At 44.8% G+C, this 72,089-nt stretch overlaps 3 protein-coding genes across 3 annotated transcripts; all 3 read left to right on the top strand.

Moving 5' to 3' along the window:
* The first annotated feature begins 35,242 nt into the window (after positions 1–35,242).
* LOC135384275 (uncharacterized) lies at positions 35,243–35,761 on the top strand. The gene has a single exon (XM_064613486.1). The coding sequence runs from the start codon at positions 35,243–35,245 to the stop codon at positions 35,759–35,761; it is 519 nt and encodes a 172-aa protein (XP_064469556.1).
* A 942-nt stretch (positions 35,762–36,703) lies between these two features.
* LOC135383039 (uncharacterized) lies at positions 36,704–46,443 on the top strand. Its single transcript, XM_064612680.1, has 5 exons — positions 36,704–36,964; positions 37,827–37,909; positions 42,795–42,947; positions 46,020–46,227; positions 46,291–46,443. The coding sequence occupies exons 1-4, from the start codon at positions 36,820–36,822 to the stop codon at positions 46,167–46,169; spliced, it is 531 nt and encodes a 176-aa protein (XP_064468750.1). The 5' UTR covers positions 36,704–36,819; the 3' UTR covers positions 46,170–46,227; positions 46,291–46,443.
* A 5,593-nt stretch (positions 46,444–52,036) lies between these two features.
* Positions 52,037–53,346, top strand: LOC135383038 (low-density lipoprotein receptor-related protein 4-like). Its single transcript, XM_064612679.1, has one exon. It carries the CDS (start codon positions 52,075–52,077, stop codon positions 53,185–53,187), a length of 1,113 nt encoding a protein of 370 aa, XP_064468749.1. The 5' UTR covers positions 52,037–52,074; the 3' UTR covers positions 53,188–53,346.
* The last annotated feature ends 18,743 nt before the right edge of the window (positions 53,347–72,089 follow it).

Here is a 72,089-nt window from a genome sequence, read left to right as displayed (position 1 = left end):
CTTTCGCATCTACCTTCTGATTGTGATCCGGTTTTCGGTACGGACGGCAACGTGTTCCTGAAGACGAAATCTACGACAGTCGCCCCAGCTCACACAAGATCATTATCTGCGTCTTCAGTGCTCTGTGATTATAAAAGCGACGGTTTCCATCACCGTGGCAGTGGGCACCGCAGCTCTGCAATGTGGCACATAGCTAATCCATTTCTGCTTTTTATGCAGCTTTGTTTGCACTTGGATCCTCAACCCGTGCTGTCTTCTGGCGCGTTTCTTCACGGCACCATACAGCCGTCAATCATCGACCTTTCGCATCTACCTTCTGATTGTGATCCGGTTTTCGGTACGGACGGCAACGTGTTCCTGAAGACGAAATCTACGACAGTCGCCCCAGCTCACACAAGATCATTATCTGCGTCTTCAGTGCTCTGTGATTATAAAAGCGACGGTTTCCATCACCGTGGCAGTGGGCACCGCAGCTCTGCAATGTGGCACATAGCTAATCCATTTCTGCTTTTTATGCAGGTAAGAAATGACGTTTCCCTATTTCGTAAGAAAACCAGCGACTTGTTCTTTGTAGAGCTGCCGTGCCCACATGTCGTCGTGAAAATGCTTGCTGAATGTGCTCATGTAATTTTGCAACTACTGCTCCAGTGTGGTGACGTCGAAACAAACCCAGGTCCTATTCAAACTAAGCAGCTAGAGACCGTGTTGCAGGTGCTACAGGACTTAACTAATCGATCTTCTGCAATTGAAAAAGGCCAGGCTGAGCTTATGAACGCCGTAGCTGAAGTGCAAAGGTCTCAGAGTGAAATGTCCTGTAAAATTACTGATATCTGTGGACGTTTAGCGGCAGTTGAAGCCAATGTTTCTTCTTTGGAACAGGCGAAACAAGATATCGCTAAGCTTAAGTCAGATAATCAGTCGCTTAGGGCACGTCTTTCTGATTTCGAGGACCGTTCCAGACGCAATAATCTTGTATTTTACGGCATACCCGACGACAAATCTGAAACGTGGACCCAATCCGAGACAAAGCTACTGTCTCTCATAAATGATAACTTGGGAATCCATGTCTCTAGTGATTCAGTCGAGCGCTGTCATAGAATCGGAACGTACACTGATTGTAGGCCAAGGCCAATTATTGCGAAGTTGGCGTCATTCAAAACGCGTGACACTATTTATCAAGCTAGGCATAATTTGAGGGATTTGAAGATTGCTGTGTCCGAAGACTTTAGTACCGATACCAGACTTGCTCGGAAGAAGTTAATCGAATATGGCAAATCGTGCAATGCCCCTTTTAAGCTGAAATACAATAAGTTGTATATCAATATGAAATGTTTTTGTTATGACCCCGTTAGTGACACTATTTCTGAAATTCATACGTACATTCAGAATGGTTCAAGTGTGCTTGAGAGGTCCAATATCTCAACTGCGCGAAGTACAGAAAGCCATGCTTCAACCCAGGCAACACAGCCTTCCATCTCCAGTTCACGTCAGCTTCGATCGAGTCGATAGGAAATCCCCAGGGGCACTGAAAGGTGTCACGGCACGCGCCTATCTATTGTATATACAAACATTAGAAGCTTAATAAACAAACGTGATGAACTCAGCTCATTCATCGACACCACTGAGGCCGACGTAGTTGTCCTTACTGAAACATGGCTCTCAACCAAAATATCAAATTGTGAGCTGTTTAATTGTGAGAAAGTGTTTGCGGTGTATAGAGCCGACAGAGGATTAAGGGTTGGTGGCGGAGTACTGACCGCTGTATCAGAGTCTTTATTATCTGCTGTTGTTAATGTCCCTACCACGCTGGAGATGCTTTGGGTCTCAGTTGGTTCACATCATAACAAAATCATTGTCGGCGTGTGTTATCGTCCACCATCGTCTGATAATAACTTTGTTGACAATCTACATGACGCACTAAATATTGTCACGACGCGATTTCCGTCTGTACCAGTGTTTCTTCTTGGTGACTTCAATTATCCAGGAATCGTATGGAATGTTGAGCCACCTGGCGTCCCATCATCCAATGATGCTTGCGCTTTTGTTCGCCTGTGTGATGATTTCCATTTTAACCAAATTGTTCTGAACCCGACTCGCGTTACTGCTACTACTTCAAACATTCTTGATTTAGTCCTTACCACAACTCCTGACCTCGCATCACCTGTAGTACATTCCGATGGTTTAAGTGATCACTCATTACTGCATTTCTTTGTACAAACTCACTTACATACCCATAGTACACGCACGAAACTCATTCGCAACTATAAGAAAGCCAATCTCGCAGCTATCAATGATGAACTGTGTAACTTCCTTGATTGCTTCATAGATGGCTTTGATGATCGCTCGGTTGAGTCGAACTGGTTGATGTTCAAGACGAAATTAACGCAACTTATGGATAAGCACATTCCTGTAAGCGTCATCCGCATACGAAATGAATCACCATGGTACAACCGCACTTCAAAACGACTAAAAAACAAGAAGAAGCGGCTTTATCGTCAAGCCAGAAGAACGTCATCTCCCCAGAAGTGGGAGCAATATACCGCTTTTCTGAACGCTTATAGTGCTGCTCTTAAAAATGCGAAGTCCAATTTTTTTTCAAATCAGTTACCCTCCATGCTAGCCGAATCTCCCAGGAAGTTTTGGAACACGGTAAACCCTAAGAATAAGTTGCAGATTTCCTTGCTTGATTCAGCTGGCAACCTACAGTCTGACCAGAGGTGCGCAGGCATTTTGAACATGGCTTTTTCTAACTCCTTCAGCTCAGTTTGTAACATACAATACCCTCCACTCAGTATGCGAAACATACCGCCCATGGACCCCATCATTGTCGATGACGTGGGAATTGGCAAGATCATCGATTCATTACCATTGTCATCCAGTGCGGGCAGTGATTTGATTACTCCACAACTTCTGAAAAGCACTATTGTCTACTCATCAATTTTTCTCTCTAAAATATTTCAACAATCATTGCTTGAAGGACAAGTTCCCATTGACTGGAAGTTGGGTAAGATCATCCCAATACACAAATCAGGCGATAAACAATCCCCCAATAATTACAGACCTATTTCATTAACATCCGTGCCGTGTAAAGTACTTGAGCATATCATCTACTCTCATTTAGTGCGTCACCTAGAAGAGAATGCTTTCTTCAGCGATTCCCAGCACGGGTTTCGCAAATCATTTTCCTGTGAGACGCAACTTGTTTGTTTTGCTCACGATCTCCACATATATAGCGTTAGATCGGTCCTCAGTTATAGATTGTATTTTCCTTGATTTTAAACGCGCCTTCGACAAGGTTTCGCACCAGTTACTGCGTCATAAGCTCAACTTCCTCAATATTAATCCCCAGGTCCTGGAGTGGATTCGGTCTTTCTTGAGCGATCGGTTCCAATATGTAACGGCTAACAATTACGATTCCAATCTAATCCCAGTCCTTTCCGGTGTTCCCCAGGGTTCGGTGTTGGGCCCACTTCTTTTTCTCATATACATTAACGATTTACCCAACAGCCTTCGTTCAAACATAAAACTGTTCGCTGATGACTGCGTGCTATATCGTGAAATTACGAAGAGTGACGACGCCGGCATTCTCCAATCTGATTTAGACCACGTCCTTGATTGGTGTAACACATGGCGTATGGAGCTCAATATTAATAAATGCAAACACCTTAGAGTTTGCCGCAAAACCTCAAACTATTCAGAGTACAGCATCAACAACACCATACTTGAACACGTTTCATCATATAAATATCTAGGCGTTCATATCACATCGGACTTATCTTGGCGCACGCATATTGAACACATTATCAGTAGTGCCAATCGCACTCTGGGCTACATCAAACGTAATTTTTATCTAGTACCTCTTCATCTAAAGTTAACACTGTACAAAACACTCATTAGACCAAAACTCGAATATGGGGCAGCTCTCTGGGACCCTTATCAAGAATCGCTCGTTCACGCTATTGAAGCTGTTCAGAATCGATCAGCACGGTTCATTCTCGGCAATTACAATCGCACCGCTAGTGTATCATCAATGAAAAGTAGCCTCCATATCCCACCTCTGTCTGTGCCCCGTAAATTGAGTCGCCTGAACCTCTTTCATAAAATCTATCACCACAACCCTTCGTTGAAGGAATCGCTCATTCTCCCACCTCATTACATATCGCGTCGCGTCGATAATAGCCAGAAAGTGGGTATTCATCGCTGTGCAACTACAACGTTTTCTGAGTCCTTCATACCTAGAACATCGCTTCAGTGGAACCAACTGCCATCATCATTAACATCAATAACTGACATTACACTCTTCAAGAAATCAGTAGCAATTCATTACTCTGCCAGTGATTAGTTTTGCTATGCCACCTTGTCTGCGTGTTTTCTTTTTCTTTTTTTGCATTTTTATGTTATGATTGAAATTGCCTTGTATGTGCCTGTCGTTTCTTCTTTAGTTTCTTGTCCCACTCCCCTCTGTAAAGCTTATGCCCTGAGGGTACCAAAATAAATAAATAAATAAATAAATGTTGAACTGTTGTCGATTGAGGCGGGGTCAAAGATCGTCAGAATCGCGAAAACGAAGCTACGAAAAAAGTTACCTACTGAGCAGGGTGTTGCGGCTAGGTGGACTTTAGTGACATAGAATGAAAGAACGTGGCCCTAACATTCTGCCAGTATCAAGTTCTTCCCTCGTGTTTCATTTTCGGCCAGCGAAACAGGGCTGCTTTTTGGCGCTATTTCTTACAACTTTGCGCCTTGCTAAGGGCACTTTTCGCACAAACTGAAAGGGACAAATACATTCAGCGTGTTCTGTACCTTCCATACTTCAAAATAACATTTTTTGAAGGCCGACCACAGAGTACTTTTTGCCCCATTTAATCCCAAATGCCGTACTTTTGGTAAAGTTGGCCGTTTTCAACGCCGTTTTTGAAAATGAAGCGGTCGGCCGAGACCAATCCGAATAGATGGAGATGACGGATCAATATCTCTACTAAATTATATAAAAAAAATGAAGAAGGTACCTTTTGATAAGGGCGAGAAAATATTTTTTATGTCCCACATGGGTACGCGAGGGCCGCACGAGACGGCTCCCTGTGCTGTGAGGAGCGCGAACAGATCGCGTGCCTAGGTTTCACAAGCCGCGTCGTGCGGCCGGATATGAGCATTTCCTCTTTTTTTGCCAGCTCTTTTGTTAATCAAATGTGTACTTTTTATTGTTATCAGTGCATTGGTAAGCATTGTTAGTAGGTGTTTCTCTGAGTCTTTCATTCGCGGCGTTTTAAAGTGGTAGTCATGAGAAACGACAGCGATGCTTTCACACTCACAAGGAACATTATGAGCAAACCATACTATCCCTTCAAATGCGCGTTTCTTATGATTAATAGCAACGCAGATCACATTGTGAGCGGATAGCTTTTGCTGCATTGTAGCGTCCAAAAACGCTCTCGTACATCAACGTAACCTTTAACACATGGCCTTGAAATCGGCTTAGGAGAGCTCATCCGCGGCTCAGCTGATTAGTTTATGATCGTCTTTCTCACATGTGATGCATGCCGGGCAACCAAAAAGGTTGTTATTGCTCCAAGTTTCTTGCTGAAGTCGTTGTGTTGAACAATGGCCGAAGTAGGAATGTCAGCAAATGCGCGCGTGCAAAATGAAGGACTGTCGTATGAAAGTGCGTGGCACGCACGGAAACTCCAGTCGGAGCAGCGTTCAACACCTATCTTTTCCCCGTACAGAGGAAATTGTAGTGGTCACTTCTAATGAGATACCCTACCAATGGTCGCCTTTGCTTTTTAACGTTTGAAAAGAAAATATGAAATAATAATGAAACCGTTGTGCATTCCTTTACGTGGGTATCTTTTTGCTCTTACTTCAAACTGTTACAATCTCGAAAATAAAATATGTAGACAGTCTGAATTGCAAATAAACTTTTTATAATTCCAGTCTGCTTGGGTGATCATTAGCGGCCAGCTAGTTCAGTGTGGATAGATTATCAAGCACCACATGAACGTCTCGGGCTAGTACGCGGTAGTAGCATAGATGTGACTTAGCTGAATATAATGTCTGTTCTGGTCCTCCATAAGGGATAGGGAAACTTCACCACACGGAAAAACGTTATCCGAACCAAGCATCGCGACCCACCCGTGCGCCGTTCAGCGTAACTATGTGTAGAGTGGATGGGATATAAAAATTATTTTCGCACCCTAATCAAAAAGTACCTTCTCAATTTTTTTTATATGCTTTATTATAGATATTGATCTGTCATCTCCATCTATTTGGATTGTTCTCGGCCGACCGCATCACTTTGAAAAATGGCGTTGAAAACGGCCAACTTTACCAAAAGTACGGCATTTGGGATTAAATGGGGAAAAAGTATTGTGTGGTCGGCCTTCAAAACATGTGATTTTGAAGTATGGAAGATACAGAACACGCTGAATTTATTTGTCCCTTCCAGCTTGTGCGAAAAGTGCCCCTAGCAAGGCGCAAAGTTATAAGAAATAGCGCCAAAAAGCAGCCCTGTTTCGCTGGCCGAAAATGAAACACGCGAGAAAAACTTGATATTGGGAGAATGTTAGAGCCACGCTCTTTCTTTCTATGTCACTAAAGTCCACCTAGACTCAAAACCCTGCTCAGTAGGTAACTTTTTTCGTATCATGGTTTTGGCAATTCTGACGAACTTTGACCCCGCCTAAACCGACAACAGTTCAACATTGTCCAGTAAAACTCGGGACAATGTCTTTATTTGCAATAAAGAGTTCATGATAATTTTTGGAAGCAAAACTGAGGGGGGTCGAGCACGACCTTTGGGTGATTTGGCATGGAATGACCCAGGTGTATTAGATAAAAACAAAAGAGCTTGTCACATTGGCAACGGAAGGTGGCTTTTTTTTTTCGTCTGCCCGGAAGGCTGTGCGCGTCAGTCGTCAGATTCTGTGCCCCGCGAACAAACTATCCGCGTGGTTCTTTCTGACGGACGGAGCTGCCGAGCGCAGTGATGTTGCACAAGGCTCTTTCATATCTCGCCAAAAATGAGATAAAAACGTGCGCGCTTCCTAGATTCTGCTGTACGATAAGCCCCGCCCGCGACCGAATGGTTGGATGATTGGGTGATTACGCTGATACCTCCTTCTCCTCCTACAGTCGCTGCGCAGTCAGAAAAGACGCGTCTGAATACACGGTTACTCCGTCCGTCAGAAAGAACCACGCGGATGGTTTGTTCCCGGGGCACAGAATCTGACGACTGACGCGCAGAGCCTTCCAGGAGGACGAAAAAAAGAAAAAAGAAAAAGCCACCTTCTGTTGCCAATGTGAAGAGCTCTTTTGTTTTTATGTAATACACCTGGTAGAGCAACACTCGATTTTGTGGAAACTTGCCGATGAGCAATACCAAAATGTACCATGGAAACATGACATGTGAGAACAGATCGTTTTTGAAATTAAAAAGAGACACGATGGATGTCGAAGCAACGGTATGTATGTACACCAAAGCACTTTTTGGGTCCCCATATTCACGGCGTAGTCGTTGTATCAGTTAAGAACACGTTAATTATTAATAACGAGTTGGCTGCGTGCTCGCATTCCAAACCAAAGGGTATCGGCTCAGGATGCTGGTAGTTTCGTTTAAAAACGAGAAAATGTGTGAGCAGTATGTCGCACGCCAGGTAAGCCAAAGGGGCTCAAAATTTAATCCACGAACGGGCCACTGCGAGGGCCGCGCATATTCATAGGTGTCTTGCATCATAAATTGACCGTGTAATGGTATAATATTTTAGGGCTGTAATTACACAAGCTTACAGGTAGCACCCTGTGTTCACCATCACGTCTTGCAGTGCGCTCGCGGGACTGGCCAGTGTGTGCATACATTGTGTCCTTACAAGCATCAACGAGGACGAACAGTTGTAATAAAGGGAACCAGGTTTCCTCGGTTTCACTATTTTTGTGTGTTTGACATCCATCGCGGCCACAAAGCTTGCGAACTGCCACAGCGCTTCAAAGTAACGTGTTTAAAATCTGGATAAAGCTAGTGCTGAAAATGCAATTGACGAACTTACGTTATAGCGTCTCGCTTTGCCACAGCATTATTTCGTAATTATTCACTGAGGGAGCTTCTTATACAACGCGATATGAAAAAAGTGCAAATTCGTTTCGAATAAATTTCGTTTTGTTCCATAATTTTTTATGTATGGATGGGACGGTAACGTACCCCACTCCAAGCCATCCTCCCCCCCCCCCCAAAGAAAGGAAAATATGAGGAAAGATCATAATGGTTGTTTGAGTGGGAGAGGATCATTTCCAAGAGAGGTTCTTCTCCCGTTCTAATTGCACTACCAACGGTGCGGGTTGATGGTGGTGAATTCTACCTCACTATGCCACCGGTATATGCGATGAACGTTTTACTGCAATGAGTAATGTATGAAGGCAGTAGACACGAAAACATGGCCTGTGCAACGCCTAAAGCAATGGGGCCAATGAAACACTGGAATTGGAAGCTTCCAGAGGAGGGGATCGTACCTGAACCATCCCATTTCTGTACTCTAAAAACTGAACTTCAGGGCATAGCAGGCTATGCTCCAACCATGGCCACGAGCGATAGGGTCATCGCTTCTGATTCGAAGAGAGAGGAGGGCGAACGGTTTTTTGCGTCACTTATCATATATCCGAACTGACACAAGGGAGGGGGGTGGGGGTATGGCAGGATAGGCTCGCCGTTGTTTTCCACACAGAAGTGGGCGTCGTCACGACTTTAGCAAAAACAAGAAAAGAAGCAAGCCGGATGGAGGATAGAGGACGTGCGTAGAGGGTGCATGAGTTCGTCGGGGGGAGCAAACTGTTAGTTGGGTCTTTGAGCAAGACCTGCCTTCTGCAGAAAGAGGACAAGGTTTCTTGCTTTAGCAGAACGTGCGGCTACCACACACACTACCACACACACTCACTACTACTACAACTATGACACACTACCACACACACACACACACACACCATTGAGACAAAAAGGTGTACGCTCCACTCTGTCTTCCAATCACAAGTGAGCCCTATCATTCGCGGCAATGGTTGGCGCAGAGTGTGCTATGCGATGAAGCTGTTTTTACTGTGTTCTAAAGGCGCGACCTTTACGCCACAGCCGTCTCTGCTTTACATCACACTCATCACCGTCACACTGCTGCGCAGTCACGGTAGAAAACGAAGACACACAGCCTTCATAGCACTCTCACATACACTCTTTCCCGCTCATTCTCATTTGCGAACGCTTTATGCATTTAGAGTCATGTTTAAGCACACATAATTCGAAGGAACCTGTTGCAGATGGGTTACGGAAAAACGATCACTGGCTAGTATAATGTCCCGCAGATTCGTCTCTATACTCTCCTTATGCGCTTTGCTATGCGGAGCAGAATGTAGTCAAAAGCGGCCGCATCTATTCTCAAAACATTGCGGTAGGCACATGGGTCCTCGTGTCGTACATCCCATAGAAGGCTATTTTGCGGACCGTGCTCTTTCCTCAACATCCTTCCTTAACCACTTCTTTTCATGGCAGCATTCACTATCGTCAATGAGAACAGCAAAAGTCACCAATCTTCGCTTTCTTTCGTCCATTGCGTACCAAGCGCCGTGCACATAAAATTGATGCTGCAACCTTCAACCGCTGCGCGAACGTTATCCCCGGCGTCTGAGCTGACAGCACATTGGAACATTATCTGTGTAGGCATTCCAGAAGGGCGTAGCCTCAGCGCCTTACGATTTACCCTCTCGCTCCTTCAGTCGCAGCGCCGTCAGAAAACACGCTCGTGTGAATACACGGTTACTTGCACAACCGCCGCACCAGCAAAACTAAGATAAGTAGTATAGAGATAGACTGCATAATATTGGTGCGGCATAAGAACCGAGCGGCATAAGAACCGTGCGCTATAACGACATCCTTTTTCTAATCCAAGATGGCCGATTCTAAGCCAACACAATCCAGTTCTAAGGCAACACAATCCACTTGTAATCCACGCACAAGCCAAATCCAAAGCCATCTGATTGGTCGCCATTAGCTACGCCCACTTCACATTGATTGGCCCACGCTAAGCCCCACTGATCGTCGATTGGTTGACCGTAGCTCCTTTATGCTAATTAGTCGGCTCAGCTCCGCCCCCACTTCACACGCTGATTGGCTCATGCTAAGCCTACTGAGCATTGATTGGTGTACCGTAGCTCCACATTTTATGCTAATTACTTGGCTCCGCCCTCCCACTTCACGTTGATTGGCCACCGCGCTAAACCTACTGATCGCGCGTTGATTGGTTCACCATAGCTCCGCCCCTTTTATGTTCATTACTTGACTCTTCCCCCCCTGCTTCACGCTGATTGGTGCACGTCCCGGCGCGCTAATTAACCGGCTCCGCTGATTGGTCCATTCTAAGCCTACTGATCACTCTCCCAGCCCCCCCTCTGATTGGCCGCCACCGCCGCCGCCGATTGGCCCGTTCCAGGTCCACTGATTGGGGCCCGCTGAACATAGCCTTCATTAGCGCCCGGCAGCGACCCCGCTGCGGCTTTATCTCAGATGTCCAAACTTACCCATCTCTTCATGCTGATTGGTCCATTCTAAGCCGGTCCGCGCTAATGAGCACTCTCCCAGCCCCCTCTGATTGGTCGTCCCCAGTCTAAGCCTACCAATTGGCCCTCGTTCCACTGAGGGCGCAACTCTTACTTACTGGCTCCAACCACTTCGCGGTGATTGGCCCATTCTAAGCCTACTGACTTTTAAGCTGAACCATGCTAAGCCTGCTGATTGGGTCTTCACACCGATGGCTTGCCCCTGATTGGTCCGCGCAACTTACCTTGTGGCGCAACTCTTTACTGGCTCCACACACACACTTCGTGCGGATTGGTCCATTCTAAGCCGAACCACGCTAAGCCTACTGATTGGCTCTTCATAGCGAAGCCTACCGATGGCTGGCCCCGACTGGTCCACGCTAAGCCTACTGAACACAGTGGTTGGCTAGCCTGAATTTGTCGGCAGCTGCTTCAGACAAGACACACACACACACGACAAGTGTTGATTTCAATCTTTATTTGGTACAACAGCCGGCTGTGGGTTGGTTCAGTTGCATCAGAGAGATCGTTAGTTCCTTGCGGTCATTGGTCACTCAGCCCTCTCGGTAGATGCCATATGGCACTGCAAGTGGTCATTAGCCCATCACTCATTGGTCACTTATTTGTAGAGCGCCCTAACAGGCTCGAATTGGTCACTTCCACTCCGCGCTAGACCCGACTGCTACCCCCTCTAATCTCTAGATGAGATAATATAAGTTTAAATGTGGGATATTGGAACTTTTGCCATAAGATAGGTTTAGCCAGGCTCTAACTGCCCATTCCTCCATCCGCGGCTGCTCACTGGTTCCCAATGAAACTCTTTCACATGCTCTGCCCTACACATACAATAGATGGCGCCGCTTGTCTTTCCAAAGAGGGACAGCTGCGACGCGGGTCCATTCTAACTGCAGTGGTCACTCCTTTCTATCCGACTGGTTCATACATCTTGCAAGAGAGCCGGCATTAGAAGCCAAATCTGCTGCTGAACATTACAAAACATGAATAAAACAGCTTACATCAATATGTTCGGTGCTGCCATCTGAAGTCAGCCTCCTTCATGCTATCCATGCCCCCTCACAGCCACGGTTGCCTCGCGGTGCCAACGGTAAATAGTCGGGGTACGATGAACACATCTTAAAACACACTCTACCCATCGCTCCACAGAACACGAGTAAAGTGGGCTTAACCACGTTGTATGCATGCGTAGGGGGAAGCCCACCTCTAGGAGCAAGCTTTCGTTCTTGTGATAGTGTGCTTTGCACTTCAACATCAAAATATACTTCAGTGTTTATCAAGCAGAATGGAGAGGTAAAAAACATAAATAATGCTATAGACTAGTGAAGCGCGTTCATTCTTAAAAGCTGAAGAACGGATTTTGTCGCAGATAGTGTGCTTCGACAACAAAAAAAAAAGTTTTCAATGTTTAATAAACAGAGCGCAAAAAAAAAAAAGAAAACACTCATCGTGATGCCAAGCAGTGAAACTCAGCACGCGTTCGGACTAAAGAGCTGAGCAGGAAGACGCACATGACAGAGAAACATGGATAGTTGATGCTGTGCAGAGATGCTCGTCTTAAGAAAAACTATTTCAATGTCGATTGAGCAGATCATCAAGAAACCCTGTAGAGCTGTACCTGCAAGGAAGCTTAGGATCGTTTTGTTTCAGACAGTGTGCGTTGCACTTGAACACAAGAGACTAATTAAATGTTCATCAAGCAGAATGGCGAAGCATAGTAATGGTGAAGCTCAAGATTGTTTCTCTCACTGACGCTCCAATGCTTATTAAACAAAGTGATCGGGTAGACTCATAGTGGTTGGTGCTATGCAGTGAAACTCTGCACGTACTCAATATTAAAATGAAAACTCAACCCAAGCTGAGTAGCAAGAAACACAATTTCAGATTGCTTTCAGAGCTCTCACGGAGGCATTCTGTGGAAACGTATCCAGCGCACGCCTAGCGCGCGTTCCTTCAAAACAGTACGCAATATCACTATTAGACAGTAAGAAGCATCACTATAAGTTAAGGGTGATCACACAGATTCAAAATGATCATCACATTATAAGCAAATTCATCTCTGAATAAATGTGTTCACTTTATCATAGTTACAAATATGACAGGTTTTACGCCACATAGATTCACCGTGCGACACGAGCACCATACAGCACGCAATATCTGAAAGGCGTGGACAGCTCACGCGATTTTAGCCTGCCCATATCCGCGTATATTGCAATTTTTCACCTGAGAGGCATGCTGACACCATTATCACGTAGCTATGAATACACACACAATACAATTTTGAATGCGTAATCTGCGCGACGCTCGAGCTCAACACGCGCCGACACACCAAACTATCGCGCGCCTTCCAGGTTTACATCACGCCGCAAACGTAGCCAGCGTGTAGTTCACGCGACACACCTCCGCGTTCGCACGAGCACTACTGAAGAAACATAAATTTAGGATGATCGCGCTCAATCTTAAAAGGCAGACTCAACCCAAGCTGAGTATGAAGAAACACAATTGCTCCCCCAGAACATTACGTGCAAACATAGCGAGCGCACGCAGAGCACAACTGGAAGCACCATTAGAAATAGTAGGATAGTCGCATTATGAACAGGTTCATCTCGGAAAAAATGCGCGCTCACCTTCGCAGACGGCATGCAGCAATATCTGAAACGCGCGGACAGCTCACGCGACTTTAGCCTGCCCATGCGGTTTCAGACTTCAACATAAGAAATTAACTAAATCAAGCACAAAGCACAGTGATGCTATGTCGCGACTGACGCTTATTAAACAATGCTATGCAGTGAAGCTTCGCACGTACTCAATGTTAAAAACGGACACTCAACCCAAACTGAGTATGAAGAAACACGATTTCAGATTGCTCTCTTGCCGAACATCCCGTGCCTCCGCGTTCCTTCTCTATACTGGAAGCACCAATATTAAGATCGTCGCACTATGAACAAGTTCATCAATAAAATTGGCTCACCTCATCACACCGGTATGACGCACGTAGATTCTTGTTGCGCTACAGCAGGGCACTAACTTCGGGCGCGTGGACAGCTCACACGATTTTAGACTGCCCGCGCACACAGGCTCAACATGCGCCGACACACCAAAATGTCGCGCACCTTCCAGGCACCACTTACCATGCCAGCCGCACGGAAAACTTGATAGCCGAAACACAGGCGCACAATATAACCCTCCGGTTGGGACCATCTCTTTTATATCAGGGCTCGCTCGTTTCCGCAAGGTTGCAAGCCCGAGAAATTGGGTCACCTTGAAGATGTGTTGGAGCCATCTGTTTTATATCAAAACGCACTTCATGGCCAAACTCTGCGGTGGACCCTAGCGAAAAAAAAAATGTTGCGTCAAGGTAATGTAAATAGGCCTTCTCCGAGAAACTGGGTCACCTCGTAAATCATGTTTTCCGAGGTCGCACGTATTAAAACCAGTGATCACACCACACTATGCGGAGAAAAAAAAAAATCCCTAAGAGCCCACCTGCTCATTGCCGAAACAAGCACCGAGAACAAAGGGTTCGCTTATGCAGTTTCCAAATGTCCTTCGCAGCTAACGGGCGCGATTGTGTAAACAAAATCGCGCCACCCTCCAAGGGCGCATTTGAGTTCCGTCCGTCGGTCGACTCTGGGTCAAGCGCACAACGAGGAAACTTCTCATTTTCAGTTCATTCGGCGGTAAAATAAAAGTATTTCCTGTTTTTAGGGGGGGAAATTCTGTGTTGTGTGATGGAGAAGCTATACAGATAGGTGATAAGAGAAGGATTATATAGCAGCATACTCATCGATTAAGCGAGTATATAGTTTGTGGAGAGCGCCACGCTATTTTAAATTTTATATCATATCCCAAACGTTCTGCGCGATCAAACAGCATTATGGAAAGAAGAAAACCGTTTCACGCATCACGGTGCGCGCGCGTTTCAGCGTGCTCAAATGGAAGCCTGTCAAAAGGCCGAAAATCATAACGCCGAACTATCATAAAGCCGAAAGTCAAAAGGCCGAAAAATCAGAACGCCGAACTATTATAAGGCCGATAGCCAAAAGGCCGAAAAATAATAAGGCCGAGCAATGAGAAGGCCGAAAGTCAAAAGGCCAATGATCAGAACACCGAACCGAACATCGAAATAAAACGGCCAAAGAAACAGAAGACCTGGTGTAAGCATCCCAATGAATGACCACTGAAAGGGAATTGCTCTTTTCATTAAAAAAAAGCAACAAACTATAACCTCGTATTGCCAACCTAATCTAGCAATAATCTGTAACATGTTTACCACAGAAAGAAAGTGTGTGGTAGGTGAATGCCAGTGAATGACTTGTATCACTCACTGAATGAATTGTAGAGGAGATGGTGTTTCTCTACATTTGGTAACCCGAACCTGATTACCACCGTCTACAATAAACACACAATGACACAGTGGTTCATATCTCTACTTTTCCTTTTTGCTTTCCCCTAAGTTATCGAAAGTACTTTATTAATGCGATTTTCGGTGAAACGATTTATTTGCTGTATTAATTCCCAACAAGTTTATTCTATATAATCTGTAGAGCTAATTTTTTTTATCGCAGTTGGAATACCAGTTCTCTATCCTGGGTTCCTCATTTGTCGGCGTTTCGATAATTCGGTTTTGTGACTTTTCGGCCTTCTGGTTTTCGGCATTATGATTGTTCGATGTTTTGATTTTTCGGCCTTTTGAGTTTCGGTCTTTTCATAATTCGGCCTTGTGAGTTTCGGCCTTATGATTGCCACCCTGCTCAAACAAGTTCTGGCTATTAGTAAAAGGTTTCCAGCGCATCAGGCGACAACGTAAACTGTTCTGCGCGATCAAACAAGTCCCGCACCCACGCGCGTGCCATATCGTAACTTGTTTCAGCGTGCTCAAACAAGTTCTGGCTATTAGTAAAAGGTTTCCAGCGCATCAGGCGACAACGTAAATTGTTCTGCGCGATCAAACAAGTCCCGCTCCCACGCGCGTGCCATATCGTAACTTGTTTCAGCGTGCTCAAACAAGTTCTAGCTTTTGTGGTCGTATGATGGTGCAGATTTGTAAGAAACACTGAAGAGATTCAAGGGCACACACTATGGAAATCGACAGCCGAATTAGAAAAGGTATTGCGATTTTATCCTCGCTGTCTAATCAAAAGCTCTATTTTCAGCAGGGCGAACGGTCCTCGATGTTTTGACGGTGTTTTCCGGTTGGATTCCGGAAGATGTAGTACCGCGGGGTCTCTATGAAGCTTTCATCGGGAAACGATTCACCACCATCGACAGGGCAGACGATGGTGTGGACGAGATCCTACGAGTATACCACGAAATTGAGCTAGAAAAAGGAGATGCGAACCTATTCATGATATCACGCGATCTCGGCGAAGTCCTAAAGAGATACGGCTACAGAGACATCGTGGGCATAGATATTCTTCAAGCTCTCCATCTGCTGCACGTCTTAGTTTACCTCTGGAATGAATGCTCTCGTATGATGTACGAACCGGATGGCTGTCCCCTAAAGATCGAGTGAAACTGCTGTGTAATCCTCACGTAAAATAAAGGTCTTTCTTCCGCACAAAAGATTTTTGAATGCATGAACAGACGGTTTCGAACGTCCAGCCTACCTCATTCGACGCATTTTTTTGAAATTGCCACGCGGGCGTTTGACATCGCGTATCTTTATAACCACCCATGGAGTAACCCTAAAACAAAGTATGGGGAATAAGGTACTTTCGAAGCCTGATGTGCGAAAATACTCTCCCTCTATATCTGTAAATAGGCAACACGCTGAGCAATTCGAGCTCCCACCGCACACCATTCGGGATAGCACATCGACACAGCATGATGTTTGATAGAAGAAGGGGTAAATCGATTTCTTGCCCTCTCTTCACAGAACTGACGAAAATCACATTTTCTGTAGGACGCGCGGTCCTCGATGTTGTAACAACCTTCTTCCAATGGATACCTGAACAGGAAGTGCCGGAAGGAATATATGAAGCTTTCATCAACAAAAGATTCAGCGCAGATGACAGGATAGACAGCGCCGTGGACAAGATCTTACGCATGTACTACGTAATCGAGCGAAAGCAAGGAGTCTCATTTCTATTCAAAATATCATGTAATCTCGATGAAGTCCTAAGGAGGTCGAGCTACGAAGACATTGTACCTGTAGGTATTCTTCAAGCTCTCCTTCTGCTACGCATGCTGGTCTATCGGTGGAATCAATGTTGTTGTTGTACGATTTACCAAGTGAGCGGTCGGTTTATATTTCCAAGGATTGAGTGAAACAGTACAGGCAAATAAACGTTTCTTTTCATAAAAAATCTATGGGTGATCTCAATGTGCGTAAACAATGAATATTTCGCGCTGTCACTAGATATCTACTCAATGGGTGGCAATACCCCTGCGTAGTTCGCGAGGTGGATTTGTTTTACATCATAAAACTATAGTGGTTGCTTCATTCCCGCATTTATTTCGTGCGAACTTTATGTCACAAACAATAAAGATTATGAAAAATTTTTTTGTGGTAAACACTGTATTCACAACACTTTAGCGAGGACGTCTTCTAACGTGGAGACAACACGTTCCTTTCCCTCGACGACGGTAATGTCAAAGCTCGTGTGGCTCTTTTTCCAGTAGTCACGCACCACGGGGATGGAGAACCCGACATTTATGATTGTCTCGCTGATGGGTTCTCCGTTTCTATATCGCTCCAACAGTTCCAACTTGTATCTCACAAACTGTCTTATTTTATGAGTACTCCGCACGGGAATAGCTCTCAAAATGTCGCTAAAATCACTCTCTTCTCCGTGTCCATTTAAAAAGTTGTTTAGACGTTGTAAATCTGCCAGCATGTGCTTGCATACGAACTGATCCATCTCACACGACACACTGAGGCTTCGCACTTTCGCGGTTGTCAAGTCGCTGCTCATCACTTTTCTCATGTCGGAGGATCATCCTTGAATCTCTTCAGTGTTTCTTACAAATCTGCACCATCATACGACCACAAAAGCCAGAACTTGTTTGAGCACGCTGAAACAAGTTACGATATGGCACGCGCGTGGGAGCGGGACTTGTTTGATCGCGCAGAACAGTTTACGTTGTCGCCTGATGCGCTGGAAACCTTTTACTAATAGCCAGAACTTGTTTGAGCACGCTGAAACGCGCGCGCACCGTGATGCGTGAAACGGTTTTCTTCTTTCCATAATGCTGTTTGATCGCGCAGAACGTTTGGGATATGATATAAAATTTAAAATAGCGTGGCGCTCTCCACAAACTATATACTCGCTTAGTCGATGAGTATGCTGCTATATAATCCTTCTCCTTATCACCTATCTGTATAGCTTCTCCATCACACAACACAGAATTCCCCCCCTAAAAACAGGAAATACTTTTATTTTACCGCCGAATGAACTAAAAATGAGAAGTTTCATCGTTGTGCGCTTGACCCAGAGTCGACCGACGGACGGAACTCAAATGCGCCCTTGGAGGGTGGCGCGATTTTGTTTAAACAATCGCGCCCGTGAGCTGCGAAGGACATTTGGAAACTGCATAAGCGAACCCTTTGTTCTCGGTGCTTGTTTCGGCAATGAGCAGGTGGGCTCTTAGGGATATTTTTTTTTCTCCGCATAGCGTGGTGTGATCACTGGTTTTAATACGTGCGACCTCGGAAAACATGATTTACGAGGTGACCCAGTTTCTCGGAGAAGGCCTATTTACATTACCTTGACGCAACATTTTTTTTTCGCTAGGGTCCACCGCAGAGTTTGGCCATGAAGTGCGTTTTGATATAAAACAGATGGCTCCAACACATCTTCAAGGTGAGCCAATTTCTCGGACTTGCAACCTTGCGGAAACGAGCGAGCCCTGATATAAAAGAGATGGTCCCAACCGGAGGGTTATATTGTGCGACTGTGTTTCGGCTATCAAGTTTTCCGTGCGGCTGGCATGGTAAGTGGTGCCTGGAAGGTGCGCGACATTTTGGTGTGTCGGCGCATGTTGAGCCTGTGTGCGCGGGCAGGCTAAAATCGTGTGAGCTGTCCACGCGCCCGAAGTTAGTGCCCTGCTGTAGCGCAACAAGAATCTACGTGCGTCATACCGGTGTGATGAGGTGAGCCAATTTTATTGATGAACTTGTTCATAGTGCGACGATCTTAATATTGGTGCTTCCAGTATAGAGAAGGAACGCGGAGGCACGGGATGTTAGGCGAGAGAGCAATCTGAAATCGTGTTTCTTCATACTCAGTTTGGGTTGAGTGTCCGTTTTTAACATTGAGTACGTGCGAAGTTTCACTGCATAGCATTGTTTAATAAGCGTCAGTCGCGACATAGCATCACTGTGCTTTGTGCTTGATTTAGTTAATTTCTTATGTTGAAGTCTGAAACCGCATGGGCAGGCTAAAGTCGCGTGAGCTGTCCGCGCGTTTCAGATATTGCTGCATGCCGTCAGCGAAGGTGAGCGCGCATTTTTTCCGAGAAGAACCTGTTCATAATGCGACTATCCTACTATTTCTAATGGTGCTTCCAGTTGTGCTCTGCGTGCGCTGGCTATGTTTGCACGTAATGTTCTGGGGGAGCAATTGTGTTTCGTCATACTCAGCTTGGGTTGAGTCTGCCTTTTAAGATTGAGCGCGATCATCCTAAATTTATATTTCTTCAGTAGTGCTCGTGCGAACGCGGAGGTGTGTCGCGTGAAATACACGCTGGCTACGTTTGCGGCGTGATGTAAACCTGGAAGGCGCGCGATAGTTTGGTGTGTCGGCGAGTGTTGAGCTCGTGTGTCGCGCAGATTACGCATTCAAAATTGTATTGTGTGTGTATTCATAGCTACGTGATAACGGTGTGTGCATGCCTCTCAGGTGAAAAATTGCAATATACGCGGATATGGGCAGGCTAAAATCGCGTGAGCTGTCCACGCCTTTCAGATATTGCGTGCTGTATGGTGCTCGTGTCGCAAGGTGAATCTATGTGGCGTAAAACCTGTCATATTTGTAACTATGATAAAGTGAACACATTTATTCAGAGATGAATTTGCTTATAATGTGATGATCATTTTGAATCTGTGTGATCACCCTTAACTTATAGTGATGTAAAGTATATTTTGATGTTGAAGTGCAAAGCACACTATCACAAGAACGAAAGCTTGCTCCTAGAGGTGGGCTTCCCCCTACGCATGCATACAACGTGGTTAAGCCCACTTTACTCGTGTTCTGTGGAGCGATGGGTAGAGTGTGTTTTAAGATGTGTTCATCGTACCCAGAATATTTACCGTTGGCACCGCGAGGCAACCGTGGCTGTGAGGGGGCATGGATAGAATGAAGGAGGCTGACTTCAGATGGCAGCACCGAACATATTGATGTAAGCTGTTTTATTCATGTTTTGTAATGTTCAGCAGCAGATTTGGCTTCTAATGCCGGCTCTCTTGCTAGATGTATGAACCAGTCGGATAGAAAGGAGTGACCACTGCAGTTAGAATGGACCCGCGTCGCAGCTGTCCATCTTTGGAAAGACAAGCGGCGCCATCTATTGTATGTGTAGGGCAGAGCATGTGAAAGAGTTTCATTGTGAACCAGTGAGCAGCCGCGGATGGAGGAATGGGCAGTTAGAGCCTGGCTAAACCTATCTTATGGCAAAAGTTCCAATATCCCACATTTAAACTTATATTATCTCATCTAGAGATTAGAGGGGGTAGCAGTCGGGTCTAGCGCGGAGTGGAAGTGACCGATTCGAGCCTGTTAGGGCGCTCTACAAATATGTGACCAATGAGTGATGGGCTAATGACCACTTGCAGTGCCATATGACATCTACCGAGAGGGCTGAGTGACCAATGAGCGCAAGGAACTAACGATCTCTCTGATGCAACTGAATCAACCCACAGCCGGCTGTTGTACCAAATAAAGATTGAAATCAACACTTGTCGTGTGTGTCTTGTCTGAAGCAGCTGCCGACAAATTCAGGCTAGCCAACCACTGTGTTCAGTAGGCTTAGCGTGGACCAGTCGGGGACAGCCATCGGTAGGCTTCGCTATGAAGAGCCAATCAGTAGGCTTAGCGTGGTTCGGCTTAGAATGGTCCAATCCGCACGAAGTGTGTGTGTGGAGCCAGTAAAGAGTTGCGCCACAAGGTAAGTTGCGCGGACCAATCAGGGGCAAGCCATCGGTGTGAAGACCCAATCAGCAGGCTTAGCATGGTTCAGCTTAAAAGTCAGTAGGCTTAGAATGGGCCAATCACCGCGAAGTGGTTGGAGCCAGTAAGTAAGAGTTGCGCCCTCAGTGGAACGAGGGCCAATTGGTAGGCTTAGACTGGGGACGACCAATCAGAGGGGGCTGGGAGAGTGCTCATTAGCGCGGACCGGCTTAGAATGGACCAATCAGCATGAAGAGATGGGTAAGTTTGGACATCTGAGATAAAGCCGCAGCGGGGTCGCTGCTGTCTGCCGGGCGCTAATGAAGGCTATGTTCAGCGGTGGGCCCCAATCAGTGGACCTGGAACGGGCCAATCGGCGGCGGCGGCGGCCAATCAGAGGGGGGCCTGGGAGAGTGATCAGTAGGCTTAGAATGGACCAATCAGCGGAGCCGGTTAATTAGCGCGCCGGGGCGTGCACCAATCAGCGTGAAGCAGGGGGGGCGGAGTCAAGTAATGAACATAAAAGGGGCGGAGCTATGGTGAACCAATCAACGCGGTTTAGCGCGGTGGCCAATCAACGTGAAGTGGGAGGGCGGAGCCAAGTAATTAGCATAAAGGGGTGGAGCTACGGTAAACCAATCAATGCTCAGTAGGCTTAGCATGAGCCAATCAGCGTGTGAAGTGGGGGCGGAGCTGAGCCGACTAATTAGCATAAAGGAGCTACGGTCAACCAATCGACGATCAGTGGGGCTTAGCGTGGGCCAATCAATGTGAAGTGGGCGTAGCTAATGGCGACCAATCAGATGGCTTTGGATTTGGCTTGTGCGTGGATTACAAGTGGATTGTGTTGGCTTAGAACTGGATTGTGTTGCCTTAGAATCGGCCATCTTGGATTAGAAAAAGGATGTCGTTATAGCCGCTCGGTTCTTATGCCGCACCAATATTATGCAGTATCTCTATACTACTAAGATTCTTTATAGTGGTATGCCGAAACGAAATGTTACACCGACAGGATGACACATGCTGAACGAGATTTCCCGATCTTGTCGACATATTGTACCTGTGACGAAACTATTGTATTAAATCTGTTATCCGTGAAAAACAAAGAGAGCGTGTATTTAAACAAGGCAATAACAATTTGATGATGATTGACGTTTTTGTGGCGCAACAGCAACTACGGTTAAAAGGCATTTTGAAAAATATGTGTGCCTGCGCATTTTTTCAGTGCTTACAGTCACTGTAGGTATTTGTCGCCATCATTTTTTTTTCTTCTCGCGGCATCATAGCCGTCAGTGCCATATTTACTTTTGTGTTTATTGTAAGCGTGCAGTACAAGCGTCTACAAAAATACGGAACGGGTGTTGTAGCATTGCTGCGTCTTGCTATTTTTGCGCGTGTATGCAGGAAGCATGCTGTTGTGTGTCAAACAATCTGCAATAAGCCTATTCTAAACAGAAACTGCCAGTAAGTAGCGATCACTATGATGGTGATGAGGATGCCAATTTAAGTGTTTCCGATACCGCAGTGGTCGCCCTGGGGGTCAATGCTTTTCACCTCATGCCCTTTAATTTGAGGAGCTGTGTAAGCAATTCAATATCATGCATCAGAATAACGAGCTTCATCGACCACGTTCGATCGCAAAAAGTTTTGAATATTGGCTGATGGGCCAATAAGTCACGGTTACTGGTAACGAGACCACGGTAATCAGAAGGTAAAAAATATAATATAACAGTGTATGTAGGAATCATTTTTCCTTGCTGAGAGACAAACAATAACACTGGGTTTCATTACAGTAGTAATACAGCAGTTGAATAGTAGAAGTTAATCTAGATCTACACGCGGAAGTCTACGACTAAACTGTTTCGTAAAGTTATATTTTATTCGGGATATTCCTGCACAGTGCATGTAAGAAAAATGTAGAAAATCCACTGTAGGACAAGGGCTCGCTTCGGAATTACAAGAACACTCACTTTTTTCTTCCTCATAGCTCTCGTAAAAGGGACTATTCGGGAGAATAAGCAGTTGATGTTACGCTATATTTGCCACGGTGTAAAGAGCTGTCTGTGAAGGTTACAGCACATTATTTTACCTTGAAGCCTTAATGTAGAGGTTTTATTTGCACGGATTTGATTGGTCAAAGTCGTTTTGGGGCGCTCAGTCCCCATGCCGTTAAAGTAAGAATACTGCGACGCCAACGTGGTACTTTGAGCTCAGTGTGTATATAAGAGGAGCATGATCCACTGTAACCAGCTCTTGGAAGGTGGCATTAGACTCTATTTTCGACGCAGTTCTGAGTTCGTTAGAAGCAATATAAGCTCAAGAGGAAAATGTAATGAAGCAAGTTTGTTTATTGCAATATGACTAGCCCTTCAAATTCTGCAAGATAATAAATATATTGGAACATTTAAATGGTTCAGTACAATTTATTGATTTCATAAATCCTCTGAGAGCTGAACATCGCTACACATTCGGGATGACCTCATTGCTGCAACCATAGGGTCAGTTTGTCATCGCTCTTACGATTATCTCGAGGAATGCGCGGGAGCGTGTTCCGTAAACTTTTCTCTGACACTGTGCGAGAAACTGTGTGAGAAAGATAACGAGAGACAGATAAGCGCTCTAGTGAAAGACCGCGTTCACTACTGGAAGATTCAGTGGGAATGGGGGGATGGCGCGCTAGGGCACCCCCGCCTCTCGCCAAATTATTAGGGTAGATATTAGGTTAACCCTTGTCCCACGCTACGCCCTTCGAGAAGTCCCCCCTCCCTCCAAGGTTAGGGTCCGGATCCGCGCCTGGTGCCCATCTTCCTGTCTGCTCCAGAAAAAGCGATTCAACATAAAGCATGTGGGGAGTTTCTTGGCTCGATCACGTTAGTAGCCGTGTGAATAACAAAAATAAAAATAAACGAATGTGTGAACAGCACGATAGACAAAAAAAAAAAAAGAACGTATTGAACACGTTCAGTATGTCTTTTTTGTAATCCAACGGGCTCTTCTTGTTTTGTCTCTACCATAGACATTGCTGAGTGTGCTGCCCGCTTCAAGAACCAATAGCGCTCGGGCGGAAAGACCTTTCCGTCCAAGCTGGTTATCGTTATCGGTCGATAGACTCTACAGGGGGCCTATTCCGATCTATGTCGGTAGCGCGAACGTGTCGTTCGGGAGCGAGAACACGTGGTATGTGACGCAACGTAACGCTATCGAACAGAATTTGGTATTCCCAACGCTCCAAACACGTCGCCCGTAAGCGACGGTGTCGCTCACGGGAACGACAGCCTCCACCCTGTCGATATGGTGGGTGATACTGTCGTTAAGCGGAGCGAGAGCTGTCGAGACGGCTGCAAGTTACTTCGCGTGGCTAAACACAATCACGGTTGGCGCCGGTGATTATATCGGGCGACAACGGGTTTGTATCAGATGAAACGTCTTTATGGAAACCACTTTGCCACAGAGACAATTCTCCACTGTCATACATATCAAACAATACACAAAGCTCTGCCTAAAGCTTACATTTCTCCACATGTTCACTGTCCTGACAGCTCCTCCTCTGGGAATTTAATATCGCGACTGGTTCTGCCCACTGATTCTAATTGCGTGTAGGTCGTCAGCAAAATGTCCGTGACTAAACTGCGGTGCTCTATCACGAACAGTAACACAAAGCGCATTCTTTTCACTTGCACTGGACTGAACTACCTTGGACTCCACGCAAGACATGTTTTCGGGAGCTGCACTTTCCAGCTGAAAGGAACTTTATTACTAATATCTTTCTTTTCAACAGGAAAGTGCAGCACGCAAATAACCCAGTTCAGATCTGGTGCAGGAGGTGCAAGCGAAAAGAATGCGCCTACAATTTCATGTTATTCGTGCGTTGGGCGAGAAGCGCGCGACTTCTCCATCGTCAACGCGTCGTCGTCGTCGTCTGCTTCCAAAATAAGGCATTCCGCGTGATTCTCCTCCTGCTACACTATTGGCTCAGAGTGCGACGTCTCGTTCCCAGACGTCTTAACCTATAACGACAGTCAACAAACCAAGCGCACTGTCGTTATAAAAGCTACATGGGAATGCCAAAAGTGGCAGTTGTCGTTTCCGGTGCTCGTTATCGTTTTCTACCGATACTCCTCTATCGACACCGTCGCTGCCGCTCGACAGCGGCTCGGAATAGGGCCCCAGGTCTCTTCTGACATTCTGGACGCATCGCTGTATGAAGTGCATACTGTACATCTGTCGCTTTTTCTTAATTAAATAGGCTATTTTGTCCGTGGATTGGTTCACGCTTACCTGCTAAACAAAGGATGGCGAGGATAACGACCGGTGTCATAGCTGTAACATGTACGGTTCCTGGCAATAGCTCGTCTGTGCTGCTTCTATGACATCAGAATTGGAATCAAAATGTCAATAATCAAGTATCCTGAGCTGACACATCAATACGAATTCTACGACGGCTCCTCACAACCGCGTATTATTCTCGAAAACATTTCACCTTTTACTTGTTCGCTAGCAAGAGGTTCGTTTGCAATCAGTTACGGCATTTGGTTTGAAATGTTTTGGATGAAAGCTGTAAACGAACTCCGGAAGTTTGTGAGAGAAATGTCACGACATCCCGTCCCATGTATAGCACATGTCACGAAGTACGCAACATCCGAGTGTGAAGGCAGGTACGTCGTAGCGGACCTTTTTCTTCATTACTTGTGCTGGTTCACTGACTTTCTTTATCATGACACGCTGACAGTTATATCAACATGTTATATTTACTTAAAGTACCACTCCGGACTCGGAAAACAGCGTTTATTTTATTTAGTCCACGAAAAGAAAGGTGCCTCAAAGATTCTATACGGGAAATTTGAATCCTCTTTTACGAATGTTATGTACTTCTTTCAATTTTTGAAGATCTGCTGAGCCTCCAAAAGTTTCGATGACGCGAGGAGCGCGTGACGTAATCATAAGCCCACTGACTGCAGTGATGCCATGTTCTGGAGAGGGCACTCGTCTCCTAACGGTGACACCGGCGTCCGGGGAGGGTCACGTAGTGGAGAAATCACGAGACACTGATCGAAAGAGGGGAAATGCGAGATATGTTTTCTCGATGGTCGGAGCGATCGGGTGATATATCACATGGGGCTCCGCTAATGGAGTGCAAAAAATGAGCCCCCAGAGACCGCGAAGGACAACAACGTTGCCAGATGAGAGCCAGGCGCTACGTCGGAGCCTAATGTGACGTCACAGTTCTAAAAAATAAAAATTAATTTTCGCTAGCTTTCACGTCACGTAGAGCCAAACTGTGTAAAGTGAGACAAGAAGAGTTCAGTAACATAACTTTCGTAGGATTCTGAAAACAGGAGATTCAGTCCGTTATATGAGCACTGAGATGACCCCCAATATATGTTTGTTTTGTTTTTCGCTGCGGCGTGTCCTCCAACGAATAAAGTGAGCTCCTGCGGAAAAAAGATGAGCGCAGGCTACCTAGCGAACAAGAGCGAGTCCTCTGTTCCGTCCCCTTTCAAAAATCATCACCCCGTGAGTGAGTGCATCGCAGAACGAGAGCACGTTGAGACAAACACGATCCCTGGCACGTTATCTGTGACGTACAACGGCTCATCTAAGCGGCACGTGATCTGAGAATGAAAAACGAAAAAGAAAAGGCTTGGACTTTGTCCACGTCACGCAAGGATTGTGTCGGTCGTCCGCGGCTGTTCTCTCAGACCGTTCTTCTGAATACGTTTGCGCAGCTAGAATACACCGCAAAGCGGAAAACTTTTGCATGAGTGACACCTGGTTGAGAGCATGGGAGATGAGGGAAGGTTTCGAGTCACGTTAAATGTCACTTCATTCCTCCTTTAAGTGAACTCGGATGCCAATTGTTACGGTATGAAGACTATGGGGAACTTTCTCACTCTATGGGTCGTACCCGCCCGTCCGCACAGCCCGTGAAGGAACAGAGACATTCAGCCAATTCAACAAACAACCAACGTTTATTTCACTTGTGCTTATGTGCTCCCAGCAGCCACAACCGCTCGGCGCGGATCCCCACCAGTCTGCCGGACTCCCAAGGAATGGCCTTCCTAGGAAAAAGACCCTCCCCCTGTCCTTGACGTGCCTTTTTATGTACATCATGCATCAACAACTGCGCCCTCCCGTGTTAACATGGGTAACCATACAGTACATAGTACATGGCGCCTCCTGCCGAGCGTCCCCCCTCCCAAAACCCGGTGCAAAAGTTCTCTTTTCTCACAAGTCTTCTTCAGGATCAAAGTCAATGAGAATCTCTTCTTCCGCCGGGATCGGGACCGGAGGATCCGGGCCAACCGCAGCCTCAGTTTCACGCAATAACTTAGGGCGGGACTGTCGTGGAGGAGCGAGGGCGGCAGCGACGTCGACAGTTTCCGGGCGGGCTCACTCCGTACGGGACCGATGCAAGTCTCCTCGTCGGTGTGTTCCCCGGTGCAACTCCGGCACTTGACAAACTGGGCATAGAAGTCGCTGCTCATCGGGTGACAGGGGCTGCAGCGGGTCTGCCGGGTGCCTATCCGTCAGCGTTAACCCCCGGAAAGGAAATGGAACTGTAGGTGATTCGGCACCTCTGAGTGGACGGGGCTGGGCCGACCATCTAGTGTGGGATGCCCACGATACGGGATAACCCCGGTTTACGACGGTCCACGTATCTGCAGACTTCTGTCTCTGGACAAGGGATCGGGAACGGTCTGTATCTGGGATCCGTGACAGGTGAAAACTTCTTGGTGGTTTCCCACGCCGTTGCATACTGAACCTAAAAAAATATAAAGGAAAAAGCAGTGAGAGGGAAACTCCACACTGAGAGCGCCTGGAAAAGCACTCTCCAAATATACGAGTGGAAGACCGCGTGACGAAAATCTCACTAAAATATACTACATTGCGAGCACCAGGTTCTAGTGACCGAAGTAGTGACTGGTAGGTGCGCATACTGTCGTAGCTGAAAGCAGGTCCGGAAGGATGCGGGCCTCTCTAGGTTCCTAACTGCGGTGATCGACATCTGCACAATTACGAAGGGATCAAATGCTTGGGGGAACAACACATTAGAAGCATGGTTTGCTCATCCCAGCTAGCTAAAAGCCGGTACTCAGTCGAGTAGACGCAGAATTTGCTAGGAAGATATCGTGTAAGTACGATCTTCCCGCGCTATCGCTTCAGAACTATCAAAGTTATAAGCTCGGAGATACAAGCAGAAGGGGGTGGCACTTGCGGGAATAGCTCGTGCGACACATCTGATATCAGTGCAACCTACAGGATGCACGTGATTGTTACATCATTTACGATGCTCAAGACAGTCTGATAGGCAGTCATGTTTATATGAGAAGCGTAACGGCGCGTGCCGCTGTGCCTGCTGCGGTGGAACCAACCAAGCATGTAGTCGCAACGTCATTAGCTTGCCGGCACTAGAGGTCGGCAAAATAACTCATGATCGCGATAACTCACGATATGCACAATCACGATCACCGATTGCGTGAGTTCCGCGTGTTTTCACACCGCGTGGCAGCACCTCTGCGATAATTTGCCGTCACGTTGGCATGAAAACGCGAAGGACCGCGATTATTGTGATCGCATTCACGGTGCACTCAGATATCGTGAGCTCGCTTAGTGCACTCATACTGACGCGTCTCTCGGCGGTAATGATGGGAACCACTGTGTACGGCTTGGAAAGAAATTGTTCGCTTCAACGCTGTTACCGCGTGAGTCCGCGATCACTGTCCTTGCGTCGCAACGGCAGTCTGACGTTGATGTTCAAATTGCTGCTGCACATTCGCGCTTGCTTTCTACATAGAACGTTTTGCATTAGTGTAGCTTTATTTTAATTTTTCCCTGCCATAGGCAAGAGGGCACGTTGTAAAATTAGCCGATGGGGTACTGTGTTTCCGCATCGCAACCGCGCATGCCGCTTACTCGCACATTTCTTTTCTTTTTTTTTCAGTCAAGCAGGCGTATCATGCATCATAATTGCATTGTATGCATTATAACTTTGCGAAAGGTCCATTCTCCCCGTGTGTTTGGATTGGATTATTTGTTGCAGTAATTTATGTCAGCAACAACGTACATGACGACGATGTATGAGGAACTACGTTTAGTGATTTGTGGCCCATTGTCCCTGTGAAGTGAGCCTCAAATGACATGCGTGTGCACTGATTCTTGGGTTACTGGTAGGATTTGTGGTGTTTGATTCTGGTTTTCACACGTTCGGCGTGCAAAATCGGATCTGAACGGTGATTATCTTGCCCGGACACTACCTGTCGCTGGCTTTTGACGGTGGCGTTTTAAATTGGAAGACATTTGGTGGAAAGCACTGCCTCGTGTACATAGTGAACGCATTGCTCCAGGCTCTAGATAGGCCGCTCCTTGATGAAGCAAGACTAAGGTTAACCTGGACATATCCTAAGCATAGCCCTTGTAGTCTGACCCTGTGAGAGGTGGGAGCACAGTTGTTTACTATTTTTTCTGGAAATGATTTCACTTCTTCTGTCCATTGTACTTCCACATGAAGCCAAAGGAAATAAAACGGAGCGAGTGGAAGCGCTCATTCCGGAGATTAATGGTGCACTAATCATTTCCATCCACCGCGTGAAGATTGTGGTGGTCTACGTTTATCTCTGCTGCTTTTCGCTAAACACCGAAAACCAGATACCCTGTACCAACTGACCCAACCTGTATGCAAGGATATTTCAAATTGCTCAGCACTTATTTCCTCCGCCTTTCCAGTACACACTAGCGACTTTTGTATTATGCAACAAATTTTATTTGCTTTGTCGCCTTCTCACTCGGGCAGCTACAACTGGCAATGGGACCAACCCACGAGGTTCCCAAACCGTGACCTAACAATTTAGAACAGAGGAAAATAAACTTAATTAGCTATTCACCTTTATTAATCTATTATGTCGCTTACGCGGTCAGGCGGACGAGCGCGTCCCAGAACTCGGGGCGTCGCCCGACGTCCCCCGGCACTGTAGGAACCCCGAAGCCACCTTGAAAAAAACAAAAAAACAAAATAAACCACGGGAGTTTCCGGCCATGTTGTCTCCAACACAAGCATGCCAACCGCCCCGTCACAGGACCGCAGCGCTGAGCTGTTTTTTAACGTCCTAATAGAAAAATGAACACTTACAAAAAAAAAATAATAAGAGAAAGGCATACCCTGAGTTCATGTTCCCCGCAGCCGGACAGACGGGTTCAGCAGATCCAAGTTGGGCGCCAGTTATGGGGAACTTTCCCACTCTCGGGGTCGTACCCCCCCCCCCCCCGTCCGCTCACCCCGCGAAGGGACAGAGACATTCAGCCAATTCAAGAAACAACCAAAGTTTATTTCACCTGTGCTTATGTGCTCCCAGCAACCACAGCCACAACCGCTCGGCTCGGCATCAGAACAGTCTGCAGGACACCCAAGGAATGACCTTCCTGGGGAAAAGACACTCCCCTTGACCTTGACGTGCCCTTTTATGTACATGATGCATCAACAACTGCGTCCTTCCGTGTTAACATGGTTAACCATACAGTACATAGTACATGGCGCCTCCTGCCGAGCGTCCCCCCCACCCCACCCCAAAACCCAATGCAAAAGTTCTCTTTTCTCACAACTCTTCCTCAGGATCAAAGTCAATGAGCCCCCACAAGACTTACACATCCACAGCCTCGGGAACGTATCTTCGTCTCGCACTAAGTATTGGTGCGTGCAGTGGTTTTACGCAGCCAGTTTTCTACATCCATTGGTACAACCGGAGCTATTGAGCAGGGATGGGCATAAATACACACAACTCTCCTGCCACACCCTATATTTCAACATCGGTGTGAGAAGGGTGCAATTCCATGTCTACTGGATTACAATTTGGTGAAATTTGAGCAATGGCACATCAGTTATGCATAAGGACCTCTGATGCTGGGTGAGACCCTACAAAACCCGCTTTTGCCCTCCGACATACGTCGGTACAATTCGGGTGACACCTGGAGCAACCCGTAAGCCGGGCTGGCCCGGCTTACTTACCGCTGCCCGGCTTACTTACGTCAGAACCTTCCCTTTCTTGTGTCTTTATTCCCACAAATAAAAATGCTTTTAGCCAAAGGCAGGCATTGGAAATCAGTGCTCATTGGTGAAGTCACAAATTTCCTGGTATATCCCTAGAGCCTGAAGTTTTCGGTTAAACCCGGTTAAACCTCGATTTTCCCCCGAATTTACATCCCGAATCGAGGTTCACCGGTTTAGGGTTAAACCCGATTTCTACCCGCAAAACTGTGCTTAAAGGTGTTGTGACAGTTGGTTTCCAGCTTTCCCAGGTAAATACGAAAAACTATTCTATCACCCGACATCACCCCATATCCAAGTTTTCAGGTCCGTGACTTGAGCAGGTACGGAGAAAAACGGCCCCGAAGAAGCAACATCCGTGACGTCACAGAGGCGCACCGAGGGAAGAAGCGCGTCTCCCAAGTCAAATGGGGGAGAGGGGTCAGTAAGGACACACCGTGGGTCGTCGTTTTGTGGCTGCGCCTATTTTCCGAAACCAATCTCGCGAGAGGAAAAATTCTTTTTTCCACGGTGTTCTCATGATGAGTACGATGCATATATATTATGCTTCAACACATCAGAGAAAGTGTCGCAACACCTTTGAGCTAGTCGCTTTAAGGTAGGGACATACTAATTGTTCACAAGATACATGATCGACATCTACTTCATACACTATGGGTAAACTGTACAACTAATGTTTATTCTACATTAGAGCACAACTTCTCCCCGAATTCGGTCTGATGGTAATATTTCTGCCCCAATTAACGTGTATTTTCTGCGTCAAGTTATTGACCCGATTTTTACACCCCGAATTTGGAAAAACATAAAATCCGAGAACTTCAGGGTCTATATATCACCTCTCAGGTGTCCTAATTAACAACATGCACAATGCAGCATAGCAGCACATTGATCTGCTTGATGTATGCACGGCAAAGACTGGTGAAGTAGCACATTGTTAGCGAATTCCAAGTAATATACACAGCACGTAGAAATCTGCAGCACACATGCTCACACAGTTCACAGTTCAAGGTTCACTGCACTTCACACACGCTACCTGGCTCTCTTGTTAAAAGCGAAAATCACAAAAGAGCTTCACGGGGTTAACCAAGTCCCTTTCTGTGCACGCTCAGCTGGTCAGAGATAAAGTCAAAAAGTCTGTCCGTTACAAATGTCTCCATGGTGCGGTGCACAACATATGCATGAAGGTGTTTTTTGAATTCCACTGTCAGGAGCATTCTCAGTAGCAAAAGTATGCGACAGTTTACGGAATAAATCTCAAGGATTTCGAGAAACTCTGGCATATTGTCCTCACACACCGGTGGGGTCACAACGCAGTCCATGGTATATGTCCTGGCTTCACGGTCACGCTTTTTATGCAGAAAATGTCCTGCCCCAGTGTTAGTCAGGTGTCAGAGGAGTTCCTCTGCTGCGTGCTCTGGACGAATGCGCTTGCAGCAAACGGTGGACATGGCATCATCTAACGTTTGCTGCGTGTACACGAACATCTGATAGAGTTGATGGCGGTGTTCGAGACAGAGTGCAATATTCTTGAAATTCTTGGTCTTCCTTGCGATATCTTTAAAGTACTGATGTTTAGCCTCATACCTGATCGACCAGAGTGCAGTGAGTGGACCATACTTGTGCACAAATGCCGGATAATGCAATATATATTGTGCATTTTGCACGGTATCCGAACTCCAGGGAACACAGCTTCGAACTCCCGTTTGAAGAGCTCTATGCGGCGGTACAGGTAAGGTATGTGATCGACAGGTATGTCCTTGCACATAATGAGGTCAACGACCTCCCGGAGCAGTAGATATACAGTCCATGCACTGTTTTCTGAGGGAACACAATCCCCCACATACAATGCTATATACCTCAGCGCGCAAAGCTTCTGAGAAGCACTCCCCTTCAGTGCGCCTTGACTGCCTAGTGCTGTCCGTGAGATACACTCCGGTTTGTTTTTGGCATCACATGGGTCGTGTGAAAAGGTTCCAATACAGCGGTTCAAGTCCTCCAAAGTGAAGCACTTGTCATTGATAAGTCTCAAAATAACATGTTTGAGAACAAAAGGGACAACTCCTTCGTGTATATCGTGCAATACGTCCGGGGCATGTGCTCGGAGGGCTCAAACCCCTGGAACGTTAATGCACAGCGAGACTCCGTAGAGAGACAACGCCGGTAGTCTTTTTTCTAACATTTCCACGTGGTATTTGTGGCCCTCTGGATTCCGCATTAGAAATTCTGTTTCACTGTGCTTCACAGAAATCTCGTGGTGTTGGGCCATGCAAAACCGACAGATACGGCCGTGGCTGAAGTTAGCTGTAAAGCCACCCGCACGATGACTTGATAGATTGTCCCCAGTAAGACAGAGCACTGATCCAGTGTGCCTCACACCATTCACGATGATGCCTTCAGTCTCCAGCTGCGCGATATCGTTCAGTAATGGTTCTAGAACACGGCTGAGACCACACTCCTCCATGTATTTTTCTTTTACGATCAAGGGCAAATTAATATGCTGAAGAAGAGAGCGGTATCCGTGGGGAATGTTCAGAAGAGAGTAATAGACAACCATCATCTTGTTCTTCCCTCTTTTTGCAGCTAACGGGTCGCATGTCTCGAACTCGTCCGTATACAAGTGGATGCACAGCTTACTTTCGTCCTCTTGAAAGTATGTGTGGTTCCTCAGTACAGAGCCGTCAAACACTGAAGTCATGCGGCCCTCTCTGGATTGGTGCTGGCAACTGTACAAGGAAATTGGAGACTCCAGGTACTGCTTCAGGACTTTCAATATGCTAACATACTGAAAACTCACAATCTTCCCATTTGGCTTTTTGTCCAGCAAAATGGTCTTTAGCTTCACGTGCTCTCCCAGTACGTTTCACGGCTGGTCTTTGTTCGCAGCGCAGGAAGCTCTTCTACTAAATCTTCAATGGATTTTCCGTTGGGAAGATCAGACAGTTGGTGTGCGAATTGCTGAATGTACAATATGATATCGTTAGCAATTTCGTTAAGTGCAGACCATGGAAGTCTTTTTCCTTCCTTCCATTTCAGCAGTAGTAGACTCAGGCTCTTTGTTGGATCAGGCATAGGTGGACATGGTTTGTTCCTGTCCAGCTGGAAGGTCCTGCTCCCCGATAGCTTCGCCTGCACCAGTACCTGCATTTGCAGCATCTGAGCTAGTGGGCTGTGGCTCCTCTCTGAGCTGCAGATCATCTTGATTATCCTGTGATGTCCTTCCTTCTGGATCATCGCCTCCGAGTAGCCTGCTGTGTTTTTTGGACACGTGTCTTCGGTAGGTAACATATGACTGATATGTAGCCATACATCCTTGTAATCCCCAGACCCAGTTCTTTTCATGGGCATGAGCAGCACGTAGGTGGCGGAAGAGGGACCTGAGAGTCAGCGAGGTCCACCGGCATCGTGGACAAGTGAAGAGTTGCGCCCTTGGCATCTGAGGAAGAACAGGAGCAATACAACTCAGTACAATGCTAAAACACAAGCGGTTGACAAAGTGATATGTCATAGCAGAGATTTTTGCGTTCATATGATAGTATAATAAAACGAAGGATAGCACTGGCTTACAAAACAAACAAAGTAACAAAATTTGTCTGGACGTTTCGACGTCTATGCAGACGTCATCATCAGCAAAGAAACAACAGCGCGCGAGTCCTTAGGTCTTATAACAATCTGGCAGTGGCCCCTTGTGGTTGTTACAGGAATTCTTCTCATGGTGCATGTGCCATGACTCAAGGAATCTTCTCACTCCCCATCTTTGTTCACGTGCCAGAGTGGTGACATTGTCGAAATTGAATGTGTGCTGGTTTTTTATCGCATGCTCCACGAGTTCTTGAAAGTGAACATATTCGACACAAGTGTGTCTGGTTGGGTGAGAACTATGATAGTAACGAAAATCTCCAACCAAGTTACAGGACGGGGATACCCGACGTTTCGGAGCCAGTTCGGCTCCTTCCTCAGGGGTGACTGTAGCGACCGTTGGCAGCAGCGTTCTTGCCGTGGTTCGAATTTCGTGATTCGCCGGATTGTTTTTCAGTCACGTGACGGAGGCCGCTGACGTATACGCTGGGTAACGCTCCAACAGATCGGTTAAGGTTTCCAGGTGTGGATTGTATATGCCAGGACACGAGTACTGTGCGGCGATTATCAGCTGGAGGCTTCTTTATCTGAGCTTCGTGTTCTTTCAGTCGTGTGGCCAGCTTTCTTCCTGTTTCACCCACATAATACGTATCGCAACCGTCACAATCTATTCGGTAAACGACACCCGATTGGTACAAATGGGGCACAGAGTCCTTGGGGCGAGAAAGCAACGTGCGTAAAGTATGGCGGGGTTTAAATGCAGTAAAAATGCCAAGTGGCTTGAGTATCCTCCGTACTAATTCAGAGAGTCCGCGTACATATGGGATGCAAATAAAATTGTCACGGGCGGCCCGTTCGTCGTTATTACAAGTGGACTTGGACACTATGTCAGAAACGAAGCGATGGGGGTAATGATTTCTAGAGAGAATGTCACATGTCAAACGCTGAATCAGTACGGAGGATACTCAAGCCACTTGGCATTTTTACTGCATTTAAACCCCGCCATGCTTTACGCACGTTGCTTTCTCGCCCCACGCCGAACGAAATTGTCATCAATCCGTCTTCGAAACCGTTAACCAAAGAGCAGGAGTCACTACTTAGCAAAGGCATGAATTTCGCCCCCACCACCACCAAGATACCCTGCAAAGAAATCATTGCTGAAGTTGAAGATCAACTTCGCTTTGTGAAGAACCCTACCGCGGTCAACCTTGCCAGAAACCGTTTTCTTAACGTCATTTCAAAGAAGTGGGAGGCACCGCCTTCCAATCTGACCGCCGGCGAGAGGAATGCCATGAAGAAACTACAAGCAGATTCGGACATCATTGTGCTCCCTTCAGATAAAGGGAAAAGCACTGTGGTCTTAGACAGAACTGAATATCTGCAAAAAATGCACAACCTTGTTGACGACGAGTCCCGCTTCACGAAACTTGAATCTGACCCAACAACAAGGTAGGAACGAGCCCTGGTCAAACTTCTTCGCAAATTAAAGGACATCGGAAGCATTTCGGACCCTGTTTACAAGCGCCTTTTCTCATCAGACGGACATATACCCAGAGGCTATGGTTTACCAAAAGTGCACAAGCCTGGTGTCCCTCTTCGCCCCATAGTGTCCTTTGTTGGAGCACCTACGTATCAACTGTCAAAATTCCTCACTGAGCTCCTGTTTCCCATCATGAACAAGAACGGACATTCGGCGAAAAACTCTCGTGAATTCTGCTCGTCTGTGCTAGACTTGGTGATCGAACCTGATGAAGTGATGATATCTTTTGATGTTGTCTCTTTGTTTACAAATGTGCCTGTCACACTCGCCATTGACGTCGCGACCAGCCGTCTTTCTAACGATGCTTCCTTCCCTGATCGTACTGCGCTTTCTGTATCGGAAATAAGGTCACTTCTTTCATTTTGTCTTGATGAAACGTATTTTAAGTTTGACAACCAGTTTTACAAGCAAATAGAAGGCTGCCCGATGGGGAGCCCTGTTTCTGTTCCCATTGCAAATCTAGTTATGGAATTCATCGAAGATCAAGTGTTAACATCCAACAACATTTCTGTTAAATTTTACAAACGTTATGTTGACGACACGTTTGTTGTTCTAAAACGTGATGATGTCGCTCCTTTCCACGCATCTCGATAGGCCCGTTCATGGTGCATAACCATGAAGTTCTGATGGTTTGGCTTGTATCTCAGGCACGAGAAGTGTTATAAAATTATGGAACATCAAATTGGAGAACATATAATAAACAACGAAACTGCGATACCCAAAATAATAAAATATTATTTCGTTTGTTTTCGCTCATGTTGGATACGGTGTGGCGCTTCGCGCTGCAGTGTTCGATATTTTTGTCTCTTTAACGTGCGAATCCAATCCAATCCGTTCCTCGATAAATGGCGGTAATGTACTGCATCCCGACAAGTGCAGCAGCAAGTACAAACGGTATTTCGACGAACATTCAACTGCCAGTTAGTCGTAACAGCGGCAGGTAGATCTCCGTTGAAGATCTCAACTACGGCATGCTTGGTGGAACTAGAAGGGACAGAGATAAAACGGAAATTCCAGTTCCAATTTGGCAACGCTACGCTCAAGGCGCTCAAGGAAGCAGTTCAACATTGCAGCCTGCTCAGCAAAAACGCATCAGCCACGGATGCCGCGTTCAAGGTATTTTGCAGTCTTGTTGTAATGTCATTTCTGCATGTAAACAGAGAGTAAGAGAACCAAGGCATGATGGACGGCGGTAGCATGTTGCCGGCGTCTACTTTCGGAAAACTGTGCCGATATGCCACGATATCCCCACGTTCAAAGCCTTAAAAATCGCTTCCCGTTAATTACTCCTTTTAGTGTTACCTTTGTGATTAGCTTTTCAAGTTCAGTTACAACCGGACATCTCCAGTTTTGGCATGTGACGCAAGTGAGGTCGGGCACAGTATGTAATTTTATTTTCATTCCGTTTCAGAAATCAGCTACCAGCTGTTAAAGGGAGGCTATCCCGTATACGTGGAATTACAATCATTCACATTCTTAATGCTTCTTCTTCTTCCTTTTTTTTTTGTCTGCTAAAGTCTCAGCTATGCTATTTTTATTTATTTTTATTCCGGACCTAGCTTCTTTTAGGTTATGCGTGGCAAACTGTGATCAGTCAACAGCCTGCCAGGCCATACATACGTCATGCTCGTTACCGTTAATATATGTCGTATTAATATGGTTCGTGCAGGTTGCATGCTCACCCGGGTTTGGCTAATCTATTTGATTTGGCATATTTTCCGGTTTGATGACAATGAATGTGGGAGTGCTATTGATTGATTGACTGATCGTTCACAATCATTCTGTTAAAGTATCAATGTTCTGCTTACAGTTATTCGACAAAGATTTCGATTGTTTTGTTGCCATTGCTGATGAGGACGTAATACCCCAACTGTCAACTGTGCGAATGTGTCCAGGCTCGACACAGCTAAATAACACACAAAAGGTGTTTTTCTGGAAGTGAACAAAAGTGTTTGTCATGTGCTCATTTTTCGTCCAGGACCCAACATTGGAAGACATTACATTAAGTGCCAGTTTGGAGGAACCGGGGCCATCCATGTGCAACACCGCGTCAGAGGAAAGGTAGTGGTAGCTGCCTCATCATCAGAGTTGAAGACATGCAAAGTTTGTTGTAGCTGTTCCTCAATTTTTCTGTATAGGGTGCTCATGCTCATGACCATTATGCTCAAAGGATGTACTGACGTTGCATATCTGAAACCTTGTTTCAGCAATCACGCTGATGACCGTGATGGCAGGGGATATAGCCTTCCAGAATTTGGTGTGCTGCATTCGCGTATTGTTGCTGTGAGCAATGGAGAGCCACTGACATCCTCTCTCGAAGTTAAAATCGTTGAGATGTTATATCAGTCAGTGGTCACCTGCACACTGTGAGCATGATGTTTATCATCAGTTAATCAAATTACGCCTTGCTTTTCTCAACCTCTTGTCACTTTTACTGTTGCACCTACCCATCCCGTCGTTTCTACTTCAAGGTCGTCAACCTTCTACTGGAGCGGTACTCCCAACTAACAGATGCCATCGGCTCTGGCTTTTTAAGTCTCCAACTTGCTCTTTTAAATGTTATTATGAGCTCTGGACACAAAACCAATTGCTGGTATGCTAGTGCAGTGAACCCTTGTTAATAAGACCACTTCCATTCCTGCGGAGTTTGATTTTAAGGTGAATTGTTGTACTAGCAAGGGAGGGGGGTCCTATGTGATCAAACAGTTCACTTAGCAGAACAGAAGCATACACCATGTGATGCTGTATGTTAATTTATTTTGTAACAAAGTTCCAGCACTGAGAGGTCATCTGTGTCCCCTTCCAGCAATGTGCAGTAATCAGGCCTCCTAAATACACAGTGGAATATTAGTGAAGGCCACACGGCCTCCCATCCTTAGGTTCCTCGTAGTCCACAGCCAACTATACAGGGTGTCCCGCATAACATGTCACGAAATTATATTTAAAGAGGGCGATCAAATGAAAGCGATTACTACTTTTCTGCTGCTTGAGTTAGAAAGACATGCTATGTGAAAAGTGGAACGTGTTTCTAATTCAAGCACGAGCAAACTTGCACTCTTGTTTTTCTTTTATTGGTCTAAATAAATATAATTTCGTGACACGTTGAACTCGACACCCTGTAGATGTCAAGCCCACTAGAAGAAAGTGGTGCATAGGCATGGATTTAGGGCAGGGGCAAGTTGTCCTCTCCCTCTTGCTTGATTCTGGACTTCAACATGGGGTTCAATGGACCAATGGACCAAAAACTGGCATTCGCATGGGTTAAAAATGGCAAAGTCTATGTTCGTAAGTCAGAGGGTGAACCTTCTGTATATGTCTGCCATCCCGACGATGTTATCAAGGTATCTGGATAGATACACATGCACGAGCCATACTTTCTGATGTTGACGTTTTTGACTTATGTATGATACGCCTGAAACACTGACTAAGCCACGTAATGCTCTCACGTTCTTTCACCTAAATGTTCGTGCAGCGTACAATAAATCCGATGATCTTATAGCATTGTTCCAATCCATGAAATTTTCCTTAGATGTAATCATGTTCTCTGAAACGTGGTTTGATGATAATCATGTATTTGTTGTACCAGGATATCAGAATATTTGTCTGAGTAGGAGCAATAGAAAAGGAGGTGGCTTAGCTTTGCAGATGACGGGAAGTCTTCTTTATGAACAAATAGATGAGTTCTCTTTTATTTCACAAGACGTAGAAATGTTATGTGTAAAAAATGACTCCCGCATTTTTGTTGTCGTATACCGTCCTCCTTCAGGAAATGTTCCCATCTTTCTTAACCTGATAGATAAGTTACTTGATTTTGCATCTGAAAACAGGTACACGCTCTACATGAGTGGAGACATAAACATAGACCTACTCAGTAATTCCACTGCGGCTATTGAACTATGTTTGCCCCTTGACGCCTCCGGGTTTGTGAATGTGATAAGAGTTCCGACAAGAATCACTGTTTGTACATCCACACTGATTGATGTCTTCATTACTAACAAGAACGAATCTGATATAGTTGCTGGTGCCCTCTCATGCGACATTAGTGACCATCTTCCGATTTATGCATTTGTTGCGCCCGCGTACAGACGCAGGGAGATGCCTGTTTACTACACTTCACAATTAATTACTGCCGAATCGCTTGGGAAATTTCGAAATGATATCCAGAGCGTCGACTGGTCTTTCGTCACCACGAAGCAATGTGTGAACGAAGCCTATGACGAATTCCTCTGCCTGTTTAAACGTATTTATGATGCTAACTTTCCAGTTAGGGCTAAAAAAATAAACCGCCGCGTACGCAAACCCTGGGTGACCCCAGCATTACTGAAACTTATTGCAGAAAAAAATAAACTCTATCATGATTTTCTTAGTTCTAGGGACAGCAATGTCTTTAAAACTTTTAAGAGCTTTCGTAATCGCGTCGCAGCATGCGTCAAACGTGCAAAGGCGATCTATTTCAGGAACTTATTTGCAAATGCACATGACTCAGCAGCTACATGGAAAGCGATAAGAAACATCACAAAAATAGATCGCCGTGAGGTTACTCACGTAAGCGTTGATGGCGTAACCTTAACTGGTGAGAGCCTATGCACAGAATTCAATCAACACTTTGTAAATGTTTCCAGGCAATATTCCGCCCCATCTCTTTCCTGCACAAACTATTACAGAACTACCCCGAGGAATATGGACTCCCTCTTCCTTGAGCCAACGACTGAAAGTGAGGTCTTTACACTATTCATGAATAGTAAAAACAGTAAGGCATCTGATTACGAATCCTTCCAAATTGGTCCTGTTAAATTTGTTATTGACATCCTTGCTCCTGTGCTAACCCACATATACAACCTCTCCCTCTCAACTGGTATCTACCCGCAAAAAATGAAAACATCCAAAGTCATCATTTTACGTAAATCGGGTAAACAACATGATGAGCTTGGGAACTTTAGGCCAATATCAATATTGCCTGTTTTCTCCAAAGTGCTAGAAAAAATATTTCATTCTCGAATAACGAAGTTCTTCTCCATACATAATGTCATTTCAGATTCACAGTTCGGTTTTCGTAAGAAATACTCAACCGAGGCTGCACTTTTATATCAAAAAGAATTAATCATTCAAAATCTTGAAAATAAGTTCTATACATTAGGTATCTACATTGATTTTACAAAGGCCTTTGACCTTCTAGACCATGGCATACTGTTAGAAAAACTCGAACATTGCGGCATACGTGGGGTGGCACTGTCTCTTCTCAGGTCCTACCTGGAAAACAGATACCAATATGTGTATAATAATAACTGTCATTCTGACATGTTACAGCTAATCGCGGGTGTACCCCAGGGTAGTAGCTTAGGGCCGCTTTTATTTAACACGTATGTAAATGACATTACCACAGTCACTGAACTCGGGCAATTTTTCATCTACGCCGATGACACTACCTTATTTTTCTCGGGAAATGTAATTGACGACCTTATTAGGAAGGCGAACAGAGCCCTGGCAGATATCGGCACTTGGTGCGCAAAAAATCGTTTAATCATAAATGCGGCTAAAACAAAGGCGATACTTTACAGGCCGAGAAATAAGCCAGAACACCACTCGCTTAACATTTCCCTGGGAGATGAGGCTATTGAAATAGTCAAAACTGTAAAGATACTGGGAGTGTTTTTCTCCGAACACCTCTCCTGGGATGCCCATGTAAGCTATCTAAAGGGAAAGATAAGCAAAGCGATAGGAATCTTGAGTAGGCACAGATACTTATTACCTAAGTCTGTTAAGTTATTGATATTTAATTCCCTAATCATGTCTCACTTCAACTATTGTCATCTCGTATGGGGCACGACAACACAACAAAACCTAACTACTCTTCTCCTACAGCAAAAACGTGCAATACGGTATATTGCTTGTGTACCAGCTCTTTCGCATACTGCTGACATCTTCCGTAGCCTCCATATCATTAAAATAGACCGTTACTATGACTATCATCTTATCAAAGCCTACCTCACTGCAGTTAGACATGATAACCAGTTAATCTTATCACTGTTCAAACTAAAACAAAATCTTACCAAAAAAACTCGACAGGCGCAGCTTTGGCAAGTGCCTCGATCGCGTACAACCTATGGTGACCAAACTGTATCGTATCATATCTCGTCGCTTCTTAACAAATATACACTGCATGGGCTAGACATACAGAGCTTCTCATTGAAAGATCTGCGATTCTATGTTTGTCACCTGACTTCACCTGCTTAGAGTCTATGGTTTCCATTTGTACTTTGACTCACTTGTTGTTCATGTTGTATTTTCCTGGGTTTCTTTCTTTTTTTTTTTCAATTAATATTTTTTGCTCAAAGTTACATTGCACGAATCATATCATATTGTGTATTGTCGTCACGTGTGTATTGCTTGTATGTACTTTACTGCCGTTGTGCCGAGTATCCTCTTGGGGGTGTGCCCTCGTCAAGCAGCAGTCTTGTTGCTTTTAGGCCATCCCTTGTACATAGCCAGTGCAAGTTACATTCCCATCTCTTGAATAAATTCAATTCAATTCAATTCAATTCAATCCCAGCACTTGCACTTGCCCATAGCCTACCCCCTCAGAAAAGTTCGCCCCTGGCTATGCATTTCCCTTCCAGACTCCATGCTGCCTAACCTGTGCCTACATAGGACACACCAGTTGTCTCCAACAGCGTAACGGCCGTTCCATTGAAGCCTTGGGGCAATCCACATGCATATCCGCCAACGTGATATATGCTATTTTTTGCAGTGGTTACTTTGTGCAAACTTGGGACAGCTTCCTTGGGACAGCAACCTTCGAACAAACCTGTTTCTCGTCACAAGCTTTTGACATGCTAGATGAGACAACCCCAGATTAGACAAGATCAGACATTAGATGAGACAGCCCCAGCTGCTGTATTGGCATAGCAGGATGCAATTCTGACTGTTTCATCGTCTTCACTTCCAGAGCTCGTGGATTGTTGCCCTGCGCAACAAATTTAAGAACGAACGACGAAAAGTACAAAACAATGCGGAAGTAGCGGAACACCGCGTGAAGCTTGGAAGCAGGAGACGATCAGGCAGCACTGAGCAAGCGGAGCTACAGCGGACTAAACGCATGGTACACGTATGCACTGATGTGTTAAACCCTGTAGGGGCCGTCTGGCATCCTAAATTTCTGGGTTCCTCATGGATTTTGAAAATATCCTTTGTTTTGTATATTAATGCACATTGTGGAGTCTTGGAGCTTGGACTTAACACCACACGCACTTAACACCACACAGAACAAAGAAAGTATCGTGGTGTAAAATATATTAATATTAATGTGAAATCAAAGTTACTGCCAATTATTCCGGAACATGTCAAGCAAGGCAAATGAGGAAGGCCGTCTACCGTTCTTTTCCCTATTCATGACAATGGAATATTTCAGGATGTTATTTTGGCATCTGCACTTTTCCGCATGTCGTTTCCCGTGCGCAATTGTGGTGAAGGCATTTAGTAACGAAAGGAAAGTTATGTAGCAAGCGAGCTGGTGGCGACGATCCATGACTTGAAAACCCGAGACGAGGTAGAGGACGATAACACACAAACACAAACACGGTCTCAGACTCAGCTGAGCTGAGTTTGAGACCGTCTTTGTGTTTGTCCTGTCATGGGGCATTTAGTAATTCTTGTATTATCGTAGGTCAACAACATCTGATTTGCACTTTCAGCTATGAAGCATCTTTCATTTGTGATGTCCATGCACATAAGGCACCTGTGCATTCAGCAAGCTCTCGCACTATTCGGAAAAGCATATGGTACATTTAGAGCAACATTCTTGACCCCGACAGGCATATGGTGTTCCAATAAATTTTGGGAAGTGGATACAGAGGTGATATCTTGCAGTGGGGCCAACGGCGTGATGCGGAGTCGTATGGCAGCACCAGTTCAGTTTGGAATTGGGAAACCTGAACTGTCCCTTGAAAAAAAAAAAAAAAAAAAGGCCTGCAGGATTACGTTTTCCCTGTTTTGTTTTGAAAATATTTGAACTATGAGTCTAGTTAATTTCAATCATTCATGACTGTAATCGTCTCTCAAAATCAAATTAAATATTAAGGAAAAGAAACAGTGCTGAACAGACGAGGACACAGAACGAACGGCACGGGCGCTGACTAGCAACTGAATTTTATTTCAACATGAAAAGAAGGATCAGGAAAAACAAAGGGGGCTTGAGGGAGGGGATGGAAGGAAGAGGGAACCGGCTTCCTTCCACCCCCTCCCCCAAGCCCCCTTTGTTTCTCCTGATCCTTCTTTTCATGTTGAAATAAAATTCAGTTGCTATAGTCAGCGCCTGTGCCGTTCGTTCTGTGTCCCCGTCTGTTCAATGGTGTTTCTCTTGTTTCTTCTTAACATGTGCCAGCTCGCCCGAATAGCCGCTGTTACTCAAGTTATGTATTTTGATGTTGCCATGCCTGTGTTTAGTGGTCTGGCCTTCTTAAAATTTCTTGGCTTGGCAGATTTAATCCACCTCTGTCCTGAGCACAGTGATTTGACCAGATCTCTTTATTCCACTTAGGATGTTATTTCCCAAAATACCTGCCTGCCATGCTTACATTTCTGTGCACAAAACTAGGTGATGGTAATACACAGGGTGTGCCATTAGAAACTGACCAGAGCGCTTCAGAAAGAGTTTGACGCACGGAATCCGGAGGCTAAGCTTGTGTATTTGAGTCTTATACAGGTTGTTCAGTATGAGGGTGTCCAGCTTAACGTATCAAAATTTTCAAATAAAAAAACATTTTCCGGAAGGCTACGCAGCAAATGGGACTTAACTGGATAACTTTTGTGGCTGATTTACGTCATTTGGGGAAATTTTCAATTGAGGGAAATTTAATTTCTTGAATTGAACTCTGTAAATTGCCAAGTGAATCCCAGGATGGAAAGTTCTCCTGAGGCTGGGGGACACATAGGGGGCAAACACGCATAGAGCCTCAATGCCTACAAGCTCAAGGGTAGCTCAATTGGTAGAGCATCGGACTGGCAATCCGAAGGTTGCGGGATCGTATCCTGTTCCTGCCTGACCACTCGGCCACTGCCAGCTTTCCAAGTGAACCCCATTCATCACAGAAACAGAAAGCGCTTCTCGAGTTAACTCAAATTCACCATAAAGTATGTTCTCCCCTATACCAGAAGTCACTGAACATAATTAGTAAACGTAGATGAAATTGGCTACTTGGCCCCTCCCATGCTCTCTCGAGCGCAAAAAAGCCAGCTGCGAAAAGAAGCTACGACAGGAGGATGATAAGGTCGCATTTTCTCAGCCTCCTTGTTGTGAGAGGGAAACATCCAATCGCTATCAGAAGGTGGAATGAAGCGTTGCATGACGTTATCGCCATCCATTGAAAGCATGTGTGGCGGCGACATCTTTGTGCTGCAGAGTGGGAGGGTCTATGTAGCAAATTTTGTCTACTTTTACTAATCAATTTGAGTGACTCCTGGTATCGTGTGGAATGTACCTTGTGGTTGATTTGGCTTAACTCAAGAAGCACTCTCTGTTTCTGTGAAAAAAAAAGTTGGGTTTACTGGGACATTTTCAGAGCTCAGCCCAAGAATTAAATTTCCCTCAATCGGAAGCTTATCCAAATTACATCAAGCGTCAGCAAAAGTTGTTCAAAGTCAAACACCGTTTGCTGCATAATTTTCTGGCGAATGTTTTTTTATTAAAATATTTTGACACATTAGGTGGGACACCATGTAGAAAGAAAGTTTGCCCATTATCTATGAGCAAGGCATAGGTTCTTCTCATAGTAATGTAAGGTTGATTCTGGCATCCTCTAGTTTTATCTAACATCCAAAGATGTCCAGTTCAATTGAAAAAAAGTATCACGGGTGAACTTCTTAAAAGCATTTAAGTTTACCAACCCTTCTGATGAGAGATGCAACAGTAACATACTAAGCAAAAAACTAGATGATATTGATACAATGGTTAAAAAGCAAGCGAGCTGGTGGCTAAGATCCATGACGAAAACCCGAGACTGGGAAAAAGACGAAAACAGACGACACAACACAAAGTCTCAAACAGTTTGAGACTTTGTGTTGTGTCGTCTGTTTTCGTCTTTTTTCCAGTCTCGGGTTTTCGTCACAGATGATATTATGTGCCATGGGAACAAAATGTATGATTTAATCGATTTTTTAAACGTTGCTACAACAGGCTTTACAGGTTAGTGCCCAGCACGAAGAGGCTGCATCTTTGGAAAAACACGAGGGAGGACCGAGTGCAACAACAACAACAACAAAAAACCTTGATGAGGCGCAAATCAAGATAGGCTGTAACCCATACAACAAGAAGTGTGGGTCTTGAAACCTTGCCTACGCTGGTAGCTTTGGTGAAGTATCCTTACATCATGCTGTCTGATCGGGTAACATGACTGTTCTGCTGCCTTGCTGCAAAGAGTAGCTCATGTTTCCAACATAACTTCCAGTTCTTCAATGAACTTGAAAATGCCACCGGAAAAGAAGCTCTGCAACCTGTACAGCGTGGTGTTATAGAGGTGATGAACCTTGCACACAGTGGCACGATCCGTACTAGCAGTGCTTTGCTGGAATCGCTGAGGCAAACTCCACATGAAGATACATGTGCCAGGCGAAAAAGACGTAAGTCATAGGAAGACAGCAATTTTGTAGTCCAGATGCAGCACTGCTATGCACCAGTGATAAGAACAGGCTTCTGTGCAAGCTGAAGCTGACTGTGGACGCATCTTTGTCTTGCAGACCTCATTGCTGTGGCTGCTCTACAAATTATGGGCGGATGCCTCCGTGAAAAGAGTGTCCTGTCCTATCTTTTTGTCCAAGAGGTGTAAGTTTCAGTTCCGCTCTTTTGTGTTCAAATTGAATGCAACTCAAATGGTGTGTTTTCTCATATTATGGGCTCTCAGAATTGGACAAAGCGAAATTTATGAACAGCTGAAACGCTCCATGATGTGCCTAGTACTGTTTTTTCCCGTGTAAGACGGATTTAATAAGTAAAGTTACTGCTTTACTCAAACAAATAATGCTGGATGCTGGGTGTTTGAGTTATTGAAAGTTTATTGTAGTAGCAGAGTATTTTGAAATGCCACCGAAATACAGGATTTGTTGTGCTATAGATCAAACGTGTCTCTGTACCTGAATATGACACAGTGGTTCTATGATATTTGCCTAGAAAGCCTGCAAATTATTTTAGTAATGAACACTAGAGCCAAGGGGACAGGGTCAGCTAGCCTCTGATGTGGATTACTGAATGAATCATGTTCGGCTATGTCACAAACAGCAAAACGATCAGTATGCTGAATACGTGCTGGGTAGCGTTACGTGAAGACTAGTCATAGAATGGTCCCATCCAAAGATAGCTTTAGTTCAAAAGGAACGAGGGCACTCAGTCAAGGCATCCAAGGAATGAGCCAAGATAAGACAAGGTGCGTGCTGTAGACTCCCATTGCATCTTAAAGTGTGTTACAGCTGATGCTTTGAGGCATGGGAGCGAAGCTCAGTTGCGCAACAGCGATGCCCAGGTGTGTACCAAAACGTGTGTCGAACAGAAACCTAACCGATCGTTTTTGCCACCTTAGAGCTGACATACTGTTCGACACAGCAGGACATACAGTTCGGAGCTTTCCTTTTTTTTTTTCTTGTTGTCCGTCTTGACGTGAATATTTTTCAGGGACAAAGATTCCATACTTCCTGATGTGTAATCACGGCTTTTACATCTTGGAGCCGAACCCAAACTGAACCCCCCAAAATTTGGTTTGCATCCTGGTACCAACCTAGAAATCAGGGAATAGCCGGAATTCTGAGCAGACTGGAAAAGTCAGCATGATGAAGGAAACTGAAAATGCCCTTGAACTTGGGGAAAATTGCCAGTGGTGGCTTGTAGTCAACATACACTCCAGTGTTGGCCTGCGGTGTCTAGTCCACTTTTCTTTGATGTTTCCTGTAGACACAACTTTAAATTTTGGAGAGGCAACAACAGTTAAAACTAACAAATTTGTGCACATCATTCAAGACTAGTTGACACCATTGATGTGTGCTTGGCAGTGAGGGAATTTTATTGAAATGTCAAAGAAAATCTGGAAGAGTCACACAATTGAACCGGCGCAGTTCGGTAGACACCTTGGGTGCCAGGGATGTCTGTCGCAGATTCAAGATCCATCTGTCGCAGGTGTGAAGGATGTCAGTTTTACAGCTTTCTATTGTGTTGCCTAGAATTTCTCACAGGATGATGCATACCAAAGAGCAAGATACAAAAATAGAGGAAACAGACAAAATATATTTTTTTGTGGTGCCTAGGGTTATTTGACTATTCATGAGATGGCTATTTAACCCAAATACTAATTGTGAGTAGTCATTGTAGGCATTGTTACTTTGTGCAAATATCAAATGCTATGGACATTAGCACAGCTCTCTGTTTTATGCTTGTGTAAGGAGGTATTGTTAACACTACCCGTTTTCTGCGGCGGTAAATCTTCGGTAAATTCCGTGCCATGAATTCCTAAATTCTGCAGTTATCTGCGGCAAAAGCAAGAACGTGTGCTTGTTCAAGCATTCCTCCTCCTTTAACAGTAATATTTCCCTGACGAAACATGCGCCAGAAGGCTAAATGGTGCACTTTGAGTTACAGCAGGATGAGCGTAAATAAGTCACGGACTGACTGAGCAATTTAACTCCACGCTTCATGACTGCTAGCCAGTATCATGCACCAAAATAATAACAAAAAAATACAGCTGAGCAATTGCTAGTAAAGTATGAGTTGACCAGCTGTAAGTCGTTCTGTAGAGTAGGGTTCCCACAACGCTTGCATTCACACTGCTTGTGCGCTGACTCTGTGTCTGGTGAACATTGCCAGTATCGAAAGATGGAGATCGACTGGGTGTAACAGCGGCAGTGGTTGGAACGGGACTTGCTCTGGAACCGGCAAGCTCGTCACAACCTGAACTGCAGGGGACTACATTATCTACCTCAGCTGAATCAGGAAATGACGAATTTGAAGGACGAATTTCGCTTGTGCTCGAAGCGAAACAAGCATTCCGACCGGCATCACTTACAGTTTGAGGAACAACACTACCACCAAAGGTTGAGCCTACAACGGTATCTGCGCGATGTGGAGTCGTCGAAGTGCAACGATCACTCGGAACAGCACGGCTGGAGCATCCTGCATTACCAAAATCTCTCAAATCCGCAGGTTCCGTCACATGCCTGCCTCTACCACGTAAATTCGCAAAGTCCTTCTTCTTACGTTTCCGTTGTCCGTAGACGTGACTTCGAGCCATAATGGGTAAATATGATGAACACGCAGAAAACACAGAAGGACAGAGAGCAAATGAACAGGACAAGAAAGTGAAAAAAAAAACGCGTAACTTAGCCACGAATTGGTCACTTCAGGACGAACCGAAACCACGGACGACGATCAGCTGCTGCGCAATACGCGGATGTTTACAAGCGGACTACGTTCGGGCGCTACGAGCGGACGGCGCCATCTTCCGGAATCAGTGGTAAACGCCTTGGATGCATGCCTGTACTCACTTTTAATTCTTTTTCGGAAAAACAGAATGCTAAGAACGCACAAAAAAGCGCGTCCTTTGAATCCTGAAACATGTCCCCGGTTAACCTCAGAAGCGGATTGTTTTTATTTGCTTTCATTCATTTATTTGGATTTTTTGAAGCTGGGTAGCGACAAAATTCGTTTCTGTTTCTTTTTTAAAAAAATTACAACGCTGGAGCGATATTTCAGTTCCCAGAGTTAAGAGATCTTGACGTCACCTTTCCGATGAAAGTTTCCGCATTCCGATCTGTCTCGTAGTTCAGCCACAAAACCTATGCAAAGTTCACATAGAAAACAGAGGGGTGAGGTTTTCTTTTCTTTTTTTTTTTGTAGGTTCTATAAAGCGGAAGAACTGTTTCGCATTCCGACATTTGCGATCAGGTCCAAAACACTGAAAAGGCTGTGCAATTTGAGGTAAAACCGCAGTAAAACAGCAACAGCAGCAACGCGGAATCACGATAGTGAAAGCAGTACCGACAGCCATGATTCCGGTTTCATAAGAGCCGCACTTGCGCATTCTTTCATACCGATTTGGATTATTCCAACCCTGTAAATATTATGCAGTGTACAGCAAACCATGCACACTCGTTTGACAAACTTGTGTTGTGCAAATATATGTATATATATAGAGAGAGACCTTAAAAAGTGCAAATATATTGCATATCGCCACGAATTTATTTTCTCGTGTCGCTAATCCACAAAAAGCCAAGATAATCAAGCTTTTGTTCCTCCCTCGTGGTGCGCAGTTGTGGTCGCAGGTTGCAGTTGTCCAGCGTCCAGCTACAGGTGTACGTCCTTGCTTGTGTTTGGCTTCGTGCCGCCGCTCAACCTGTTGATTTGCATTTAGCTAGCTGCTTTGAACACGCTGCACCAAGAATGTCTCACATTCTTGTAAAATGGGTATCAGCTGAGGCATGGGAAGTCTATTCCACAAGAAGATCCATGGTGGACGTAGCCACTGCATCCCCCATAATGAATGAACCCACGCTGGTGGAGACATATATTGGACGGACGTTCGAGATTCTGTGGAAAACAGGGGAGGAGCCAGCGAAGGCTTATTTGGTGCAGGCAGGTAAGTGATGGCGCTTCCACAATCTTGTTAGATTGTAACGGGGTTTCTGGTTATGTTAACTGGGTTTGAGACCCGTCCGTCTTGGAATGATCATGTCACTTTATTTCCCCTCTGCTATTAGTGGGGTGTTTTGCCGTACTGTAGACGTAGACGTTTGAGGAGTTGTAAAAGCTTAATTGGCGTCATATTGAATTTACAGGCAATCCTGCTAAGCGTGAAAGGAAAAGACACAAGCTTGTGCCTCCCGTAACGGCAACTTTGACTGTCATAATGATATAAACAATATCATCCGGATCCTCTTCGTGTGACAGGTTTCGACTGTAGTCATCCTGTTGTCAAGCCACGTCTCTTGGTTTTCCTCGCTTTGTCTTCCCTTGAAATCTTTTTGCCCTTTCCTGGAAGCAATCCTGGGAACGCACGTGCTGTCTGGCTACCTTGTTGAGAACTTCAAGGACGCAGTGTAGTGATATAACATGCTTCAAGTGACTAACGTACCTTTTAGTGCCAGTTGCTAAGGGTGCTTCTAGTCGGTTTGGCAGGATACGACATTGGATGGTGGACGGTCAGTGTAGCTTCATATTTGTTCATGTTTGGTGATACATTCACATCAGACAATTATTTTCGCATTTACGGGTGACTCCATCTTGAGGAAGGCTGGGTGAGTGACGACAGAGAAAAACAAATACTACACAGCGGATCAAGCGACCCATCGACCAGGATTCCTCAACATGAGATTTCTCCACCAGTTCGCCTGCGTCTACGTCATAATATCTACGGCTACGAATGACGACGTAGGTAACCTAGAACGAGACCTCACAACCGTGAGTGAACTAGCCCCTCCAGGTGTCTTCCGCACAAGAACTTACATGAGCCAGTTTATTTTAACGTTTGCGCGTCATATTAATATAAAATATAGTCTTCACAATGTCAGTAACAATGTGGAATGTTCAGGTTCATGGAACACACTGCATGCCGCCGAACCGCTCACGGAAGCGCGCTCGGGAGTAAAGGAGCAGGAATCCAGAGATTCCCTTTCACAGGAACAAAACAGACTGGGCTGCACTATCTTAAAACCTTCTATCTAATGATAATGTAACCTGTCCATTCAACACCCTCCCGCCCTCATTCTGTTTCATTTTCCACAGAGAAACCTAAACGATGGCGATGGTACAGTGCGTGAGATGATGTCAGTGCTCATCAGCACAGACACAGTATTTTCTGAAAAACTGCGCATCGTTCTTGGAACACGTTTTCTGTTTTTGTTTTCTCAGTACTTTGGGAAGGCAGCTTACTTATTTCTCCTTGTACGACAATGTGCTTTAAATATTGTATACAAACCGGTCGTGCCTTTTCAATGCGTCTATTCGTGACATTGTCGAAGATTAACGCCGCGAGCGACAGGATTTGCATTTGAGGCCGCCCGCACACAACGATATACTTGCTGTAATTTCAAGTGTTGTGCGAATAGGTCAACCGCAAGGCATTGTAGCACTAGAGCGATAGCAGGGCATCCGGCAGTTCTTGCTATACTTAGAATTGCCGTATGATATCGCACTTCCTATGTAATTGACGCCCGGTGGCTGCCTATGAGACTAAACGTCTAGTCGCTACACGAAGATGAAAACGACTTTGGTTACGCTCACCGCTGCCTTCTCGATGTGGGTTCTCCACGCTAAGGCTCAACGTTGTCCTGACGACCAGTTTTTCTGTGGTTCGACTGGGACGTGTTTACCTCGAACAGCCGTACCTAACGCAGTGCTCGAGTGCAGCAGTGGATCCAACGAAGACCGCTGCGACAACTGTCCTGATGGGTTTCCCTGCAAAAACGGAGAAAGCGTAGAGAAAGGATTGACTTGCGATGAGAAGTTCCACTGCTCTGATGCTCAAGACCAGCTGAAAGACTGCCTAGAGCCCAAATGTGACGAAGATGAGTTTTTGTGCGAGCCAATGAGAAAATGTTTGCCAAAAGAGTTCGTCTGCGATTTTCGTGTGGACTGTCCCGATGAATCCGACGAAGTCGACTGCGAAACTCGTCCGTGCTATGGCTTCAAGTGCAGGAACTACAAGTGCGTAGCGAACCTGTTCAAGTGCGATGGCGAGGACGACTGTGGAGACCAATCAGATGAAGAGAACTGTGATGGAGACAGATGTGGTGAGGAGCAGTTTATGTGCGCAAACCGGGATTGCGTTAACGCAGCTTATAGGTGCGATGGTGACAGTGACTGCAATGATGAATCAGACGAGGAAGGTTGCCCGCTTCCAGAGTGCGACGATGAGAGATTGCTATGCAAACCCACGAGGGGCTGCCTCTACCACAAAGATATTTGTGACTTCAAGCAAGACTGTCCCGACGGGTCTGACGAAGAGAACTGCGAACATTACGACTGTGGCGCTGACAGCTTCAAGTGTGCCAATTACAAGTGCATCCGGTTTGCATTCAAATGCGATGGTGAAGATGATTGTGGAGATGGTTCTGACGAGAGGGGCTGCTCCCTTCCAGATTGCTCGGAAGCACAATTGCTTTGCGAACCTCGAAATAAATGTTTAGACAAATATGAAGTTTGTGACCTCCAAGAAGACTGCCCCGATGGTTCTGATGAACTTGACTGCGAGAACTACGAGTGCGATGGATTCAAGTGTAACAATAATATGTGCATCAGACATGATTATATCTGTGATGGAGTAGATGACTGCGGTGATCGTTCAGATGAGACAGGATGTTCACACTAAGTTGATTGAGCTGATTGTTCGCCAAAGGTGTCGTGGTAATTGAGAAAATGAGGGAAATGATTTCGTGGAACAGAATTTGTGCAACTTTTATTTGTCATAGCCACATTTGCTCTGGGTAAAAATACCCGACTTTTTCATTAAAATCAACTGGAATGCTTTCCTCGTTGATTTTTTTTCGCGATTCTTTAAATTGTCGTTGGATGACTACGAACTCCCAGCAATTCAAAAGATCAATGCAACATATTACGCTCATATTATACATGACAGAAGCTTTCAGATGACAAACCAAATCAACAGGATGGTAATGAATTCGATTAAGTTTGTAGCGAGCGATACGCAAAGAGCAACGTTAGCTGGCGAAACAAATAGCTTCACTGACGGAGTTCTCCGCGCAGTCGAAGAAGGAAACGTCGAACAGATTACATAGTCGAACGTGTAATAGAGCACTTATAAATTGTTCGATTCTGAGAACGTTTTTAAATTTTCCGTTAGCACCGCGAATCTACTGCGGCATTGAACAATGCGGACACTTATACTCCTGTTAGACTGGCAGCCTTCAACTCGATGAAATCAGTTGCCTTGAAAAACGCGCGTAGCCCCAGCAAGCGCGTTTTGTGTTAAACCGTCAAGCAGCATTGGACGCAATGCCCTTTGGGAAGTTCACACATTTCACGCTTACTTGCACGACGCGCGTCTTTGAAGGCAGTTGCTTTCAGCGGTCGTGTAAGGCTGCCCGTCTAACAGGTGTATTAGACAGATGGAGAGAGCTGGAATGATAGAAGGAATAACTAGGATTTTTTTTAATGTGAAGCTCTGGAAGCATTGCTGATTTTGGAAGGCGAACAGCCCTTATTCAGCATCGCTTTCACTAATGTTGGCGTACCGGTTCGTAATTTTCACCCAATGACACCCCCACAGTTAGGTCGCAGGCAGCTCCTTAAGTTTAACTCGGCTTGAGCAACTTACAGAAACAGAAGTTCCAGAAAAACAAGATCCAGTTTCATAGATGTCGTTCACTACAACATAGCAAATGTGCTGAGGGTATGGCAGGTGAATGGATAGAGGCCTTGAGTCGGGGTTTTCGTCAAGCCCGAGTTGATGCGTTAAAACAACTCCGGGACGTTCTCACGTTTATGGTCATGAAGTGTGGGCGATTTCACTGAATGTTCATGTATCAAACCTGGGTGTGTAAACATTCTAGCTCACCGAAGTTCGGGGTTGCAAAGTGTCCCTGCAGCGAAAACCTTTCTAACTGTACCCAACTTTAAGCCTTTCTGTACGTCCACCCAAGGTAAGTCGTCCCCCGTCGGCAAACAAAAACAGAAAGGAAAAATGCAAACCATTGGGAAAAAATGTCGCCTTTCCTTTTCTCGAAAGGCTGTTAAGGTCACCATCCAAAAGAACATCACTGAAGTCAAGAAGACGAGATCTCGTACCAGCAATTGCACAGAGTATTGCCCCTGGCGATGAAACTCCCCAATCGTCATCATCAAATAAAGTTGTTGTTGATGAGGTCTAGAGACATACGTGAAGTATACATCGGAAGCAGACTGCAGCTATACTTTAAATCATGTGACGGACACGTGCCAGTTCAAAAAGTTCCCTCAAAAAGTGCAGCCGGTACACGGCCGTAGCCGTCTGCAGACAGCCGTAACAGTTTTCAACACAGCAAGCACAGCGCTCCCATCGACAAATTTCAGTAGGTGCTAAGCCGTCACATTTCCATGCAACGCTTGTGTGACTCTTGGATCCCGCTTAAAAATATGTGTGCCTCATGAGCTATCTACTCGTGTGCCCGCTGAATATGTGTGCCTCTGTTGGAGTGAATATGTTGCTCCGCCGGTGAGGAGTGACATGACATCGCGTATACTTCTTTAGTGCTTTCCCAGCTTTCACGCGTCACGCCCGTTATCAGCGTTGCAACCCCGCTGTTGACGGGTGCGCCCCGTTACCCACTCTTAACAATACAACATTTCAAACCCACGCTAAGAAAACCACCCTTCAAAATCCATTCCTTTGAAATCCACGCTGTCAAAACAAATCACATTGGGTCTATGCTCTCCATTCTTGAGCATAATTGTTTCACGTGAGAAAGTCAGTGTTTGAGAAGGTCACACTCCAGAATAACGAGTCTTCATGCAATTTTGTGTCATATTCAGCATGTATCTCTCAATTATTTTAATGAAGTTATGGTCGCAAATAACTACGCGTATGAATGCAAGAAAAACAACGCTTCTGCGGTTCGGCTACCATTAGGAACGGGGCTGTCTGAGAAAGTGAAGTAAGGAAGGAGCGGTACGGCGTTGCGGATGTGCTGCATAAAAGGGATAATCAGTGCGAGCTCTTAAAAAGCATATGTTTCTTCTGCCGCTTTCGTCAGGTATTCCTCAGACGTGTAACGAATTGGTGTCCTAACTCGCGTGCAAGTGCGGTGAAGTCATGAAGGAAATCACGGGTGGAGTTCAGGGAATCCCGTAGTAAAAAATTCCCAGGGTATAGGCAACGTATAGAACAGAACACAAAACTGAGCTGTGTCAATCATTTATCACGACGGTAATCTTGTAACTTGTCCCTTGTCCCTTGCTTCCCTCTGTCTCTGCCTACGAACGACTATTTAACATTGCATTGTGGGAACACACTTCCGAGAATGTTATCTTTTGATAAGAGCCGCGACAAGTGCTTCCAAGGTAAAACTGTGTCATAACCCCGCTCCGACGCTGCCTTTGTCATACCGGAGGAGTCACTATCATGTGGGTTCCGCCTGTCACATCGCACTTCGTCGACTTCTGCGGAGCTGTATGCCATCTTGTTATCTCTAAAGTCTGTCTCGAAATACCCTCCCCGCTCCTGGGTGGTATACACTGACTCAAAACCAGCCCTGCAATGTGTAGGAACCATGGGCATCCGCGGCTCCTTGGCCCCGGTGGTAGTTAGTATCCTGACGGCGCTCAAGGTTCTCGGCGAACAGGGACACCGGGTGACCCTACAGTGGGTCCCCGGCCACACCGGCATTCAGGGCAACGAAGAGGCAGATTTGGCGGCTGCTGCGGCCCACTGTATCTCCAGAGCCGTGCCCATTATCCTCTCCAACGGAGATAGGCGCTCCTACTTGTCTGCGTTGGTGTCACCCTTGGCCCGCCAGCAGTGGCTCCATCACTCAATGGTCGCTCCTCCATGCAGTGGACCCGTCATTATCATTTAGGATGCAAGGTGGCTTCCCTCGCAGCTTTACGACACTCCTGCGGCGTCTACAACTCAGCGTCGCCTTCACCCCTGTGTTCCGTCTTAAGCTGGGTTACAGTAACACGGCGCTGTGCCTAGCTTGCCGCACCCCAGCTACGATCCTCCATATCATCGAGGACTTTGAGCGGTACACGTGTGAACGCCGGGTACTTCAACGCCAACTTGAACTCCTCGACCATAGACCATTCAGCCTGTCCAAAGTACTTGGCCCATGGAGCTCCCCTGCGCATCAGTGCCGGGCTCTTCGCTCCCTTTTTGCTTTCATGCAAGCCACTGGACTCCTCGAAGAGCTCTAAACAGAACTCTGACCTGTCGGCGCTTCACTCTCACCATAATTCATCCTCTCATATTAACCACTGTGAAGTGGGGTAGGGTTCTGCGGCTACCACGGGGACACATCCCATGTCATCATCACTTCTTCATTTATTGTTGTTGTTGTTGTGTCATAACGTAAAAACGTCATAAGAGGGAGGGGTTAAATTATATAACAGTGAAAGCTAGCAACACGACTGCTACTAGTCATGTAGAAAGCAGATTTCCTTGTCCAACAAATGAATTGATGGTAGGGCCAACAAATAATAGGATAATAATAAGATAGGAACACAAATGGCTAATAAATATGCAACAGAATCTAGTGCAAGAGGATAAATACTCAGAATGATGTACTACTTTTTCTGAATTAGTTGCAATTACTCTGTAGCTACATAGGCAGCAATTAAATTGGTACTTACAACTGCCAATCATTGGGTATTACGAATATGCATTGACTGAGACATTAACCACTGAAGCTCGTACCCCAAGTCCTCCACCCGTCAGCAATAATCTATCACATTTCCCAGAATATAGTTTTAGTGCATCGTTCGGTACCTGTTACACACGCAAAGGCGATAGCATACGATGCACTAATACTCACAAATATGTAGATGTTCTTATGCGTCAGCCTTTGCCCAGAGCTTTTTGCCACCCCAGCGTTCAGTCAGAAATCTCTACAGCACCTATTATCTGTACTAGAGCAGCAAGAATGCTGAAACTTAACAGGAAACAGTTCAATTCATTTTATTTCCCATTTATTGTAACACTTGTAACACGTAAGTAACACGACAACTTAAGAAAGAAGACCTGCAGCATTGTCGTAAGTTTTGTCAACACCTTTCACTGTCTGACCAGCAAGGACCCGGAGGACAATTTGAGCTCTGAAGGATGAGCCCCCACAAAAGAATCCTCTCGCGGCATTGGCTATCGTTAAGGGTGTAGACGAAAACACGATAACGACTGGGAGGTACCCGGGTTCGAATCCCGGTGCCGGCTGTGCTGTCTGGGGTTTTTCCTGGGTTTTCCTCAGACGCTCTCAGACATATGTCGGCAGAGTTCCCTTAGAAGTCGGCTCAGGACGCACATTCCCCCAGGGCGTCAGTCGTGACGTTGCCCACATACGTGAGGCCGACAACGGCAAGCCCTTTCACCATCACCACCACCACCACGCTAGCGACAGATTTCTCCATCGTACTAACGACGACTGCGGTACACAGCAGTTTTGTACAGAGCTTGAGCCATAATTGACCAAGACTGGCCCCGTCCACCGGGTGTTATGGACAGCGACTTCACTCTAATCGAGCTGAAGACGGCGTTGAAACTTGTGAATGTGGGCTCATCCCCGGGACCTGATAACATCACATAAGCCGCACTGCGAAACCTTGACGGCCGGTCACTCCAAGTTCTCCTTCATGTTTATAATACATCTTGGCAACAGGGATCCCTACCATCTACCTGCAAGGAGGCGTTAGTTGTTCCCATCCTCAAACCAGGCAAACCCCCAAATGCCGTATCCTCTTTTCGCCCTGTGACACTGACAAGCCGTGTGGGAAAACTGGTGGAGAGGATGGTTTTCATCGTCTCGACTGGTGGCTCCATAAGCAAGGTGTGTTCCCTCACGAAATGGCAGGCTTTCCTCGCCATCGAAGCTCCATGGATCAAGTTCTCGACCTCGTTTCTACACTCTTAATCTGGTTGCCCCTAACGTTACTCTGAAACGCATCTAACTTGTGAAATACAAGTTATTTGTGATCAATGTAAAGGTTACAGCACATTTAAAGGTTACATGTGGACGTGCGCTGCCCTCTTACAGGTTACTTTGCGAGAGAAACAGTGGCGTTACCCCTAAGGACGGCGCTACGCTTTTGGAGAAGTTACCAGCGTTACTTATAAAAGCGATGTGGTCCGCCGTTTCGCGAAAGGTTCGTACTTATGTTTGCGAAGAAAATCTACTAATTTGCTCAGTGCAAGCATTAATATTTTCCATGCGGATTAAGTTGTTTCATGGTTCAGTAAGGTAACAGTGTGAACTCAAGCGGCAATTGGAGTGGACTTATAGTGCAGTGATTATAAAATATGTGCTCCAAAACAATTTTAAACCGCATAGCTATAGTGATCCACTCGAGGGCTTCATTCAGGGATTCCGCTTGCTAATTATTGCGCCATGTACCTGATGTGTGGAGAAGCTAAAGTCGGCAGGTGGCGGTTGAACGGCAAGTGGCAGTTGGTAACAGCGTGTATCAGAAAAAAGCGGGAAAAGCGTTTCGCTTGCTGTGTGGTACCTCGCCGCTTCGACATCCGTTGCATTGGAAACAACGGAATTCAAAGTCACATAGTAAGTAACCTTCCGTATCTGCTATTAGTTTCCTGCGTAGTTCGCTCTCATGTTAGTGCAATGTTGCATGGGTGAAGCTCGCAGGTGGATACATGATGTGACGGACGGACACAGACATTGGAGGTTTCACACGGGGACGTTGCACGGACGCCGGCTGTGATTGTGATGCATTTATTGGAGACATGGATGAAAATGGACATGCAGTGGAAGTAGCATGCTGTTACTGTCACCATGCACGAGCCAAGCATGCAGCACCGACTGAAACAGATTAGTAACACGAGGAACGTGTATGAGCAGTTAGCTTTATGCATGCGTTGAGCAGGTGATTACGTACGTTACATTAAGAAACTTCTGCATGCATTCGCTTTTAGTGATCCCAAAGACGCATCATTCGTCCTGAATTGTTCCTTCTCATCATGAACTATTGTTTAAGTGGATTCCTAACCAGTTATTTTAACGGTCGCTTACTTGTCGTTTTTTTTTCCTTCTTCTATCATTGCACTGAAACATCGGTTATCATCACTTCGTTGTGATAAGCGAGCTGCGCGTTTCCACGTCAGACTTGCGTAACCGTTAACATTTGGCGCTTCACATGTCGTTGTGAACTTGAGACGTCACGATCAAAGCATTTTTAACGTTACAATTGCATTCGGTGCAGTAGTACGGAAAGTGGATAGACTAAAAGCACCCGACATATTAAGGCCTTGCAATTTGTGCAGAATATTGCAGTAAAAAAGATTATTCTTTGCAGGTAACCCATAGCGCAGCTCCACTGGTACTAACTTTGATGGACACAGCCATGAGTTTTCTGACGGTATTGTGGCAGATAGTAAGGAAATAGTGTGGGTAATAGTTCCTGCATGTAAACAGTGGGGATACGTGTAAAAATAAAATAATCAGCGAGCCCCCTTTTGACGTTGCGGTTTATATTTAGGTATCTCGTGCCACAGAAGTACATACGAACAGTCCAGCAGAAATACAGCAGCAGCCCAATCCCAGTCTATAACTCTGGGGAGGCTCAGAGACAAAGCAGCAAACCAGGACTTTCCCACAACTCTCTGCAAGCTCAGGATTGATCGCAAACCCAGGCAGCCAGCCAGCCATGCACGAACCCATATTTGCCAACATTGTAGATTGTCAACCAGGTATTTCCAGTGCTTTCGTGACCACGTTGTTCAGTGTGTTTGGCCTGGCTTTCTGCCTTCTTGTGACAACATTTGAAACCATCTAAAGATACAGACATCATTTGAATTTTTTGTATTTAGTTAAGCACACGAGTACAGGATGACAACCAGCCAACAGAACGTATAGGTGAGCTACTTGAGGAGATGTTAAGAACATATCAAAGTTCGCAGAGTAATCTGAAAAAAAAAAAAAAGGCTATAATAAATGAGCTGGTTGTCGATTGCGTTGTAAGCAGCATAGAGGAATTCTTTCGGGAAATGGGTGTGCAGATTGACACCACTTTGTTAAAATCAGATCAGGTTCGGAAGTTGCATTATGAGGAACCCGATTTTTTGTAACGTGCCTTAAGTGTAAAATGCGTTGGGGTTCTTTGTCTCATTAGACTTTAATTTAGATGATTTTTCCACACGTCATGTGAGGATGACTACGAATTACCTATTTTGCTATAGTCAAAAAGTGACTTGTCAATTCAGTTCCTTTGTATGTACATTCAGTGCAAGGTGTTCTGCACTTTAGTAATGCTCATATTTCACATATGCCTTTTTTCTACATGATCCTTCGAGGATATTTTGCTCCACTGAAGAGGAGGTCAACTCGATTTTGACTTCAGTACAAAGTGTATTGCATCTTGAACTTTTAATATTACTCCTATTTAATATGTCACAATTCATTCTTTGGATGGTCTTTCCATGTGTCATATGAAGATGATAAAGAATTTTACCCTCTATTTTTCGAGTATTTTGCGTAGAATACTATGTAATATGAACCCTTGATAATAAAGTAACTCTGTGTTTGCAAAGAAAAGCTTCATATTTTCGTTTAGCGTTTCCTACGTTTTATAGGGCAATGTGTCCTTCAGAACGTGTCACAACATTTTAGTTAATTAAATACTTTACATAGCGGCATGCAGTGAACGATATTTAGTTGCACGAATCCTAACTGCACAAGTGGTATCAAGTGCGTGTTTCGGTATTGGCAGATCATCCCAGAAATAAACAACGATGCAATCAAGAAGCCTACGTCGATCGAGCAGAGGCTCCCTGCCACCATCGCCTGTCTACATTCACGTATGCTTCGTAGAGAGGGAGGGATGTGTTGAAGAACACCGATATCACTTACGTCAGCAGTATAGACCGCGTGAACAGCTGCCGTTATAAAAATGGCGGCCCCCATGTCTGTTTCGAAATAGTTAATTTACGATTTTTTAAAATATAGGGATGTTTTGTGGAAATGAAGGGTGGTTTCAGACACAGTTCGATATGGGCTTCCTGAATATTGTTACACTTTCAAGAAGTCAATGTACCCCGGAGCTGACTTTTAAGATTATTAATTTTGCGTTTTTCCAGTTGTCAGGGAATTGTTTAAATTTTACTATGGAATTGTATAGGCATGTGAGGAAACTGCATGTGAGTTGTGCAGTGCCCGGAGAGTAGGAAGATTAATATTATCAAGTCCAGGAGCTGTGTGGGGTTTAAGTGAGTGTAAAACTCTGTTTTTTTTTTCTTCAAAGGTAACTTCAGACAAGCTTTCTTCTGATGGTAATTCTTTATGAGTTTGTGATGGTTTAAAGTTTATGATGCTTTTTAGCGTTCCCTTAATTATGTGTTCGATAGATTTGGAGAGGGATTTAGTAATTGCATTTTCTTTTTTAGGGGGAATGATAAAATTCTGCTTTACTTTAATTGTTTGTGGCAAGTTTGTACAGGACAGTCAAAGGGTTACTGCAATTGGCTTCGGAACAGATTTTTTGGAAATGTTGAGTTTTGGCATCTAGTATTGTCTTCGGAGATGTATTTGTTTAGTGCTATTTGACTGTTTTTTGTTAATCTTAGTTGTTTTTTGTTTTTTGGGAGTGATAGTATTAAAATCAATAAATATATGGCCGCCAAGTAAAAGGAGGTCAAGAACATTCCAGGTTGAGATTTTCTTAAGGTGTTAAGGAGGTTATTGTCACGTCAATCCATGAGCGACCATTTGTTGTCTCAAGTGGGTAACGAATAGGGATGATTTACTGTAGACAGATTCTTTGTAATTAGAAAGTCTAGGACTTGATCGCCTCTTTCGTCATTAGAATTGCCCCATAAGGTGGACTTTGCGTTAAAGTCTCCTGTAATAATGATTGCGGAGTTATTATTTTGTTTCATAATATGTTCTGGGATCCTTAGGATAGTGTTTAAATTGTTCTTAGGACGGGCATAGACATTGGTTAATAAAAGGTTTTCCGACTTATTTGTACGTCTTATGGAGATGATTTCTTCAGATATGGTAATTGGGAATATATCCCATTGACTGTTTAGAGAGATGGTTCCTACTTTTGTTTTTTCGGTGTTGCGAATGGAGTGAATAGATGGGTTGGGTGCATTATAATTATGTCCTTCGTATGGTTCTTGTAGTAGGAGAAAATCAGCTTTCCTGTTTAAGGCTGTGTTGAGAGCATGTAAATTGGCTGCTTGTGAGAGTGCGAAGATAAGCTGTAGAATTTTGACCATGATGCGAATAAAACAGTGATGCGCTTCTCAGCCATTCCTGAAGTGAAGATTCCTGATGAACGTCGTAGACTTCGTTTAGGACGAGTAGTTGATGCGGGATATGATGGTTTCTTCACATGTCTTTAGGGAGGGACAGACAGCGGTTGCAAACACGTGATGAAGGTCGTGCCTGGTCTTGTACTTTAAATTTGCGTGTTGGCAGCATAGACAATGGACGTTGCCGACTGATGCTCTGCACTCATGTGCGGAATGAAAGCTTCCGCATTTGTAACAATTCTGGTTAGGGAGCTCCTTGCAATTTTTAGTGTTATGTCCAAAAGACAGTATAATTTTCTGGTTTCAATCGATTATCAATTGTGGCACGAAGCCACCCGACGTAGATGGTTTGACGTTGCATGAGGCGTTTGAAAAGTTCTGGGGGTTTCGAAGATTCATGTTTTGATTTCACGTTGTCGGAACGCAGTTTTGATTTTGGGGGTATCCTTTGTCAAGTTTAAGTCATTCTTTTCATTGATTCCTTCAATCAGATCATCCTCAGATATGCTTGGGTCTGCTCCAGAGATTTTTATTCTGGGATTGTTTACTTTGCGGACTTCTGCAGTCAGTTTTCTAGTCTTTGGTTCTTCCTCAAGAGCGGAGGCGAGGTCTTTCAAGCCTTGCTCGTTTGATGCCTTTACAATGACGTCACCCTTTGCAGTCTTTTTCAGTTCAGCATCCGTGAGGCCGAAAAATGCTGCTTCAAAGCTGACTGGATGTCTTCCATAGGATTCTTGGTTTTGATGAAGAGGGTGTGTTTACACTTAGGTGTTTCGTCTTGTTTACAGGCTTGTGCATAAGTTTGAGAGTGACTGTCAGTTGAGATCTGTTGCCGTTGAATAATGTCTTGTTGATTCCCAACAGTTTCCTGAGCTTGTTGCAGCCTGTCTTGTAGTAGACGTCTTTTGACGTCAATTTCCTTTATTAGTAGCTCGTAATCGTCCATAATGCAATGAATTTCTTTGAAAACTTCGGATTCGAGGAGCCTGTCGCAATCCCGAAATCTGTTTCTTAATTTCCTGATCTTCTTTTCCAGCTTCTTTCGGTCTTTTTCTTCAGAATCAACAGACTCTGTAGCCTGGGAGGCAGTTGAACATGCAGGTATTCGTCTTCTATGGTGACCGCAACTTTCAAGTTAGATTTTTTTGGGGGGGGGGCGGAATATGTTTATTGAGAAAAAAAAACTCAAGGAAAGGTTAGTCAGGCAAAGACCGACTTGCTATTCCTTTCATAAAAAGGAACGAAAAAAAGGAAAGGGAACGAAAAGATAGAAAGAAAACGAAAAAAGGAAAGAAACCAAAGAGAAAGAAAACGATTTGTGGGCTAGCTGCTGATCTGTCAGCAACTTCGTTTTTTTTTTTGCCTCCTTTACTTTCTTTTTAACTTGGCTTGCCAGGGGGCCCATCAACCTTCGGCGGCGGCGCCGTTCTCCTAGCTCAAACGGCGGCCGTACTAAGATGGCGGCGCCCAGCACTCGTATCGAGTGTAGATCTTCGGATTTTTTTCGAAAACTACAAGTCCAATTTTCGAAATTTTTATATGTTCGTGAATCAGAAGATGAGATCTGTCACTGGACATTTAGATCATCGACCTAGGTACTGTAGCTAAAGAGTTAACAGTCACATGGTTCGTAGTTAGGGTTAACGACTTGACGACGGTTTTTTACAGTTTTTATGAAAATTATGCGTTGTGGATTGCAAAATATGTTCACCGGGTAGTCTTGAGATGCTTATACAACCATAGTCAGTTTTTGAAGATTCGTAAAGGAGAACAGCATCTTCGCAGGTGCCCATGAACAAATGCTTGTGAACAAATCTTTGCTGCTGCATAGCTCTACTCTGCACCTCTTCAGACAGGATGTGATAACGTCAGGCAGTGGCTCTATGTTTCAGGTGTCTGACGCAATGCGTTGACCTTTAGTGGAGAAAAAGTGTAGCAACAGAAAATGGAAGGTTGGCCGATGGTGTGCGTTTTCCTGGACAGATTTACGATGGGCATTGTGTTCGAATAAGAGGAGTGCGTGTGTGTGTGTTTAGAAGTAGTTTGACGCTGGAGAGTGTGTTCTACACTTTGTTCCAGTGTTTCTCTGTGCTTGCTTTCCCTTCCGAGTCAGAAAATTCTGTCCCACGGATGACCATCGGATATCCCTGCTGGAAACAGTCTCATTGAATATCCTCTGAAAATCTCATTGAACCTAGTAGACACCATGTACACAAATCTCATTCAGTGACCAGGAAAATTCTCATTCCCAATAGATGATTTGGGATAAAAATAATATTGAAAATGGTGCAATATTCAATGAGTCTCAATCAGAAATCACAGTAAGTGTGAATGAGATGCAATGAGAAGTTGTGGTTGAAAGATCATTAAATATCCCCCTCACGTCTCATTGAACCAATGAGCCACAGCGGCAGATTTCTCATTGGAGCAGGCCTCCATTTCTATTTGCCAGTGAGTTTTTTGTGGTATATTCACATTCGATGCGCGCAGCTTTCCAATAACTATAAATGATTTCCTGCAACAATGAATTAGACTCAATGTAACTTCAACTTTATTTGCTTTATTTGATCAAGGCATTACATATGGTATGGTATATATTACAGCACATATATCCCAGCTTGGGTGTCATAATCTGAATTGCCCTGTAACTTTACAGATGCGCAATGTTTGACTATAAATAGTGACTATGGTGAATTATTTAGTAATAGATACAATTGCATAGCGAAATTCCGCGACAGATATTTCAACGCACGTGCGCGTTTGTGTTTTTTTCAACATGAAATTACTTTCGACGCCGAATAGATCCCGTTCTGTTATTTCGCCTTTGCGAGAAGTCCCCTATTTAAAAAGCTAATGACCTTTAGGTAATTCGTCATCATATAGTTGCATGATTTTCTTCGAGTGAATGTTCGCCTGGCCATATAACTCAACTGAAAAATAGCATCTATTTCGCTCTACTAGTTTTTAATAAAAATGTTGTAGCGAATAAAAACAAACACCCTGTGTTTGCAAGAAACAAACAATAATCATCATTAGCAGAAGAATAACGACGCCACGAAGCTCTTTATCGAAACCACCAAAGGACTTCAGAGAATATAGCTCTTGGAAGCCCTCAGAATGGAAAGGTTGGGAAAGTTCACGCATCCATATAGGGTATCCTTACTGAAAACTTACGTCATAACGCGTTGAAGAAACTGATTGAAGATAAAATGTTGCACGAGGAAGCTGAAAAGGCTGAAATATGCCGAGAAAATTATGAAGTGACAATGAGCAATAAATTGGAAGATTTATTGTAAGAATGTGAGACAGTTTGGCTGCAAATGAAGACACTATCTATGCGAACTCGTTTAAATGAAAGAAAGGTGCATGAAAAAGGAAGCTAAAACAATGAAAACGCCACTCTGCTTCATTAATTTCTGATCCAAAGTTGATCCACACTAAGAGGTATGAAAACAGATATACTACAAATATCCAGTGTACATACAGCAACAGTGACAACACTATAAGGAGATAATGTGTGACACAATTTGAAGCAGGCAAAATCTGATACATGCATATGAGAAATCACGAACGTCACTTATCCAGTAGCACCTTCTCATCTAATTGTCCGACAAAGTAAGTCCGTCTAGTGCAAGCGGGATGATGGCACATCATGAAGGCACTTCAGAGAACTATGGATAAATGTCGGGTCACTAGAACACCTCTTGGTTCGCTTGGGAGTTGAGGATCAAGCGTCCGAAACACGCAGCTTACCTTTGTGCTAACAGAGCTTGTGCACGTGTTCAGGAACAAAATGCGTGACGGAGGACCTCACTACACAAATGCAAAGACGTTCAGATTTTTATACGGTCGGCGGAGCTGAAGGGCAGGAAGCACCGCCTAATTTACCAGACTGCATCTTAGATCCTACACGCCAACAGACGTTTCCAAGTTCAAAACATATTCTGAATTGATGCCGATGGCGCTCGGTCGCATACGACGATGAGAGCATTATGGCTGTAGCTTCGTTTTGACAGACTGGCAAAGCTGAAGCGTCGCAGGGTAAAGCTGTCGCAGTGCACACTCAGTTTTGTGCAACCTACGCAGGAACGCGGAGTTGTGTGCATAACTTTGCACACGTTTCGGTCTTTATTTATTGTATTATCTTATTTATTTATTTATTTATTTATTTATTTATTTATTATTAGAATTATTATTCTTATTTCGTTTATTTTGCGATTTGATCAATGTTTTATTGTATTTGAGCATAATTTAATATGTACACGTTGTGCAATTAATTTCGACAGTTATTTTCTTTTCTCCTTTTTTTTCGCTTTATATAAGCCCAGCTTATCTTCACAGCCAGGAATCTAACACTATCTGGCGTAGTAGCTGAAACATCCCATAAGGATCCCACAAGGATGCATCCCATTTCCAGCTCGAATCCAGCATTGAACTATTCTTGTTTTCGAATGGCAGTTGGATGGTTTCACAATGTAAATTCAACCTGCACTGACCCAGCATGGAAACTGCCTCGGCAGTCTCATCTTTTTTTTTTCTTTCTAGGCTCATTCTTATGTTTGCGTGCGAAATAGAGCTCCTCTATTGGAAGTCGTCAATGTCCTTCAGTTTTCATTGTTTGACTCACATTGCAAAAAAAAAAAAAAAAAAAAAAGTGTTTTCAGTTTTGGACCTACCGGTGCCCTATTTCAGTTGCCGCTTTAATTATGCTGCGCAACTGTTTCAGAACCATTTGCTGCAACATGGTTTGAAAGTTTTTCGTCTGCACGGGCACTTGGGAAAGGTGTAGGGCTCGAGACCGTTAACATATTAAAAAAAATGCAAGGGCAGTATCGCCTTCATCATCCACCGCTTACGAGCGAAGGATCGCCAAAGAGGTCGTGTACAATGCCACAACATATCATATTAAATGTCAGAGGACAAACAATAAGATAGTTTGTCTGGACGGCGGGTCATATGCCGAGATTATTGGCATTAGCTTTCGCCAAGAGGGTCAGCAAACGGAAAGTTCACTCACACTTTTGGAATACAGCAGTGTTCGGAACACACGTAACAATATGCTATGTTTCGCAGTGAGTAAGAATACCTTCACCTGTAGTGTTGGCATGTAGACGTATGCGCATGGCACTAAATGGTGACCAAGTTGCCAGACAAGATTGAATATGAGTGATGACTACCGTTGTGAAAAACCGTTTTTCCTTTCTTGGTAAAATTTCTTTCATTGCATGTATCATTCAAGTTTTTAATTGTATTAGTAGTGCGACAACCTTGAGATAACCATTGATGTCTTTTCTAGCAGTTCCTTTTTTTCTGAGATAACGTATGCTATAACCATCAATCTTTCTTACACGATGTCATGTACCGTGTTTTTGAGGTTTTCTTGTTTGGAGTAATAACTTACAGCTGTCACATACAAGCGTACATTATGTGTATATGTTTTGCTATATATTGTTTACACAAGTTTGTTCACCACTTGCAAACACAATGTGCAAAACTATGCATGGGTAAAGAGCGTACTTCACTTGAGGCACTCCTGCGTATTTCTACATGCATGCTCTTGGGGAAAAGATTATTCTCTTTCACTCTCGTGCAGTGCAAAAAATATATGGATTTGAATGTAAGCACTTTAAAACTCGTCAGTTGCGTAGTTTGTGCCAATTGAAGTGTGTAGGAATTCAAACACGTTTCGAATAGAATATATTTTAAATTAGAACGATTGACTTCTGTATTCAGTGTACACCAACTTGCTCTATCCCTCGAATGTGTCTTTCATGATCTTCATCCTTTCATCTATGCATGGAGCAGACCTATCCGCGCAACAAGTTTGCTCACATTAATTCAATTGACACAGTGATCATGATGGTTCGATGCTAAACCAATTGCCTAATTCGTTCTTCTTCTCTGAAGGGTATCTTCATTGCACAACACGTCGGTTCAGATTGCTCCAGTTGGAAATCATTGTTTCTCATTGGCACCCAGTGAACTAATTACTTGATTTGGTTCTTGATTTCCTATTAATCTTCTTCATCACAACACCTGTTAGAGCGCTAAAACATGAAGCTATCTTTCCCTCAACACTTCTCATTACTTCAATGAGAAATACCTGCGTTATTCACATTAAATGGATTGGGTGTCCCAGTTCTCATTGAAAGTCATTGGTTCTCATTAAACAAATTAGATCCGGGTTCCCTGGAAGATTCTTTCTCCACAACATGCATTAGAGCGCTCAAACATAAAGTCAGCTTTCCCGCAATACTTCTCATTACTTCAATGAGAAATACCTGCTATATTCACATTAAATTAATTGGATGCATAAATTCTCATTGAAACTCATTGAAATTGATGCGGGCGCTTAATGAGGTCGGGTCTATTTTTTCCAGCAGGGATACTTTCACGGAGATACGGATATCCGCAGAATAATGAAATTCCTCCAGTGTGCATACTGAAGATAGATCAAAAGCCAGGGGGCATCATCAGGAAAACTTAAACACACTGGCTTGACGTAACAATGAAACAAAATATAATATGACGTTTCGATGCCTGTTCGGGCACCATCATCAGAATGAAACAAGAAACAGTACGCCATCCGAGTTCTACTTATAGCCTACTATAGCTATAGGTAGAACTCGGATGGCGTCCTGTTCCTACGAACATCCACTTGGCGGACATAACCAGGAGATACGGACGCAAGCAGGAGCGCTCTGAGATGCAGCGTGTATCTCGAGCGAGTGTTACTTTTTTATTTTTTAGTATACTCTTTGTAGTAGAATATAGAGGGTCTTTCCGCCATTTTTTCACACCTGCCACCGTCGCTGGTGGTTTGGTTTTCTGTTGCTCCGCTTTGTTCCCATGACGGAAAATAAGCGCGACCTTTCTAAAAAGAAAAGAAAAATAAACAGCAACGAGAGGTTGGGCCACTCAGCTGCAAAACTTTGGAAATGAAGTGACATTCACTTCCAAACATTAAAAAGGCACTGTACTTTGGTGTTCTTGGGAGCTTCTATACATTCGAGAGCCCTGTTCGCCCGTGAGTCGGAATGAAGGGTGAGATGTCTCAGTTTAATTTGATTGCGTACGCAAACAACAGTGAAATGAGAAATTGCTTTGCGTATTAAGTCACCGTGGAGATAGTGTATCTGTTTCTTACTCATTTGGTTTGAGAAAATGAGTTGGTTCATAGAAAGTCGAATTTGTGCAGTGCTACATCATCGCGCGTTTCTGTCTCTCTTGCAATACATGGTCCATACAGGATCCTATCACGGAGCTGATTTGGACAATCCGCGAAACAGCCGTAACAGGATCTCCTGCCTATATACGGCTATGGATATCCCTCCATAAATATCCCAGGGGAGTCCCACGGAGGTCCACTTTTGGATATGAACATAGGAATCTATTTCGGACGTCCGTGGGAGATGGTGTTCTGTCTGGGTTGTTGTCTGGCAAACATCTGATTTTTCCTCACATGACAGTGCTCGTTGAGAAATGTCCTGACACCCGTAGACCTGTTCTGTCTTATGATGCATGCTTTCGTTTTGTTGACGCATGTAGTTCGGTATTTTTTGTTTTTGACAAGAAACATTCTTGATGAAGCAGTATCACAATGATGACGATAGTGCTACCATACCCTTGACATGAATGGGAGTAGCGCTGGCATGATTCTTAATAACTTAACGATTAAATTAGTTCAAAAAGTTAACTGCAAGGTGGAAAGATGGATAGCTTTATTCATGAGGGAAAAAGCATCATTATTCAGTTCCCTGCCTGGCTCTCGGATGGAACGTGACATACCTCACTGAGCTCCTTGTATTTAGCAATTGATGATGTTACTTGTTAGGATGTTTCGTTCTTTCCTGATTTTTCTAAGACTATCTAGCCCTTTAGTAAGTCTTTGGGATTCAAAGGATTTATTGTAACGGTCAGCTTTCATGCATGGTATTTTGCGCTTTTCTGCAATAGTTTTTCTGTTTCTTATGCAATCATTATAGTAGAATAAAGGAAATAATCTTGGGATAGTGATTTAATAAATTACAGGTCCCCTGTCTAGAGCACAGCCGTAGGCATCCTTGAACCATGCAGCTGCATGCCCGGGTGGTGACATCATGCCACGGCTGTATTGTTTTAGGTGGACCTTGTCCATAGTAGTTGCGTTGGGATTTGTGAAAAAAAACACTAACTTTGAGACAATGGGATGACGTCATGACCAATGAGCAAGGCCCACAGATGGCACAAGTATTCACTTCTCTCTTGGTCTCCGGCGAGTATGGACGTGGCACGCGTTGATTCCGCTCCTAGCAATTGCGTTGGCTGTTAGTGCAAAACTGTAGCCTAGGTGGGGTTCAGTTTGCCTGTGACGAGATGAGTCCATTGTTCAGTGTCCATTCTGCCTACGGATTGTGGCTCGTGACTGGTGAATACGTGCGACGATTCTGGTGGATTTTATGTCAAGCAGAGTTACAATGAGAGAGTGCAGAATACGTAAAAATACTCTGATGCTGGTGAGGGTCTTTTTCACTCTGTTCAAATGTTTTGCTGTGTCTGCTTTCCTGTGTTACCCAGCAGTCGTGCAATTTTTTCTTGTGTAACAGCGCTTGATGAGCAATGTCCTGACATACCCTGACCTGCATGTTTTCCTTTCTTGACACGTCCAGCTCTGTATTTTTTTATTTTTTGGACAAGAAAGATTCTTATTGATCGTTCTTGTCTTGACGATGGCGCTAGCACTGCCGCACCCTTGATCTGAGCGGGAATAGTGTTAGAGCAATTCCTAATAATTTTGCGATTCAATTAGTTCACAAAGTAACCACAAGAGGGACAGATGCATGACTTTATAGAGGCAGAAAAAGCATTACGATTCAGTTCTGCGCCTGGCTGTTGGACGAAATGGACGCATCATTCTGCGCTCCTCCTGACTGCTGTTGTGGTGGATAGTGGGCTGATTTCTTGAGTAACTAATTCTTTCGCAAATGATAACTTTGTCCCCGCTTCGTTTGCGATTAGCAGTACACGTGCCAATGCATGTTGGGCGCTGGTTGTTGTTGTCCGAGCATCCCAGCCATTTTCTATCTTCCTCAAGAGCTGCCTTGGCCTTGGGAACGAGAGCAGCACTGGCGTGATTTTTAATAATTTTGTCACAAAATGTTTTCAAAAATTCACTGCCAGGGGGTGCAGATGTGTGACTTTATAGAGGAGAAAAAAACATCAGGATTCAGTTCTATGACTGGCTGTGGGATCGAGCGGACGCATCGTTCAGGGCTCCCCATGACTGCTGTTGCAGTGGACAGTGGGCTGATTTGTTGTGTAGC

The sequence above is a fragment of the Ornithodoros turicata genome, chromosome 2 (genome assembly GCF_037126465.1).
Source record: "Ornithodoros turicata isolate Travis chromosome 2, ASM3712646v1, whole genome shotgun sequence".
NCBI lineage: Eukaryota > Metazoa > Arthropoda > Arachnida > Ixodida > Argasidae > Ornithodoros > Ornithodoros turicata.
Note: the sequence above shows the minus strand (reverse complement) of the source record. Positions and strands in the feature narration are given on the sequence as shown.

Bases quoted from the DNA above. Each gene is read 5' to 3' on its own strand.
- LOC135383039 (XM_064612680.1), top strand. From the start codon at position 36,820: ATGCTTGGTGGAACTAGAAGGGACAGAGATAAAACGGAAATTCCAGTT. The intron at 37,910-42,794 runs GTAGTGGTAGCT...CTTCACTTCCAG, and splicing joins AACACCGCGTCAGAGGAAAG to AGCTCGTGGATTGTTGCCCT. The intron at 42,948-46,019 runs GTACACGTATGC...TTGCTACAACAG, and splicing joins TACAGCGGACTAAACGCATG to GCTTTACAGGTTAGTGCCCA.
- LOC135383038 (XM_064612679.1), top strand. From the start codon at position 52,075: ATGAAAACGACTTTGGTTACGCTCACCGCTGCCTTCTCGATGTGGGTT.
- LOC135384275 (XM_064613486.1), top strand. From the start codon at position 35,243: ATGTCAAACGCTGAATCAGTACGGAGGATACTCAAGCCACTTGGCATT.